The 71,577-nt window shown below is 39.2% G+C and overlaps 5 protein-coding genes across 7 annotated transcripts in view; 3 read left to right on the top strand and 2 right to left on the bottom strand.

Moving 5' to 3' along the window:
- The window catches only part of mrps18a (mitochondrial ribosomal protein S18A), a 6,500-nt gene extending 2,357 nt beyond the window's left edge, over nt 1-4,143 (top strand). Inside the window, exons 4-6 of the mRNA XM_084952557.1 lie at nt 617-740; nt 3,418-3,490; nt 3,591-4,143. Coding sequence (XP_084808683.1) covers nt 617-740; nt 3,418-3,490; nt 3,591-3,735 — 342 coding nt within the window. The 3' untranslated portion in view covers nt 3,736-4,143. The remainder of the gene's footprint in view (nt 1-616; nt 741-3,417; nt 3,491-3,590) is intronic.
- rsph9 (radial spoke head component 9) lies at nt 3,981-13,656 on the bottom strand. Of its 2 annotated transcripts, XM_084952554.1 has the most exons (6): nt 13,543-13,656; nt 7,406-7,449; nt 7,132-7,300; nt 6,754-6,883; nt 6,195-6,341; nt 3,981-4,491 (listed from the first exon to the last, which is right to left on the bottom strand). In XM_084952554.1, the coding sequence occupies exons 1-6, from the start codon at nt 13,612-13,614 to the stop codon at nt 4,331-4,333; spliced, it is 723 nt and encodes a 240-aa protein (XP_084808680.1). In that variant the 5' UTR covers nt 13,615-13,656; the 3' UTR covers nt 3,981-4,330. The 2 variants fall into 2 exon arrangements, with proteins under 2 accessions (XP_084808680.1, XP_084808679.1); XM_084952553.1 differs by lacking the exon at nt 13,543-13,656 and having other exon boundaries at nt 7,406-7,868.
- Nucleotides 13,657-18,846: 5,190 nt separating this feature from the next.
- On the bottom strand, nt 18,847-36,102 carry tmem63a (transmembrane protein 63A). 2 transcript variants are annotated; one of them, XM_084953530.1, is made up of 24 exons: nt 35,813-36,102; nt 32,816-32,903; nt 31,200-31,376; nt 30,931-31,010; nt 30,728-30,806; nt 30,105-30,142; nt 29,835-29,977; nt 29,509-29,560; nt 29,288-29,396; nt 29,042-29,112; nt 28,852-28,932; nt 28,303-28,420; nt 26,410-26,543; nt 25,721-25,864; nt 24,414-24,567; nt 24,224-24,330; nt 24,024-24,110; nt 23,597-23,662; nt 23,056-23,218; nt 22,802-22,907; nt 22,513-22,680; nt 21,173-21,288; nt 21,033-21,083; nt 18,847-20,511 (listed from the first exon to the last, which is right to left on the bottom strand). In XM_084953530.1, the coding sequence occupies exons 3-24, from the start codon at nt 31,350-31,352 to the stop codon at nt 20,326-20,328; spliced, it is 2,406 nt and encodes an 801-aa protein (XP_084809656.1). In that variant the 5' UTR covers nt 31,353-31,376; nt 32,816-32,903; nt 35,813-36,102; the 3' UTR covers nt 18,847-20,325. The 2 variants fall into 2 exon arrangements, with proteins under 2 accessions (XP_084809656.1, XP_084809657.1); XM_084953531.1 differs by having other exon boundaries at nt 35,817-36,102.
- Nucleotides 32,335-46,672, top strand: LOC146371555 (G-protein coupled receptor family C group 6 member A-like). The gene is made up of 7 exons (XM_084953339.1): nt 32,335-32,344; nt 40,301-40,439; nt 40,526-40,692; nt 40,949-41,058; nt 41,388-42,137; nt 44,769-44,895; nt 45,067-46,672. Exons 1-7 carry the CDS (start codon nt 32,335-32,337, stop codon nt 46,221-46,223), a joined length of 2,460 nt encoding a protein of 819 aa, XP_084809465.1. The 3' UTR covers nt 46,224-46,672.
- A 5,680-nt stretch (nt 46,673-52,352) lies between these two features.
- LOC146371554 (G-protein coupled receptor family C group 6 member A-like) lies at nt 52,353-65,990 on the top strand. The gene is made up of 9 exons (XM_084953338.1): nt 52,353-52,503; nt 57,991-58,102; nt 59,152-59,318; nt 60,686-60,807; nt 61,238-61,400; nt 61,857-61,987; nt 63,978-64,193; nt 64,561-64,687; nt 64,855-65,990. The coding sequence occupies exons 1-9, from the start codon at nt 52,353-52,355 to the stop codon at nt 65,988-65,990; spliced, it is 2,325 nt and encodes a 774-aa protein (XP_084809464.1).
- Nucleotides 65,991-71,577: the final 5,587 nt, after the last annotated feature.

Raw genomic sequence — 71,577 nt, 5'->3', positions numbered from 1 at the left:
TTTGAAAACGATTTGCCGGGAGTCCGGTGTTCTCACGGGCTCTAGTGAGCCTTGCCCCCGGCTAGCTATCGAGCTAGTGGGTAACAGACGTCTCCGAAAACGTCGGAGCGCTTTTGAAAGTATGTGGTGTCTTGATAAACCTAGCAGATATTTGAGATTTACACAGTTACATTCTCGCCTGAAAATATGTTAAACGTTTATTTTGTGACCCAGAAAGAATAATAAGAGTAATAGTAAAACTAAGTAGCTGCCGCCATTGTTGGAAACTGAGCTGGGCTGCGCTATGAATTCTGGGACAGAGCTACTTCTTCTTCTTCGGGATTTAACGGCAGCTGACATCCTTGTACATGCAGTGCTGCCATCTTCTGTTTCAGTCCGTTATTACACTCTTAAATCCTACTACTTATTCCTGCGGCTTTTGTGATCTTACAAAGCTTCAAACGACGCGTCGACTATTAAATCAGTCGTCGACGATTTTGATAGTCGACGTAATCGTGACTAGTCGACTAATCGTGGCAGCCCTACTACACAGTAAATACTTTCATTAGTGACATTATTATTAATATTACTGTATTAGCCTGATTTTCTCTTTCTTTTTTGTATTTTCCCTTCCCAGGATGTCTTGTTGCTCAGTCAGTTCATCAGGTCAGATGGAGGGATGTTGCCCAGGAGAGTCACTGGTCTCTGTCCAGAAGAGCACCGCAAGATTGCCATTTGTGTACAGATGGCTCACAGAGCAGGTCAGTGGAAGTCCTGCTGTTGTGCTTTAAGTTTTTAAGTTACCCATCGGTAGCACCTCCACAGCTCTAGACACGTGTCATATATCATGAAGCCTCCTTGTACTTTCTTTCCACCTGTAAGTGGGTTATTTAGTTTACTCAGATAAAATAAATACAAAGGTTAATAGCCACTTTGTCTGAGTCTATTTTTATTTAGCTTGGGTTCAGCGGAGTGACTTTTATGTGTCCTTTATTTAGCAAGGTAAAAATGTTTGACAATAAAAATGGTCTTTTTCAAAAGAGATGTAGCCAAGAGGGCAGCAAATTGTAACAAATGTAACATAACAGTTATATATAGACATTTTAAGAGGCCAGACAGGAATGAATTGATTATAATGTTGGTGCAGTAATGCAGCACTTGCAAAACAGGTCCCAAGAAACAAAAGAATTTAGTGTTTGGCAGTCAGTCGTTTTTTAAGCACGGCAAGGGAACAAACTGTACGCTGATCATGATTTTAATACTTTTCCTGAGCCTGTCAGAGTATTTCTGCTGCATTAAACACACACGAGGGGTCAGAAGATCACAGCATAGCTAATTCTTGGCTTTTTCTCTTGCTTTGAGAGATTTCACCTGAGTACACAATTGTGAAACCCCTCTAAGTCTTTCTGCTAAAGATTTATGTGCATTTTGTTAATACCCAGTCATCATGCTGACTTGTTGCTAATGAATCTAATGAATTCCTAATGAGTGAGAAATTCCACCTGTTGGACCCTTCCAACATTTTTCCTGTTTTAATATAAAACATTGACATAGTCATTGTGATACAACCCACTATTTTTCAGGGCTATCAGTTACCTTATATGGATGAATACTAGCAACATGCATTACTATATAATATTTGTTGGTAATTCCATTAAAAGACAGCAGAGAGATGCAGTTCAGTGAGTCCTGTTATTGGAGGGAGAGCCTAGCAGACACTGAATGGCTCTAGCTGCCTGTGTCAACAAACGCAACTGTGTCCTTAACTCCAGTATTCAGGTGGATGAGTTGTTTTAAAAACAAGTCTAGTCATGAAATTTCCTCTCTACTAAATATTCCACAGTTAGTATTATTATAATAAAGTAGAAGTGATTTGGAACGACAGCAAATCAGATATGAACTGATAGGCCATGTAAAATTAGAGTGGGGTTATGGGATGCTAAGGCACTTACTGCACTGAGGTCAAATCAACTTTCTGCAGAGTACTCACTACAGACCTCCAAGCTTCATGTGGCCTTCAGATTAGCTCAAGAACAGTGCGTAGAGAGGTTCATGGAGTGCGTTTTCATGGCCGAGCAGCTGCATCCAAGCCTTAAATCACCATGCTGTCTGGCAATCCGATGGACAAGTCTGGGTTTGGTGTTTGTCATGAAACCAGTACTTGTGTGACTGCATTGTGCCAAGTGTAAAGTTTGGTGGAGGGAGGATTATGGTGTGGGGGTTGTTTTTTTTTTAGGAGTTGGGCTTGCACCCTTAGTTCCAGTGAGAGAAACTCTTGATGTTTCAGCATCCCAAGACATTTTGGACAATTTCACTCCCCAATGGGGCAGGGATAGCTCAGTAGGTGGAGTGGTGGCCCCAAGATCGGAAGGTCGGGGGTTCGATTCCCCTGAACAGCTACCCTGAGGTACCCCTGAGCAAGGTACCATCCCTACACACTGCTCCCCGGGCGCCCAATGGCTGCCCACTGCTTCAATGAGTGAATGGGTTAAATGCAGAGAGGAATTTCCCCACGGGGATCAATAAAGTACACTTTCTTTCTTTCTTTGTGGGATCAGTTTGGGTTTGACCCCTTCTGGTCCAACATGACTACTCACCAGTGCACAAAGCAAGGTCCAAAAAGAAATGGATGAGTGAGTTTAGTGTGGAAGAACTTGACTGGCCTGCGCAGAGTCACCTCACCCGACAGAACACCTTTGGGATTAGAGTGGAGACTGTGAGTCAGGCCTGGTCGTGAAACATCAGTGTTTGACCTCACAAATGTGCTTCTGGAAGAAATGCCCAAAAATTCCCATAAACGCTCTTAAACCTTGTGGAAAGCCTTCCGAGAAGAGTTGAAGCTGTTATAGCCGCAAAGGTTAGGCTGACGTCATATTAACGCCTATGGATTAAGAATGAGATATCCTCGAGTTCATATGCGTGTGAAAGCAAACAAGCGAATACTTTTGGCATTACACTGCATTTTCTTTGTACTTTTCAAAATCAAGCACAAATAATTTTTTTAAACTTTTGAGTTGTGTTTATACCTTCATTTTACAAAGCATCACAGCTTGTTATGAAAGGTTTGAATTTGACACTGCCTAAAGGCAAATAATTGTGCAACCTGGACCAAGACATGATAGTAGGGTTGTAAACTTGTTCTTGCTTGTTCCTCAAGTCTTTTATTCATTTTAGAACAACCTAGATTTGTCTGCTTCACGTGTTTATCATCTACTATGCAGATGATAAACACTGTCAGCTGTAACATTACATTAAATGAAAACTGAGCAGTAATTTGGTGACTGTAATGACAGTGAGAAGTAAATCTTAATGTGTCATCAGTACATTGTCTTTTATAACTGTCTTTTGAGAGTTTGTAACAGTATTTATTTTTTTTTAAAATACAAGTACTGAGAAATTTAAGTTAATAAATGCATCTTGTTATTTTGTGTGTTCAAGGTCTGCTTCCTGACCATAAACCCAAACTTCCAGAAGACCATGTCCCAAAGAGACCTAAGCCCAAACTTAACAGGTGACGCATGTATCTATGTCTGCGTATGCTTTTTTTTTTTCCAGCATTTATATCCAGCGCAGTGCAGTTAATAATTCCCCTGCATCTGTTTGTTGTACAGATACCTGACTCGCTGGTCCATCGACTCAGTGAAACCCATCTATAAAACTGGACTGAAGTGGTGTAAGAAGCGTATGCCTGTTGGCCACCCAATACTAAAGAACAATGTGCGTTATGGTGTCAAGCCCTTGTACATAAAACACTGAAGGACGAAAAGCCTGAAAGATTGGTACAACTGGAGGAAAGTGGGTGGGCCCATTTATTCAGGGATGAAACCACCATATCCCTGACTGTTAACCTTGACCGTTGTCATACGGTTCTGAGAAGGGAGGAAACAATTCCTAAAAGCTTCATCCATCTGTGTTTATTCTAACTTTTGTTTATTAAGCTGAGTCACTCTTTTAATGAATCACACTCAGACCCACCCAACACCATCTATTCTGACTGTTGCTTTTCAAAAAAAAAACAAAAAAAAAAACAAAACTCTTGAAGGAAACCTGCTGACAACTTAATGCAAGCAACAACCTGATCAGTGTTACAGTTTCAAAGTAGGTGGTATGGTGACTGTGTATACTCAATGCAACACAGATGTGCAAATAAAATATGTGTGTTTACTCTGCCTCTCAACATGTGTTTACTGTGTAGGCACGGCTTTTGTGAATTGGAAGTAAATAGAACAAAAAGTCTGTAAACACTAAACTGACTGTACCAACCTAGTTTTATTTGTTTTATAATACAACAAGATCTTAGCAGATTTTGGTTTTGTGAATTACTGAGAGTATGCAGCTTGAAAAAAAGCTTTTATAGCATGAAAGGAAGGTCCAAATTCTTGGTCCCGTCACCTATATAGATGTATCCATGCTGTGGTGTCATTGGCACGTGGTAGAAGGTCAGGCCGAACCACAGCAGACTGCGAAGCACGCACACTTTTCTTGCGAACTCAAACTGAAGACTCCAAGATCCTAGACACAAACACACAAGACTTGTAAACAGTTAATAGTAAAAGCAGGACGCTGCTAAATTATGTTCTCCAACAGAACCGTGAAGCTGAGCTGAAATAAAGGCTAAACACTAATCTTTGGAAATCTTACACTATTCAGCCAGAATCACGCTTTTGTGCTTTTAATGTCTATAATCTAACCCGTTTGCCAAGTATGTTCGGGGTGTGACCATGAACGCCAAGAACCTAGGGAATTAAAAACAATGATTTAATTGGACCTGCTACTATGAAAATATGTGATTACATAAGAGTTTAAAGGCCAATTTAAAAAAAAAAAAAAAAAAAAGTTGCAACTTTCCTGTTTCTGGATTTAATTTCAAAATATGATGCAACTAAAAGTAAAAAAAACCCCACGTCAACAGCATGTAATGTGCGTAGCAGGAGGAGAAACAAACGTAAATCAGGAGCTGGAAGCGGTTTGAGGGATGGTTAAGGAAAAGGGGGAGAGCCCAGCTTAGGGTCTCAGAGGAAAGCACCTGTCTTTTGGTGGAGATACATGATCCTGTTTTTCCCCCAGTGTCCCGTTAAGAAATGTTAACTCTTTATCCTTTCAGGCAGGAACATGCAATCCGCTGCAGTGAGCGTGGCACTGAAACAGCTGTGTGCTGTCTGCTTTAGACATGATGCAGCTGACATCCGCATCAACACAAAGAACACACACCGACTTGTACACATGTGGAAGCTCTCTGTCAGACATCTGCTGCATGTTTGGTTAAGGGTGCTAAACCTTTTTCTCTCTCTCTCTCTCCCTCACACACCCTGTTAAATCCAGACATTCACTCTGGTCTGGAGCATATCCAGTCGCTAACCTCGCAGACATGACTTTGCATGTCTGATTTCACATTATTCTTTGCACAGTGTTCACTGTTGATGTTTTCCTGCTATGTGTGATTGTTTTTTTTTTTTTCAATAATGTGCAACCAGGATTATCATGTCATGCTTTCTGCTACATTGCCACATAATGATAGATGGTAGTAGTCTGTAGATGATATTATAGTTTGAGTTTGACTCCCATCCAAATGTGAGAAAATTCCATTAATCATGCAACATCAGTTTGGTTTTTGGTGGTCCTATTTTACTGGTTTCTCTCCTGGTTCTCATTTTCCTCTCTCCCCTCAGGAATTGTTTATCGTAGAAGGCCAAAATCAAATTAATGTGCACCAAATCCTGTACTCAAAGCCCAGATATTCCAAATCCAAAAAGCCTGAGTGTCAGACCAAAGCATATAAACTCTGGGTAAGTAGACACAGGGAAATTCTTCTAAGCATATATTCCCAAAAATCCTTCCCATGTGGCTGGTATGTTAATGTCAGACGGTTTTAGAGGTTTGTGTTTATTGGTAGCCTCACTTGAACCACCATTTTACTGGTAAAATTATGCAATTTGTTTCCACTTGGAAGAAGACCCTTATGGTTTTCAAACAGCTGAATCACCACAAGTGTTTTCTGTGAAAATCACCCCTTGTAATGTAGCACAGGAAATGGAACACATGTTAACGTCAAATCACCGCCCAATTCTGCTGAGAGATCAGTTATAAAATAAGAGCAATTAGCAGAAAATGAAATACTTGTTAAAAACAAATCTTAAGACCTGCACTGTTGAATTTATGCAATGAAAAAAATATGTGACTGTGTGTTCAGGACAGATTAAGCTCTGTAGTGTCACCTTTAGGAATGTCATCACTGAGTGCATCCAGATAGTCCATTGCTGGGTTCCAATCACCCATGTCCAGGACAGATTTCTTCTTCATATTTTTTGATTGTCTGAAGTGAAGGAAATTGTCAAGCTTCCTTGCTTCTGCCTCAGAGAGACCTGAAGAAAAATCACACAATTTTGCCCATGTTTTACAAAAGATACTTACAACAAAATACTGTATTTGTTGTTGAATGCAATAACATATCATTTTGTATGACATCAAGGTTCACCATCATGTTGGCCCAAAGGTAACATGAAAAGGAATAACAGAAACAATGCACTTGTTTTAGTAGCCAAAAGTTTGTTGGCTGGCAAACTTAAGACAAGCCTTTCATGTGCCTTCTTGACTAGGGGAACATTGTGGGTGCTGCAAGGTTTCAATCCATTACAGTGCATTACCAATGCTGTTCTTGATGACCGTGGTCCTCCCAACTGCCTTCAGATCATTAAGAGACTGTTCATTTCTTTGTAAGTGAAGTGAAGCAAGGGGATCAAATTGTTATTTCCCCCACAGTATATACATATTTACCACAGAAGCTGCGGTTGAGCTGGACAAGACCACGTGGACTCTTGATGAAGGCACCACGAGGCACCACAGACACTTCTGCATCGATCTGATGAACGGACACTGCCAGTCTTTTTTCCTCAGTTACTGTTATCTGTAACCAAGAACAGACTGTCACTGTAACCAATATAAGCCAGAAAAAGAAGAAGCAAAAAAATCAGTGAAAAACCTCTGTTCTGCATTTGTCTTGTTTGTTTACATTATGTTCAGTTTGGTTGCATGTAGATTCTTGTTTGAATTCATTGCATCATCGAACACTGCAGTAACACTGAATGGAACAGGAAAACACTTCATCCTGTAATTCAATTCGTCTTCTTACTAAACAGCACTGATCACACTTACCACTGCCTTCTCATTTACAGGCTCATTTCCCTTTCCTTGCCTGTGGATCTCTTGATGTTCATACACAAATGACGGGTCTCCCATGAAGCGACCCTTTGTAGCTTTGGACACTTCCTCTATCATAGAGTCTGAGGCAGGGGGAAGTAGGAACCAATCCATGCAGTTCAAGCTGGAGTTAACACCACAAAATAGCAGCCAAATGGTATATCTCACGATCTTAAATAAATGTACAGTGGCTAAAATTAAAAAAAGACACTTGAAGTGGATGTCTTACCTATACAGGTTCTTTTTGTCTTTCATCTCATCTTCTCCTCTCCCCTGAGCAATAAAATAAACCCCATTAATTCCTAATATTTTACCCCAAAACAACACTCGACTGAACTTGTAGTTTTTCTTCAGGAGCACTAAGGAAGACTCCAGGGCGGTTCTTTGCTCGAGGGTTAAAATATGTCCACTACCGGCAACGAGCTCCAAAGAATAATACAACGAATTTGAGTCCATTATGTAGCAGCTACAAGCTTTTACAAAGTCGTTTTCAATTAAATTAACGTGTTTTTTCGACTATTTGTTAGCTAAAATAACAGCTAAAAAGCCCTACAGGTCGTGTCTTTGCACTCTAATGGCAACAAACACAGTTGCCATGGTTACGCAGGGTTATTTCGCTCATCGTGTTTATTTACTATTCTGAATACCCCCCCAAGTGTGTCGTGCCTCTACGGGACATAACGATTAAAACAGACACGAAACATAGTTCATGTCGGGCATGTTTGCTTATGATGTTTCCATAAACCAGACCACGAGCGACTGACGTCATCAACTCAAGTGTGTGCGTGCCAGCAGCGGTTCGGGGTGAAGCAGGCGGATCAAGTGCATAAACGTATAAATGTCAACCTGTCTGAATATGGTCACGTTTGTGCCGGAGGGAAGATTTAATAAAAGCTTTCCGTCTTAACTCTTCAGACAGGTATTAACACACAAAAACATGTCGGAAGAAGAGCCAAGTATACTACTGTGTCCTGGCTGCTGGCGGATTGATTTATTTTCTGTACAAGCTGCAAGTAAAAGTGTCTTAACCGAAACTTTACACAGGACGTCACAGAAGCCATTTTTACTCAGGTGTTACTAATAACATTAAATTGGCCTCTGTACCTAAATAGAAAAACATCCTGTCAGCGTGAATGCTTTCATTAAGATCTGGTCATGCATCCCCATCCCGGAGTAAAAAATTACAAATTTCTGTGAAACATAAATGTAAATAGAAAACTGTGTTTTAATAAAGTATTTAGCAAATGAAACATGCCTATTGACCTTTTTTTGTTTATTTTTTTTTCTCTGTTACATCACATGCAATGCTTTCTTATTTTAGGATAATAATATTGACATGATACATCGTGAGACATTTGTTGTTGTTTTTTTATAAAGGGTGTCCAATTTGAGGAATAAGTACAATTATGTGTTTAGGTGGTTTAAGTATTGATGGAAACATGCAGTAGTTTAGTATTGGTTAAAATACCTATAAAGAGAGGTAGATTTCCAGTCATGATTTAACTGTTGTTTTAATAAAAAGCAACTGTGCGAAAGAGGTGGAAAATCAACACCATAGCTCAACAGTGTTTCAATATCAGAATCTGACATTGTTTCAATGTCAACAGTATTAGAAAATATAACGTTGAATCAATGTCAGGTTTCAACATCAAAACCTGACGTTGTTTCAAGATTAAAAAAGGGTGCACTCACCCAGCAAAGATTCCAATCTGGCCCACTGAAGAGTTGGAAAATGTGAAGAAGGGTATAGATTTTGGACTTTTTAACTGTATTTTGATAAATTTTACAGCTTTATCTGCTGATAAAGAGCAAACCCATGGTCATTTTCTCTAAATTATCAAACTATTTTTTAATTACAACACAGCCTGGGAAATATGCTGACAGAAATATTTTCTGTAATTTTACACATTTGTTTCTTACAGTTTAAGCTCAAAGATTTGTGCTGACAGATTTCTTACATTTACCATCCCAGTCTTGATGCATTCTCAATCATCCAGGAAAGTAAATCTCCAAAAAGTTGATTCTGTTCATCTGGACGTAGTGTTTTGTGGGAGAAACGTTTCGTCACTCATCCAAGTGACTTCTTCAGTCTCAGCTGACTGCAGGTTTCCCCAATCTTATAAACAGTATATTTGCATAATGCCTGAAACCAGCCCACTGAAGGAACAATGGGCTGGGAGGTCAGTTCCTTAATCTTAATTATGCAAATTCATGACACCTGGGTGAAAATCAAATCTCAGGATGTACCACAATTCACGGATCACATTAACTCGGTGGACCGACACATCAAATTCGCCAGGGAGGATATGAAAAGTGGCAGGTTAGCCTTCTTGGACTGTGAGATTTCCATCAGTAATGGGGGACATCTAAAAGCTGACGTGTACTGTAAACCTACACATACGGATCAGTATTTAAGATTTGACTCTCATCATCCACTGGAGCACAAACTGGGTGTCATTAGGACGCTACAACACAGAGCGAACACCATCCCCACTGACACAGAGGCCAGGGAGGCAGAAGAAAAGCACATCAAGAAGGCCCTGAATAAATGTGGTTATCCCAGCTGGACTTTTGTCAAAGCTGGAAAGGCACCTAAAGAAAGCTCCAGCCGATCCAGGAGAGAAGGACAACCGCTGCCCAAGCGAAAACCTGTAGTGATCCCGTACGTGTCAGGAGTATCGGAACAGTTGAGATGCATTTTTTCTAAACACCGGGTCTCTGTGGCTTTTAAACCCCAAAACACGCTGCGCCAAAAACTGGTCCACCCCAAGGATCGGGTCCCCCGACACAAACAGAGTAACATAGTGTACGCTGTTAAGTGCCAGGAGGATTGCCAGGATTTATACATCGGGGAAACCAAACAACCTCTGGCGAAGCGGATGGCACAACACAGAACAGCTACCTCGTCAGGCCAAGACTCTGCAGTCTATTCACACCTACAGGCCAATGGACACTCTTTCAATACACATCTTGGACAGGGAGGAACGCTGGTTTGAGCGTGGAGTCAAGGAGGCCATTTACGTGAAAAGGGAAAGACCATCTCTGAATCGAGGAGGGGGCCTAAGGGTACATCTTTCGCCATCTTACAATGCTGTGATTGCAGCCATTCCCCAACTCTCTGTGAATGGTACTCATGGCCATTGATCAGTGGTCTTTGATCAGTGGGTTTTGGTCAGTGGTTGTTGATCAATGGTCATGAGAATTTGCATAATTAAGATTAAGGAACTGACCTCCCAGCCCATTGTTCCTTCAGTGGGCTGGTTTCAGTCATTATGCAAATTCAAGTTCAAATTCAAATTCAAATTTTCAAATGTACTGTTTATAAGATTGGGGAAACCTGCAGTCAGCTGAGACTGAAGAAGTCACTTGGATGACGCTACGTCCAGATGAACAGAATCAACTTTTTGGAGATTACCATCGCACTATTTCAATAGCATGTAGAAAAACTGAGAGATGCTGGTAAAATGACACTTCTTTCTTGTTATTTTGAGATATCTAAAGGGATTAAATGTGTAGTGTTCTTTACACAGACAGAAAAGCCAGTTTGGTCCATTATGTAAAATCAGTTTTATGTCCTCTGCAGTAGAGGCTGGCTCCAAAATGGATCAGATCCACAAAGTCTAATGTTAAAATGTTCAATTTAACAGTATTACAAAGCATATTTACAGTCTTAACCTCACATTTCCTCCACTGTTTAACATGGCAAATTGGGCAAGATTAAAACACACAATTTTTTGTTAGTTAAAAAAAAAGAAAAAGGTTTTTACCATATTTTATTCTTTTACATATGCTGACAGCCTCTTGCAGCACTATTCCTGGACACCTTGACCTTTCTGCACTCATTCCTGGCTGAGGATTTGTAAAATTTGTTGCTTCTATAGTTAAATAAATATTTGGTACGTTACTAAATATTTACTATCATACAAGTAGGGCGAATGGTGGAGAGTGTTTCTTTTAGAGCCATGTGTTTAGTAAAAGAAGTAATAAAATGCTGAAAACAGCTCTTTACATATGAAACTGTATTATTGGCAAATTGTGTAAAAAAAAAACCCGTCAGTGTTATATTGATTAGTAGTACTGCTGTAGATGTTTAGAACCTAGCACTGTGTCATGTTAACTGTATGTATCTACAGCAGGATTAAAAATATTAATGAAAAATGAATCTATAAAAAAACCCGGTCAAGTTGCTGGTTATATTATACTGGATGTGCAGCCTGAGAAGTGCAAGCTACAGCTTTGGTGAGTGAAATTCTAGTCATTTAGTAGTCCCACTCACATTGACTTACTCAATATGACTGCATTGCACCTGTACAGCCTTTGAATACAGATTACTAACCAAGTTAGCTATCCTGATGAATTATCACTCAATCTTCTCATTCGTATAAATTAACCTCTAGCTGGAAAAAGCAACATGGTGGCAGCGAAATGAATACACTGAAGCTTCAGAATGCTGAAGTGTCTAACGTTGGCGTCATGGACGGGTTTCAAGGTTCCAGACCAATCTCTCCTGTTTGTCTTCTGCTTTGCCTCTGCAATCTAAGAGAGAAAACTGTGACTACATTTCACTGCGAATGTACTGTGTGTGGATGGTTGTAAGCGTGCAGTGAAAATCCATTATTTATTTCTTTTTTGGAATAGCAAAGTGACTTGAGCCCTCCTGTCAAAGTTGGTTGCTAGTTCAGTTCAAATGGTCTGCTGCCAACCTGTTGATGTCATGGTGGCTACGTCCTTTATTTATACTGTCGATGGAAAAGACCAAGCACAATTCCAGGTTTTCTAAATGGTGTGTCACAGAGTTCAATAATGCAGCTAGATTTTCAGGCTCAAGTGCCCTCATACGGATGGTTTTACATGAAAAGTGGCATGGCTTTGCAAAACTAGCCTTTTGACCTGTTGCTCGTAGTACGGCTCGGGTCACATTCCTACTTAATTGTACAAAAGTATGCATTACATTAGTGGGTCATAATCTTTGTTTTATTAATGTGCAATGAAACAAAGACACAGATTATTAGTAATGTGTATCATTTTAAAGTCCGACACAGGTATGATTCTAATGCAGGGTGTAATATAGGATATCATATTACTATATTTATATTTTAAAATCCATAAAATAACAAGTACTTGAAAAAAAGTATAAAATAAATCATAAATTTAATAATAAATCAATTTAGTTTAGACTGTGCTCGCTTTAGGCACTCACTCTCTTTCACCCTTTAAGTTCAAAGAAAGGAAGACATACAGAGGAACCAAACCAGAGACTTTGGTTTGGCAATTTCGACCAAACTATGCATATAGTTGGTTAAGCACTATAAACATCTGGTAGGACGCAAGCTTAGATCTCTCTGACTCGATGAGTGATTTGCACATGGAGAAAATAGCAATGCTAGCAAACCAGCTTAGTGTGCTTTTCCTGGGCTCACAGTCATTTTCTGTGTATGACAGTTCACTAAATATGCATAATTAGTGATATGATCCTTTCACGGACAATATATCATCACAGTTTACTGGATTGTGAAAATATATTTGTATGGGTGTCAAGCAATTTAACAACCAGGATCTAAGGCCTTAAAAGTTAACAAACAGTCTCTTCATTTGTCTGTTTCAAGGTTAAGGCAGTCTTGGCATGACATAATCTAGTGTAGGAGAGGAGGGAAAGGGTGCTATGTGTCAGTGTGTGCTGTCTGATTTTTGCCATCATATTGAATATTTGCAGTCAGTTGTGCTATCTGTATTTGACAGTCAATTCTGTTTGCTTTTGAAAGATGATGCAACAAAGAGTTTTTATTTTGATAGAGAGATGCCTCCCAATCAGCTAAGCTGCTGTGGCTTGGTTTAATCACTTTTTGTAAAACTGTGTATTTAAAGGTCAGAATTTTGTGAAGAGACCAAACTTTTTTCCTCTTTAGTTTCTACCGTTATTCTTTTCCAGTTCAAAATAACTTACTTTCTCTCTGTCTTCTATTTGTAATATAGAGCTTTTGGACATCTTTTGTAGATTACATGGAACAATTAAATCTGTTTTGTCTTTCTTATGCTGTCAACTCCTTTCATTTACCATGCTGATTCACATCTGATCAGTCATCTGTTTACCAGTCTGCTCATTAAATGTCTTTGTAAATACATGGGCAACCATCCACCATCCCTTTCACCATGACAATTACCCAGCCATCTTGTAACAATTAACAAAGAGTCTTCATCTTCCAACCAAAAGTGTTTGACTCTAAATGATGATCCCTTCCTGTCTTTCTGCCTCTGTCTGTTGCTTCTTTTATTTGTTGGCATTCATACCAGTTTATTTCTAACAATATACAAACACTCACTGGTCACTTTATTAGATAAACTTTGCAAGCACTGGGTTGGACCCACCTTTGGCTTCAGAATGACCTTATTTCTTTGTAGTACAGATATTTGAGCTTTCTCTCTTCTCTGGTGTAGCATCTTTCGGAATAAGTCATCAGAGTTGTTATAAAGCAGGGGTGTCCAATTTCAGTCCTCGAGAGCTACTGTCCTGCAGCTTTTAGATGCATCCTTGTTCTGACACACCTGAATCAAATGAATGTTTTTTTTACCAGGCCTTTGCCAAACTTGATGACATGCTGAAGAGGTAATCCAATCATTTGATTCAGCTGTGTTGGAGTAGGGATGTATCTAAAAGCTGCAGGACAGTAGCTCTCAAGGACTGGAGTTGGATAGCCGTGTCATAAAGGACTGGATATAGTCAGGAACAATAGTCAGATCGGCATATTAAAAGTGTAGTGCCAAGAAAACATCCTGCACAATATTATATCACCATATTGATTCAAATAAGGGTACAGCCATAATTTCATGTTGTACAACCAATTCTGACCCTACCTTCTGAATGTCACAGCAGGAATCGAGGCTTATCAAATTGATGAGCAGCAATTTTCAGCCTTCTCTTTTTCAAGTTTGGTGGGCCTGTGCAAACTGTAGCTTCAGAAGTGGTACTTAGTGTGGTCTTCTGCTGCTTGAGCTCATCTCCTTCAAGGTTTGATATGCTGTGCCTTCAGAGCTGCTCTTCTGCATACCTTTTTTGTAACCAATAGTTATTTGAGTTACTTTTACTACTTTCCCATCAGCTCAAAGTTGTATGGCCATTCTCCTTTGATCTCAAGGATTTACAAAAACATTTTCACCAAGAGAACAGGCCTCACTGGATATTTCTTTTTTTCAGACCATTCTCTGTAAACCCTAGAGATGGCTGTTTGGGGAAATTTCAGCACATCAGCAGTTTGTGAAATACTCAGACCAGCCTGTTTCAAATCAACATGCTCGAAGTCACTTAAATCACCTCTCTTCCCCATACTGATGCTCAGTTTGAACTCCAGCAGATCGTCTTGAATATGTCTACATGTCTAAATGCATTGTCTTGCTGCCTTATGATTGGTCGAATCCATTATTGTATTAATTTGAACAGCTGGTCCTAACACATTGGCTGAGCATATATACTGTATTTACAGTATATAGAGAGACTCAGCAGTGTTGAAATCACTGGCCTCCTTATTGAGTATTGTATGAAGCAAATCTTGTTTGAGAGACACTAAGCGAACATCAGTTGTTTGGTTTATCCTGGCTCACATCCAGCAGTCTTAGCCAGAACAAGCAGCATGAACTTGGCTTAAGTTACAGAGAAAAACACGATTGGCTACTGTCCAATGAAAGATTCTGGACAGTCTGCTGGGCAAATCTTGGCCATGATGATCCCATTGTAGGCCTTTACATTGCCTGACAGCTGAGCTTTCCACTATGTAATTTGTGCCATATGACTCGTATGCCCTTGCAATCCAAGAATGTGAGGGTTTCTGAGTTAGAAACCTCAATTACATACATACACGAAAACAACACAGCAGAATACAGGGCATTGTTTTCACTTCTCACCCTTGCACATATATATTTTATTCTTACCCAGCTGTCATAACCAATGAGAAAATAAATCGATATTTTTGGTCACATTTATAATCATTTTTTTTTTTTATCATCATCATCATATAATCATTCAATTACCTCCTTCTCTCCATGAAGTAGTTTTAATTTTAATTGCGGGGTCCAGTTCACTCACTCTACAGCAGATTTACTGTAATCAAGTCAGCGTAAAGGTTTGCAACTGTATCTCACTTACACTAGCTTCAGCGCTCACACTTCACTCACTCTTCACAGCTGCGTGGAATTACTGCCAATTCAGCTAATTCAATATCAAATAGAAGCGGTTGGGTGTGTGTGCACCCTGTGAATACTGTGAAAGCATCGTGAATTCAGCCTGGGAGTTAATGGTGGATTCGTTTACTAACAATAAAAACAACTGCATGGAGGATTCATTCGAAAAATGTAAACGCACTGAAGTCTTTGGATTTTCACCCCATTTCTGATCACATTTGTGGTCAACATCTTATTTGCCAAAGGGCTGTAACTCTCAGACCGTTGCAGATGTTTCCTCTCGGCAATCACAAAACAGATAATCAGGTTTTAATTATTACTGCCGTCCATTCATTCCCATGCTCGTCTATTCCCTTGTCACGCTGCATTTCCAGGACTGTGTGTTGGCTGTAACCATCCAAACAAAGGGGCCTCGGTCTGGAGTCACATGCTTCGTCAGCAGCGGTGATTTCAGCTGCCTGGCCCTCCGCCCTTCTGGCTAATGTAGTCCACCAAGAGAAAAGAGAATGAGAGTGGGGTGACTTTTCTACAGAGAGCTCCACAGAGAAGAGAACACACAAGGACGGCCCCTCATCAACCCACCTACTCACCCACACAGACAAAACACACTTTGAGCTTGTGGCTCACATTGGCACCTCATTAGAGTTGGCAGTCTTGGTGGAAGTTTTGGACTTACAGAATGACACGCACGCACATACACACTGCTTCAGACCAGCTTTCCATTTGGCCAGAGAGGAAGTTAAGACTTGGACTCAAGCGGCCTGCTTCTGTGCTTGTCCTGCTGCTCTGGGAAACTCACCTCCCAGGCGACCAGCGTTGCCATGGCACTAATCCTGACGGACAAAAGATAGGAGTGCCACAGAGCATGATGCTTCCAGGGGTTCTCATTGGTTGGCACCATCCCACGAGATGTTGTGATTGGCCAGAACTGTGTTTATATACAAATTGCAGCAGTCAGAGGTCACTTCCATCGATCTTGGTGGTGGCATGAAGGAAATCTGACCCCAAACCCTCAAAACACTAAATGGGCTTAATTCTTATGTGATACACACATACATCCACACACCCGAACACACAGAGCGGCTCTTTCTTAACTTCAGTGTCCTGGGAGTGCACAATTAAGTGAATACTGAGAGAGAGGGAGGGAAGTGACATAATAGCATCCGTGGTACACAAAAGCACAGACGTCAACAATACTAAGAATGCATTTAGGGCACTGAGTTCAACGCTTTACACACCTATACAAAACAGCCAGAGAGGGTTTGGATTAACAGTGGATAAATTGTATTGTGTATGCAAGTACTAGCTAAGTCTCTGCTCTTTCATTTGATGAGGGGCCCCAACAATCTACTCAAACACAGTAATTACTATAATCAATAGGCTTACCCACTCTCCTTAAATTTGCTTGTTCTTTTTCTTATATACTTGAGAGTGATATCAAAGTTATCAAAGTTCCCATCTAAGTCTTGGCAAGACAGCTAAAATAATCTCATTTTAATGCCAGTTAAAATAAAATAGTATTTCTTGTCATCCAGATAATTTCTGAACGATCCTTATTAACTGCTTAAATGGTTCCACTAAGCCACCATCCCAGCTGGTACTAATAGAAGCTGTTTAGCTGTTTACTAGCAAACCTTGAGGGCTATTTAAAGCTGGTTGGCTAAACATGGAGAAAAAAAAACCCCAACAGTGTAAGGACAGACACACGGTAATGCGCAGACACAGCATAAGTTTCCAATAATAAGTGAAAAAAGAGGAATATTTGCCCAGGTTTAAATGAAGCATTTCTCCTAAAGAGATTATTATTTTCCCTGAAATTTGTACCAAATGACACAACTGGTTTCCAAGAAATGTCTTGGTAACTGTTAGGAAATAAATTAGAAAATTACAGCACCATATAAATAAAGCTTTAGCAAACAAAATTATGTGATCAAAACTATATTTTGTTCCACGTTTCTCTTTATGCGCAGTGTATGAATTCAATACTCAGAGGAGAAAGAAAATGAGAATAAGAGAATATGTGACTATCCAAGTGAATTCCTTGCATGTGAAATGCCACAAACTACTCCCAAGTTCGCATGTGACTAGATCAAACTTCAGACTTTCACACACCCATGACATAAAGTCGAGCACAATGTGGGCCAAAGCAAGAGCCAATGAGTTTGTGGCGTTTTTAACATCGGGTCAGAGTTTGGTGTGTGGTTTTGGAAACTTGTACTGTACACTGTAGTTCTGGCAGCCGCTCAGAGCTCCTTCCCAGGCTCCTGCAGCCTTTAACATCAACATTATTGCCGCTCCACTGAGCTAGCAGAAGGCAAGTTTCTCCAGCAGCGACCATGCATTACATGTTCAAAGCACAGAGGATATATCAGGTGTCTAATATCAAAATCTAATCTTATTTCACCAGCTCATCTTTGGAGCCACATGAGGATATGTGCAAGTTATTAGTTCCCCTGCATCCTGACCCTCTACAGCTTTTCTCATGTGACTTTCTCCAAGTTTTTCAGATCTATTTCCAAATCTCTTTGCCTGAGACTCAGGCAGGTTCCCCCCTTTTCCTTCTCACTATTAGCTTTTCATTAACAAGGTTACACTGAAAATTGTGTTATGACTTTAAGCATACTGGAGATCGAGTAGTACTAAGAACAGAACTTTATTGCTTAATCACTTTCACACAATACTAACACTTGAGAAAGGGTAAACATGTGAGAGGCTGTTTTGTAATACTTAATCTTTGTCAGACATTGGGGTAAAGCACAGTCAGTAACCTTTGTGCTCAGTGCTTACAAAATTTATATTGCTCAGGGGGAGTTTTTTTTTTTTGTAATATTTCTTCATTTCGTTTTTTATCATCTGTACCTTCACTTAAGTAGCTGATGTATAAAGCTTCCAAGTAAATGCATGCACATTTATACTGGATTCTTGGGCCAGGATGTACGAGGACGTAGTTGTCCCAAACCTCTTCAATAGTTAATCTTCCTGAACAGATTTTTTTGTTCTTCAAGAGCTACTGCGAGGCTCCGTTAGTCTGCGCTGATATTCGTCCAGCAGGTCCGTACGTCTCCTTTCACCACAGCTACTAGATGCTTAGCACTTCATTACCCATATTTAACAACTACGGCACCCTAAAAGCCTTTTATTTGACAACAGTGGTCTTTCTCAGCTGAGGCAGGTACCCGTGGTGAGAAAGGGGAAAAGGCCAAGAAGAAGAGAAAGGGAACAGAAAAGGAGACAATAGCGAGGGATCAGGTGAGGAGGTGGAGCTGCTGGAATAGTCACCCAGTAAACTGGCTCATACCGATGTCAGAGTAAGTTAGAAATCCTTTATGTAGCATTGTGCATTACTGCTCCATGAATATTTCAGAGATCACACAAACCCACTGCAGCTCAACAGTGCCCCCCAATGACAAAACAGACTTATGAACGTTAATGTGTTGCCAATAACTGCATGATCTGAGAACGTGTTATCTATTGTAACTCCAAAGAATCAACACTCTGTTTACCGGCCACTGAACAAGTTTTCTTTAATAATTTGTTTCTTTGTTAAATGCTTAATTTAAGCTGCAAAAGATACATTTGACACAGATAAACATTGACCTGTTTATAACATTCATTAAGTAATGCTTCAGAATTTTTATCTGACCTTATACAACATTGTATATGGCACCAACAATCAAAACATTGTTTTGGTTTCCACCTCCTGTAGAACTGATTGTATTACAAAAAGCAAAAACAGATTTTTTTAGTAAATACAAGAAAGATACAAAAAAGTGCAATATTAAGGAGACCCTTGGCAGGTGCTCTGGCAATAATCAGCAATCAATCCCTTTGGCATTTGTGTAGCAGACGTAAATCAGTATGTGTGAGAAATTAATTCTGGTGTTCCTTTGCAAATATTATAACTCATATTCATTTGTTCATGTCGTCCCCCTTCCCCCCTCATTTTGTTCCTTAACATATCTACATCAATTAATGCCCATCTAGTAGATGGTTTGCCATGGTTTTAAACAAAGAATGAGCAGCTGCCTCAAATAAATCTAAGTGCTCATTGCCCACCATCATATTACAGCCAGAGCCAATAATGCTAACCGTCAGTTTAAAATATCTCAGCTCTGAGTAAACCACGCCAAATATTCTGCTGCTGGCTGCAAGGGTGAACAAAGACCCTGAAGATTTCTTGCTTCTTTGGTAAAAAGGTTTGTACATTAGCACGTTTGCTACCCCTTTTCTTCGTGTACTCATACAGCAAAGATTTCCAGTAAAGTGTTCTCATTACAATATTTCCCGGTTTCTGTTGTCAAACAAACATGAAATAATGACTCAAAGGCAGCCTGGTGTAATGCAAACCAGCTGCCACTCCAAAGCCTTTTTAACCTGCTGCCCAGATGTTAATACAGCTGTGACATTACCTGAGAATCAAACCAGTTAGAAAGGTGACAGCGATGTATAAAATGCTCCTTTTAAACAAGCTAAACATGAAACTTTTTTTTTCTTTAGTTGCCTCCCTCATGCCAGCTGTCCGGGCTTTTCGGGAGGGGAGAATTAAAGAGAAAAGCTCAGGAGTGTTTGAGAAGGCTCCTGCAATTTACACTTGAGGTGTATTGAAACATTAAACCATATAAAGCTATCCCAGTGGACCCCATAAGCTTGTGAAATGAGCATAATAACAACTGACATGACATGGTGAGTTGGTCCTTATCAGTGAGGTCTCAAACAATTGGTTGTGCTTTATGACAGATAATATTAAAATCTTGTTTCCTATCTATACTGGTCAAACGTATTCTCTAGATATCCAATAAAAGTCCCACCCATAAATAGTAATTTCAAAATGAACAACACATTTTCCCTGAAACCATAAACTTATCTCACAGAAGAAATTAAATAAGTTACTACTTTGTAACATCGTAGGTGCTGATCTATGAAGGTTTCTGGACTCAACGGGACTGTCTGTAAAACCTCGAAGAAGCAAATTTATGATCAAGACAAAGGAGCATCTTGACTTCCAGGGTTCGAATCACTGTTGGATTCTTCCATGTTTTTGTCTACTGGTGTGAAGCTGCAGGCTGCAGTGTCATCAAAAGACCCATAAAACTGCGGCGGCTGATCATCATTTTGTGGGATGCTGGCAGGTGATTTAGGGTTGAGTACTCTGGGAAGGTAAACCTGTTAACGTACAGCCAAGACAAAATGGATGAGCAGTGAAAACAAAAGAAAAGCGTGTTTCTTAATACTGATTTTTGTAAATTCTTAACTCTATGTGATGTGATTCATGCAATGCTGAAAGTGGTGGCCAAAGTATGACCTTGTGAAGACAGAAAGGAAAGATACAGCTTCGAAAAAACAAAACTGGAGTCAGCTTTGAACATAAGTGTAGAAACTACTAATAAAGCTCAAAGTTCACGACTTGAACAACCCTCAGGATCCACTGGGTAGACTTCCATTTTAGCTCTCTCAGGTCTATAATCCTCCAATTTTTTGTGTTATTTAAGTGCAGTTGCATTTTCTGTGGCAGCTGAAGCCAAAGTAATTCATCATTATGTTAGTCATTTCTTGTTAATGACTAACAGGACAAATGACAAATAGGGCAAATGAATGGACATGCAGGTTGACATAAGTTCAGGCCCCTCTTAAATATGCCTGAGCTTTAGTTATAATGTGGACATTTTAAAGAACAAATACAGTACCGAAGTGCTTTCGTCCATGCCCTCTCCTGGATCCTCGTCCTCGTCCTTGACCTGAGAGAGAACGCAAACACTGTGAGCACTGATTGTGCAGGACGACATAGAAACAACAGAGTACTGATCACGCACAAGAAAATACTCACCACATAGTTGAGTGGACTGAGGTACTTGAAAAAGCCAAAGCAGGTATAGCTGAGAGAGATGATGATGGTGATACACAGGACCACCAAAGTAAACAGAGATGTGGGTGCCCAGAAACCTGAAACATTGCATGCACACACAAACACAATTTCTACGGAGCCCCTCTGATGACATGGTCCAAAAAATAAATAAATAGTGGCCACAAAATACTATTTCGAGGGCACGAAATGCTAATTTGTGGGCACGAAACATTTGACCGATAACTGTGATCCTTGCCAGGCCCTTGCAGTTGGTTGACAATAAAATCTATGCCGGCGTCCAGGTCGTACTTACGTCTGTAAAGCAACTTGGCTCTCAATATCCTATTTAAATGTCTCTCCGTAATAATGGTTCCTTGCATTGCCAGGCTTTTCAAAATGCATTTGTAGCTCATTCCCAGCCTAAAATAAAACTCAATCATACTGTCTCTGTCCATGGTGTATAGGTTTAGCCTACTCTTATGCTTATGTCGCTACGCAGCTGTCCAGGAATTGTATCAATATGATGTGTGCATGTTATCTATTTCGTTGCCACAAATGCGTAATATGTTGCCACGTTATACCCAATTCGTGCCCACAAATTAGCATTTCGTGGGCACGAAGTAGAATTTTGTGGCCACAATTTATTTATTTTTTGGACCATGTCATCAGAGGGGCTCCGTAGATTTCAAATACAGGTATGGAAAACTTTAATTCATAGCTGACAGGGGGGAGGGGGGTGCCTTTGGGTTGAAATAACCGTTCAATACTGAAGACGTGAACTCAAGTAAGCATTAAGTGTGAATGTATAATTTATCATTAAAAACAGATGAGGCAAATCAATTTGTGTAATTTTCATTTTATCTTCAAAATAAGCTTGTCCTGTATTTTTGGCTGCGTTTGTCTTATCTTGAACTACAACTACGTAGAGCTAGTTTTCTGATGCTTGAAGCAGCAAGAGTTTTTTCCCAAAAATAACATTTTAAAAACTTAGCAGCAATGTCTCTCTGCAGAAATCATGACCCAGTTACTCAATAAAATATCCATAAACCTTTTTGTGAGCTCAAACTACTCAAAACAACTTAAAGAAGCCAACTAGCACCGTAGTGATAAAACTGTGACTCTCACAGCAAAACAATGTAGACAGGACATCAAAGGTTTATGAGGATTATAAATTGGCAGTTTGTATGGATATGAATTAAAATGGTATGGTATTCTACTTCTCTGTATTCTATCATCTAGTGTCTGCTGGGACAGAGTCTGCCTCTCGTGACTCTTTGATAATTTGAGAAACCCTTATGAAAAAACGATAGATTATTTCTCACCCATTCTGAGGGCAGAAAAGAAGTAAAGCCACATTAGGCAGATGATGGGTGCGCCGAGAGCTTGATTCACAGCCTCCAGGTGAACTTGGCGGTCTAGGCGAGCAGACAAGTAAACAAAGCACAGGTTGTATCTGTCCACCAAGTACTTCAGGATCATGTAGAGGAGACCTGATACAGTCAGAAAGGAGGCGATTAAAAACTGAAAAGTCAACAGACTATTAGATAATAAAGAAAAATGAATTAAAAAAAAAAAAACATCTAGTGGAGCAACACTTCTGTAGCTACTCACCGAAAGGCACTATTACAGGACAAATGATGCTGTAAGCCAGGATAACCGTAAATAAACAAAGAATCCAGCCGTACATGGCTCCGTATTCAAACTCATATGCCTGATTCTGTAACACGATGTTGACAAGTTATTCACCTTCTAAATACGAAGGGGAGAATCAGAAAGATATTCACAAACAATATATTCTCTAACAGTTGTAGATTTATGACAGAATGAAATTAGAGCAAAGTATAGTAGCTAAAGCCACTACAAACCTCTTTGACATATTTCCTTTCAGCAGCAGAGCGAGCAATCATCAAACGAATGACGTAAAGCAGTAACCCTGGCAACCGCAACAACTCCATCGCAGAGCCCACGAGGGCTGCTGCAATTACGTAGTTGACAAAAAATGCCCCTTGGTCGGGTAAAAACACACACCTGGTGTAATCAAACCAGAGACCACCAAAAGAGAAGAATAGGGCAAAACGTTAATTTTGGTAAATAAATAGTTTGTCCAGGATCATAAGAAGCTATATTTAAAAACATTTACCCATTTTGTAAGATATTACACATTGTCTAAGCATGTCAGCTTCAACCAAACCATTATAATCTCAGAAAAGCATCTAGCTGTAAATAAAACAACCAACAACCATACTTTAAATGTAAAATTTATATTCTAAATCAACGTAAAGAACAGTACAAAATAATCTTAAAAACAGGCAAGTTATTAATATGTTAGTAAAGCTTGTATTATATAATATCAAAGAAATGATGACTTAATCTCAACTCGATTAACTTTCAGGATAGCTCACTTACTCAAATCTCACTGTCCCACTGGAGAGAAATTCTTTGTCAAATAGCCAGCTGAAGAACACAGCAAGACTAAACAAAAACACAGAAAGTTAGCCAAGCTTTCTTGGCTACATGTACCGACACCATTAAACATCTCTTCACTTGGGGGAATTTTTATTTTACTAAGCAAACTACATATGAACATAAAAAGGATTTATTTCATGCAAAGCATTTACACTTGGCTGTGGCGACTGAACTTGGATAGTTTTTGGCAGCGAGTCTTATGAAATGTAGGCCAACAGTGAGTTATGGCTTCTGATACATGGAAGTGTTTGAGTTCCTCCATTTCTTGCTGTATGCGACATACTGAGAAGTAGTTTCAGTGAATAGACAATAAACCTAGTTTTTTTGTAAACTGGTGCTTATTCAAACTGGCAGTAATAAAAATTACCTGGTGAGTCCTAGCGAGGGGAGGAGGAGTACCATGAAGAGCAGAAAAAAGTACAGCTTGCGCATCATGCTCAGCTGCTCGCTGGACCTGAGACACAGATGGCAGCGGAATAAAACAAATTACCTCTGAAACCAATCAGTACACTACTGCTCTGTGTGTGTGTGTGTGTGTGTGTGTGTGTGTGTGTGTCCCCTTTCTACCTGCTCCAGTGTGCCTCTCCTAGTGTAGAATAGTACACTATTGTAGGAAGCAGGGCAGAGAAGGCCCACAGCAGGAACGTGGGGAAGAACTGACTGATGATGGGGCTCTAGGGCAAAAACCAAACAAAACAACCTTTAGACTTGCTGCAAACCTGTGATGGTTAACTGTGTTTGCATGTGCAAGTCTCACATTTAGAGCGTTGATGGGCTTGGTCACGTTGAATTTATCCATGGTGTTGATAATGATAGTGGGGGTCGTGAATAAGGTCAGCAGGATGAAAAGGAATAAATTTAGCGCTACGTAGCGCGCGTACCAGAAAAAACCCTGCACTGAGAGATTTTCCCTGTGGGTTAGGAAAAACGTGAAAAACAGAAATAACAGAAGAGTTACATACAAAGAGACACTGCAAAGAAAAGGCTGGTGTGCACCCTGAATACTTCCTCATAAATGTCTCCTGTTTCTGATGTGAACAGTATACATTAAGAATACAAATGTTGTGTGCTTGCGTGCAGCAACCCTCTAGTGAACCCTCAAAGCGGCCCGCATGCGCAAAAGAAGACCTCACACACAACGCGCTCTATTTAGACCCAGACCAAACAGTATTGTTTGACTGATGGCCCTTAATATAAAGACTTGTTTCGGACTTTACGTTTCCCAATTTTGCTTTAAGTTATAAAGTTATTTTGTCATTTACAAATGGCCTAATAATTATCCTTATTGCTGTTTTAGAGAGGAGCGGTGCTTCAAAGGATAGTTGCAGATTTCTGTCATAATCTGCAGATTATACAGTACAAATAAAATGTTCACGTTTCTCCAACATTGTCTTCCCAACAGTTTCACTAACATGTACACTGGATGGCCAGGAAGCGTTCGCAGTGTCTTATCGGGCGCTTCTCTGGCGCTGATAATTGGCATCTGTCTTGTGTCAGTGACGTAAAAGACGGATTTAATGCGACATGACCATTCAAACAGCAGTCGCTTTCTAAAACATCAGATATGTATCGGATTCAGTACCACATACGAAAGTGACCCAGATCGGATTTGAAAATATCGCATTTCTGCTGTTCACACTGTCATACCATGATCGGATATGGGTCGCATAGGGTCAAAAAAAGTCAGATTTGATGCGCTTTCGCCTGCAGTGTGAACGTAGCCTATGTGCAGAGTATAGGTTTTGATGTTAGTACAGGCAGAACTTAGATGCTCAACTTGTAAAATTCTGGGCTGACACAAATAAAGGTACTTTTGACTGCTCCCTTTTTTCTAAATGTTGCCACAGTTTGGAGTGAAAGATAATAAACCAGAGAACTTTGCTACATTCCACAAATACTAATGTTTACTAACAATTTTGCCAGAGTCAATGTATTTTTTTTTGTATTATCATTTTGTTATTGTTGCCACTTAGTCCATCTACATAGATAAATTAGTTTATGAGTAAAATTCTATGGAGTGCATGGGGAGCATACAGTGTGAAAGGTTAGTGTTTCAGATCTTACCAGTAAACATTCCTTGTATATGGTGCAAACCCAACCCGCCACTTGTTCACTTTCAGACTTTGGCTTTTGGATGACGGCTGGCGCTGCGCTCCACAACAGCTGCTCATGGTACCACACTTGACTGCATTGAAGTCTTTCAGAATTCTGCAGCAGGTAAATGATAACTTTTAGCGATTAACGTTTGCATTAGCTTTCAGAAAAATTGCCACGAGGCATTTTCCCACTAAACGTCAACAGAATAAGAAATCTGATGACAACGAAATTAAGAGATCATGGTCATCATCAGGGAAGAGGATAAACCACACAGAATATTGCTGCTTACAGAAAAACACTGACACACTTGGCATGCCAATGTTGGTAACACTGTCAAAGCATGTTGCTCTTACAAAAATAAAAATAATGGAAACAGCAGTCAATCACCAAATGAGTTACAATGCAGTTGGACCCATTACATACAAAAGTAGTACATACTGTACAGCAAGTAATGATAGTACAGATAGTAAGAACACTTAAGTCACCGTCAGTGACAACCCCAACTGTAACACTAACCCTAGGCTATTAAAATATGTATGTAATTATGCATTTTTTGTAAATTTGTTAATTTGGAAATAATCTGACACAGGGCAGAGTTAAGGTTAGGGTTAACACTTATGACTATTTGGACCTCAAAAGGTTACACTAATACTCACAATTTGGCCATGGCCTCAGTCTGTAAGGTGACAAAAGCAATCCCTAGGGGGAAGTGTGGTGCTATTTCTGCCTCTTGTCTCACCTCTTCCAGCAGTAACCTTTCTTTAGCATGGTAATGCTCTATGGCGTCAACCTGAGAAGACACAAACACAGAAAATATTATTTTAATACACGGTACACGTTTTCTGAATCAGTTTCATTTTCAGATTTAGCACTCTGCAGTGTAGATCTTTAATTATATTTCGAAGATTAAGCTAAAAGCTCACCAACTACTTTAAATGCTTTATGGATCTTGTTCTGCATAGCATTGAAACTGAACATTTAAACATATTCCCTTAAAAAAATCCTCTTTTGTCTTATCATTTTCTAATAACATTTAATTTTACGATACTGGAATACAAAGCAGCAGGTAATACATTTCTGAAAGCGCTGTAACTAGATTTAAGCAAGTGTTTCCTCCATTATTTCTTCAATATTATGTGCAAACACAATGCAAACCATCTAAACTCTACTCCTACAAAGGTTGATTATCTTGTTAATAGTGTTAAAGCCTCACTGCAAACGACTCTGGAAACTGTGGCTTAAAAAGGAAGGCAACACATCAAGGATATTTAACTCCCTGGTATAACTCACAAACAAGCACCATAAAGCAAATAACTCATAAATTAGAGAGAATATTGAGTTGTACTCACTTAAAAACACAACAAACAAACAAACAAACAAACAAACAAACAAACAAACAAACAAACAAACAAACAAACAAACAAACAAACAAACACACACAAAACCCCAACAACCTTCTATGAACAAGCACTTGATGACAGTGGGTCATCAAGTGCTTGTGGGAGTGGCAAACATCTGTTGCAACCAGACAGATGGCCAATGAGTGGTTAGAGCTCTGTTGAGCCAAACATTCCTTTAACCATTAGAACTTAGAACTGGCAACTCGAATAACTGCTGATATTTACTATGAATTTCTCTCTCACTGATCTGAGTTAACTTGAATAAATGCTTCCTCTAAACCATTAAGGTCCCTTTTAGACCACATTCTTACAAGACTGCTCAAAGTAGTTTCACCATTAATTAATGATTCATTTTTAAATATGATTCATCTATCTTTATTAAGAGATTACATACCACAGGCTTTTAAGGTGGCAGTAATTAAATCTTTACTTAAAAAGTAGTCACTTGATCCAACTGTCGTGGGTGATTATAGATTTCTAATCTTCCTTTTATCTCAGGAATTCGTAAAAGAGCAGCTGTAAAACAGATAACTGATCACTTGCAAACAAATGTTTATTTGAACAGTTTCAGTCAGGACTGAAAACTCATAACAGTACAGAAAGTCTTAGTGAAGGTTGCACATGGTCTTCTTGCATCCACCGACTGTGGATTAATTTCTGTACAGTTCCAGCGAGACTTCAGTGAAGAGTTAAACACCGTTAACTATAATATTTTACTATAGAGATTAGAACTTGCCGGAGGTATTTAAGATACTATGCTGCAGTGATTTGAATCATATCTATGTGATAGCTAGTTGATCCAAGTTGTGCATAAAACAGGGAGTCTTTTTCAGACATCAAAGTCACTCAGAGTTCCACAGGGATCTGTGCTGGGACCAATACTGTTTACATTATATGTTTCCCTTGGGTAAATGATTAAAATATTATTTAAAAAATACTGCATACATTTTCATTGCAATGCAGATGATACCCAGCTTTATTTGTTCATGATACAAATTAAGTAGTTAAAATATTATGTCTTAAAGATATAAAGACCCAAATGTCCTCTAATTTCCTACTTTCGTACACAACTGTAATTGTGAGCTGGCGCTATATACATAATACTGAACTTAAAATGGTGCAGAACTCTGATCATCTGGCATGGCTCACCTTCACACAGCTGACGCAGCAACATAAGTGGCCACACATACGGGGGGTGATGAACACACGCTGTCCTTTTTTCTGTAGGACATGCTCATAGTAGCACAGGTTTTTCCCAGCACGTATCCTGAGATGAAAAAAACCCCACAACAACAAGAACAACAAAAAGACAAACTCAAAAACCATTAAAAAAAAACACAGAAGTGATTGACACTCCTTGACAACTATGTGTACATAAAAAAAAACGGGTCACACTTCCTAATGCTTGAATTTGCATAAAAGTCGCCAATGCTCTGCTGACTGACTGCTGCTCTGCCCACTTTCTGTGAAATTAACATCAGCACAAAAGCTGTGCACCATGAGCTTCATGACATGGGTTGCCATGGCTGAGCAGCTCTTGTAGCTGTAATGTGTAGGCGGTCTGCTACTTTTGTAAAAAGTTGAATATGCTCTACAAGATAGTGTTTGAGAACATTTTGAGGTTAGAAAAACAAATGTGAAACTGTCACACATTTGAACTTACTGATAGAGTATAAAATACACACATGATTTTCTTACCTTTCCTTATCAAGGTACATGAGCTTGGTCACATTATACGCCAAGGTGACAGCACACACTTGACAGGAAGGGTATGCCTCTCTTTAAACAAACACAGTTGGTTACAATTACTTGTCTCCATGCTCAAGACAAAATGTGAACAAAACCAGAATTTCATTATAATCTTTATTATACAATTCTGTTTACTCACACAAAATGGGTCTTTACATCTTCTGCTGTTGCTTCTTTGGGGAGGGAACACACAAACAAGGTGTTTCTGGCCTAGGAAAAGAAAATCAGAAGGGGAACAACTTAACACTTCTCACAGAAAAATGCAATCCAATGTAAAAGGATAGTGGGAAACTAACATCCCAGCCATGTATTATCATAAATTTACATCAAATGGCATCCAGTCTAGTCTGAGTACTCTAGTCTACTCCAGTGCTCTGACACTCACTGTCTCTCTGCGCGTGCCCTTCATTTGTGACACGTGACGCTGCAGCAGCAGAGCTGTCAGGATCAGGTAGATAACTGCAAATACGGTGTGTAGCCATAACAGGTTGTTTCTACAAGAAAATACCAGAAGGACAGTTATTCAAAGTAGACAATAAAGACAAGAAAATACCATCCTACGGTATCAGGGTTTGTTCAAACGTCATACTTTTATAAAGCAGTTACCCCTTTTTCAGATTTCCAATAGTTGTCTCTCCAAACTTCTGTGTGTCAATATCTGAAAGAAATAAAACCTTTTTTTTAAATTAGCAAAAATATGAATAGACACATATCACAGAACAATGAATTTAACCTTTAAAAAAATGGCTTAAAAAACATGCTTAATGGTCTGTGGGTACAAATCACTCATTATGAAGTGGACAGCTCAGCTCCTGAGTTCTTGTTGCTTGACTCATGCCTGACCTTTAATCAGTACATTTTTTAACTTCAGCCATTAAGCTGATTTTTTTTTTCTTGAAACACAAGAGTGAAGGGTATACTTTGAAACTTACTCAGAAGGCCTCCAGTCATGTTGACAGGTAGTATGACACCGATGGACAAGACGGTGAGAATCACCAGCAGGTAAATCAAATGTCGCTCGTATGACAGGTAGTGAACAGCATCCATGCCACACTTGGCTTTTATCTTTTCATCACTGCGACATAAGCATACAAATACAAAATCACACCTCCCATATTCTGCCTCATTATTGAAAGGATGACAAAGTAGGTTTTTGGAGTGAAACAATGATTAAAACAGGAAAAAAAAAGAAAAACACTCACTCTATTGTGAAGATATACCGCAGCCAAGAGCAGAATCCCTGAACAAAAAGAGAGATCTGTTATTGCTCTAAAATACCCAAAGAAGACCTGCGTAAAGCCCTTCGTCACCTTTCAAAAACACGCTGAGACTAAAACCTACAAACCTTCCTACAATTGCAAGTCATGGTCACGGAATCAAAAAGGGCATAAGTGTTACCAAAGCAGATTATATTGATATCTTTGAACAACCAACATTCCAGTGGATTAAAACTGTCTGCCTACAAAGCTATTAGGTATATGCAGTCAAATGTATTAAGTGAAGCCTGTGAACCAGTTTAGGTGAGGAACTTGAGCTCACTTCATATCCCAAACACACATCCTAATTTGATGGTTTGTTTATGTTTTAGTGGTTTTCATGCATTTTCAAAAGAAGGTAGTGTTTAAAAAAACAAAACAAAACAAAACAAAAAAACCAAACAAAAAAATCTGTTTTTTGATTATTACTACATCGAGTATTAACTGAAGTCAGTTTAACTTAACAATACCATTTATCTTTATCAGTACAACCACCCGATAATGCCACTAAAAATGAGAATTAATAATGCTTTATTAATTCTCATTTTTAGTGGCATTCTTTTACATACCGTGTCATAATCTGGTTCCTCCATGTTGGACCCAGTGGATGACTTACGTCCATAGCGGCGGCGTGATGAGCCAGTGAACCTGATATACAAAGTGGCTGTGTCAAAGACTAATGCAGATTCAGTTTACAATTTCAAAATCTAGATTCTGGGTAGTATGTGCACCACATGTCCTTCTGCTTAGATTATGCTCAAACTTAACTGACCCGTCATCGTCTGCGACCAAAGCTAAACGTCCGTAGTCCCAGAACTGCTTCCTGATAATCGTGAAGATGATCAGCAGAATCTGTGGATAGCAATACAACTGACCATTTATCACTATTATGTCTTAAATTGCTCTATTAGAAGAATTTACTTTAGCTTTTAAAACATTAAAAGGAAAGAATGTATTCACAAGACAAAGAACTGAGTTTTAAAGTATTTGTAATTATGTCTCCCTTTATCAGAAGTAGATCAGAAAGGGGCAGAAACAAACCACAAAGACAACGAAGTTGATTAGCAGGACAGCTGGCACTCCTCCAAATTTGAGTCCTTTTAGGACGGTGCTCTGTGTGGAGTTGAAGCAGACAGTGCCATCGCTACGGTTTGCAGCCAGGTGGGACTCTTGCTCCCACCACAGTGATTTCATTACTGGAGTGGACCAGCTGTCTCTCTGTAGAGAATAAAAGCACTGCACGATTAAAATGAGATCTCTCATAGTCACAGAAGTGGAAGACGTATTAACTCAACTACTGATGACTTGTGGGAGTACCACCATTAAGGCTTTAAACTGTGTGATCACAAACAAATCTCAAACCAATGGTCCCTGAGTGCCGACTTTTGAACAATGATTTCCCCGATTAGCAAACCTTTGAATAAGGGATGCAACATTTTCTTTGAAATTGCAACAATCAACCACCAATTACTGCTATTATTGAGAAACATGTTACAGTAAAATAAATAAATAGTCATAATGTAATTAATTATTTAATTAAATTTTATTTTAACTTAATAATTAATTAAATTAATTATTTCATTATTTTTAATGACTGTATTTACTTTTTAGTAGTGGACATCAGGTCTTTTTAGATCACAAAAAAAAATGTAATTAATGTAATTCTACCGTTTCCATTTTTGTGTGGATTTCTGGCCAAACTTGAACGGTTAAATGAAGGAAACATATCTGAACACTGAAACACCAATAACTTCTCAGAGTCTAACTTTAAAAAAACAATTAAAATCCATTCTACACACCTAATAGTCACACAAAGCTGGGTTGTTAAGTCTTGTCACTCATGGCACAAACAATGATCGTGGATGAAAGGACAGAGGGCTGAGTGAGGCAGACAGGATTTTACTCAGAACTGTCAAAGTGGAGTCATACTTAGTGCTGTCAGGAGAGGAGCTGGAGGAGGGCCAGACAGTACTGCTGTACATACCAGCTTTTGAGGAGCATTGGCAAACTGACAACACCTGAAGTCTATTATTGAGTAATGTGTAAGCAATGGCTCTGAGGCTGTGGGATTTGGTTTATGAACTGCCAAACAGGACACTAGGGGTGGGCGGTATAAACGGTATATAGTAGAAACCATATGAACGGTACCGCGATAGCGCATGTTAATGGTGTCATCATGGTAAATGGTAAGTGGACAGATTCTTATATAGCGTTTTTCTACTCTCCCGGAGTACTCAAAGCGACAACATGCCTCATTCACCCATTAGCCACCCACACAAGCACTTCTAAACACAAGTGCAAACTAAACTACATTCACACTCCAAAGAATGCATCAGTTAGTATCTTGCCCAAGGATACTTGGCATGCAGACTGGAGGAGCCAGGGATCGAACCACCAACCTTCCGATCAGTAGCTGATCTGCTCTACCACCTGAGCAACAGCCACCCACCATCAAGCCGGTCAAAAGGGTTATGGTATGGTCAAAAGCATTGCAGCGGCTGCAAGCAATATCATCTGCAAATTATGCTGAGCGACAGTAGTAGGGAGAAGATGAAGCACGTTTTGGAATATTAGGAAAGCCAAAAACTGTGCTTCTTCCATTTCCATACCATTTATTCATTAATATTTAATGATGATGCAGTATATTAATGACTAACCTCAGTATTGTGGATGGATTATCTCAGTTGTTCTCCTGACTGAAGTTTGGTCCATTTACAGCATCCTGCCATGTGATTGCATTTGTCCCTAAACATCAGGAACACTCTGGTTAACTTTTATCGAATGGAAAAAGGTTAGCGTTCATCATCCAGCTTCACTGTGTTTATGTTATGCTAACATAAATGTGTTGCTAGTGATCACGTAGCACATCATTATATACCAGCTAGCCCAACTTAGTAACCCTAAAAAAGACACTGCTGTTTAGTTTTCTGTCTTCATTTACGTTGGAAGTGATAGCAGAGCTGTACGTTTGAATTCTTTCAGAAATATCTCAGTCAGAACATGGTGTATCATGTTTAGGTGGAAACTAGTGAGCTAACTTCCTGCTAACTTCTAACTCCGTTAAATTTAATAAATTCTGTTTTCATGGATGCCTGGATGTTAAACTTAATTGTTACACTGAACATTTTATTATAGATGAAATAATTTAGACAGTTTTTAACTCTCAGTGATGCCGCAGTGTTCGTTCGCTTGGAACCTGAAGCCAACAGAGTTTTAAACCCAGAATACTCCGCGAGCTCCTGACTATGGTAACTGTAATGCTCCGACAATCCATCAAGCGGTGCAGCTTGTTAGCTTAACAAAGTCACTCTAAAACATTTTTTGACACTGTCGATTTTTGAGAAAATTAAAGGATTTTAAGTGCGCCTTACGGTATACAGAAGAAAAGAATATATCGCAACATATATTGTTACCGCACATGCTTCAAATTATACCATGGATTTTAGGCCATATCACCCAGCCCTACAGGACACGTATGGTTTCAGCTGATTGAGGAAGGCTTGTGGCATTCTGTTTAAGGAAGTATCCCCTTAAGAGGGACATCAAGATCATGGGTTATCCTGATGGACTTCCTAATTTTGAATCTGTCTCGACTTAATGAGCTGGCTATAACTAGGACCCATTACATTCAGATACTAGGTTGTCTAAGTCAAGCTGTGAACACAGATATGCTGAAGAATTTTTTCAATTTTAATTCTACCTTCAGAGATGACCCTTCCCCTCTCTGGTTTGCCTAGTTTCTGTTTGATTTAGATCAGAGGACTACCTGTCTTGTTGGTTGTGGGCAGAGTTGTCCTGTTTTCATGTTTCATGCTAAAAAACAATTTCAAATCAATTTCAGTACCATTTAAAATGAATTGATAAATACAGGAGATGTACAGTTTCATGCACTTTTAACATATATATAAATATTATAAAAATCAACAGGGTAAAAGAAGAAAATCTGTACCCTGCCTTCTGCTTCCTGAAGTATGGCCACAGGTTTAAGTCCTGCCGTCCACTTTTGTTTTGGAAGTGGTAAAATTACTGTACATTTCAGAAATCCTACTAAGTCAAAGATAAGACTCTAAAATTGAGGAAACTATTTAATATTTTTTAAGCAAAAGAGTCATAATATTAGCAAGAGCAAGGATCACTTAGCCTCCTTTGGGGCCATAAAATGTGGAAGCTGCAAATTCCCCATCATTTTGAAATGAAAGTTAATGTTCTCTCTTAGCCCAACCCCCACAAAAGTGGCAGCACAATTAAAAACAATTTACAAGATGTCCTCTTGACAGTGCAGCAGGACTCAGACTGCATAAATGGTGTTTGATGTAAAAGTCTTAGATTTGTCCAGCCTGAGTAAAAGGAGGATATATGCTGGAAAAGCTGAAACCAGCAAATGTTTGCTAATAATCTAGCCATTTTCTTCTGCTCATCCAATTCAAGGTTTCAGTAGTATTTAAGCCTATGCCAGCTGTCACAGATATTGGTAAGGGTCTGTCACATGGGTGAGACAGACAGCGATTTATGATCACATTCATGCCAAGAGCCAGCTCAGAAGCACCAACCTAAGAGGCATGTGTTTAGACTGTGGGAGAAAGCTGTAGTACCCAGTAAGAACCTTGCTATGAAGCACTACATTAGTTGCTATTTGACTTAATGACCTAATTAGTTAATTGATTATCAGAGTTTTAAGTGAGCAACAGCAAACAAATAGGCCGTAGCGTTTCACAACTCTGCAACTTTCAGCATTTCAAAAGCAAGTTTCAAGTCTTGCGGCTCTAGATTAAATCAGAGGATATCCCAGATTAGGACACTTGAACCGTGTTGCGATAATCAATTTTTGCTGTCTGTGCATGCAGTGGCAGCTGCTAGTTATAACTCCGAGAAAAGCACTACGGAGATCTTATAACAGAAGTAAAAGTAGTAAGAGTGTAGTGTAGTAAATGCATAACTTTTGTATATCCAGCAGGCTCGTCTCTGTAGCTTGTTCATATTAGATACAGTTGAATCTATCAACTGTTGTTAGGTAGGTGGTATTTTATACAATTACTTGTTCGTACTATGTGACTTTTTAGACTGAGAAACGAAGTACATGTGCGTTCCCCTCTGCTTGATTAACACTTGACAGCTTCCTGTAGTGTACTGCAGTCTGCTTTCTGAAATGCATGCAGAAACCTGATAAGGTCTGTGGCTTTTTTTTTTTTGTCGTGTGAAGTAATGCTGGTGATGTGTCATTTAGCCACTTAGCTCCATGTTAACTAACATTCATCTCTAGTGAGCCACCTTCACTGAAATAGATGCGCCACGCTGAGTCACGCGGATCAAAACTGCACTATAGGCCACGAGATAAGAACTTTACTCAACGCTAGCACAAAAAAAATTTAAGAGTAACAACATTCACAGTACAAAAGCGGGACAACGTTGTTTAGTCTTAATCTGACTGAGACATTTCTACAAGTAACACAAGGTGAAACAAGTGTCTCTGAAACAGCTGTTTGACAGTTTGACTGAACGCACACAAAGAGGCTGTTGTTAAACTTAAGTAAAATACCCAAGCTCAAAATTAAACAAACGCGTAGTGTAAACTGGTTAACCGAAGCAATGGTTAGAAATAGTTAAAGAACGAAAGAGTTAGCTAGTGCTAATAAGGTAAACAAAACTTTGCTTACCTACTCCAAGTCACGAAGCTACGTCAACATCCGCTAAACAACTTGACTAACTTGCTCAGACAGGGTGTAGGCGTGGTTTCCAGATTATCCGCAAAGGTTTGTGCTGAGTAGCCTTACCGGTATGTCAATGTTTTGTTTTTTTTTTCGTTTTATTTTGTGTGGAACAAAACTTCCTTCTACTTTAAATAACTGAAGTCTGGTAAAACTTCGCCCCCCTCCCGTCTCTGCCCTCCTTTAATGAACTGAGTATGCGCAGACGCAGCAGAAGCTTTCTTGCGCTCGGGGTCCTGTCATTCCTTCAAACTCTGCAGGGAAGCAAGTAGTAGACAGGAAGATCCGCTTACTGCAGACTTTCAAACCACATGCGTAAATATCTGGAGGGACTACATTTTTGAAAATATCTGAACTGGTGAAACATGACAGTAATGTGAGAAAGCAATGGCACAGAGAAAGTGAAAACACCCCCTAAAACTGGGAAGTATTTATACCACGTCTTTTAGTATTGACTAATGGTAACATTAGTTTTTGAACCGTGATTCAGAAAACAGCATGCATAGGTAATGAGGTTTAAGTTGACAAAGTTTAAAGTTGTACAGAAGACACCTCTGCTGGGAGTACAAAAATGTTGTTTTTTTGTTTCTTTTTCTTGATTATCTGTCACAAACTAACATGTCATTCCTATAAAGTTAATCTTTATTGTATTGGATTGTATCATTGGCATAACTAAAAATATCAATTTGTGAAAACACAATACACTCTAATCTAAAGCTGACAAAACTTGCATAAGTAAGGACTCTGCAACACTGGGTGTGTAGTGCGTTGTGCTTGAGAGTAGTGGCACTGTGTACACTGAGACTCCCTATCAATCAAAAGCTGGCAGTCTTGCCAATAAGTTTAAAAACTGGAATGAAGGAAACAACCTGCTGTAGTTATGTCTGTAAAAGCTGTACCTCCGTCTTACTGTTAACTCTTATCTTTTTTTTCTTTTATGTGGAACAAACCTTCCTGCTATTTTTAATATCTGAAGAATGACAGAAGTCCTGTCACACCTTTAAAAACCTGCAGAGAAGCAGGTAGGAGACTGGAAAATCCACCCTGTGCAGACTTTCAACTGACATGACTCTATTTAAGGCCTTACAATTGTGTGAATGCTAGTGTAAGCAAATGTGGGAAAGAAATGGCACAAAGAAAGTGATAATAGTCTCAAAAACTGGGAGGTACATAGAGTGAGTTGGTTTGTATGAATGGTTATTAACATTAGTTTGTGAACAATATTGCTGATTGAAATACACAGCATGGCTACTTAGTTTGTGTAAAACGTAGCACAGCTCCAACATTACGACAAGTAAATTTAAATTGGCAGCCTGTTATAATTCTATTTCACTTTTAATTTAAGTATTTTCATTGTCATTGTTATGCAAACATGTGCTGCACTGTTTGAAATAACTAGTTTGCTTTGAACATGACGCCTCAGTGTGTCCGCGGGATATTGTACTGTAAGTCACTTTTGCAATTGTAATTATAATGTATCTAAAGCTCTACTTCAGGTTTTTCACACTAGAATTGAAACTGTGCTCAGGCCACAAACAACAACCACTTCTTCAAACTCACATCATACACATCATATTTCTCTACAGACTGCATGCTTATCCTTTTATACAGTTTATGTTGCTAATACAAAGTTATTCACAAGAGAATAATGCTCAAGTTTGATATTCGACGAGTAACAAAAGCAGAGAACAACAGGACTGTGGCATCTTATAAAGAAGAAGATACTTTCCGCTCCTCATTTATTCACAAGCGGTCACCACAGCAAGTAGCTCCACGTGCGTGATTTGGCAGATTTTTTTTTACATCAGATGACTTTTGTGACACGACTTCTGTCAGATGCTCCATGTTCCAGTTTTCATGTTGACATAGTGATTTAAATAAGTAAAGCAGTGCCTTTTAACAGTGAAATCATATGTAATAAAAAGAATAAATCTGACTTTCCTTCTTCCATTTTGTACTTTGCACTTGGATTTAGTTATCAGAAAAAACTTGTAATTGTTATATTGTCAGAATCAATCAAGAGACATGTAGTGAAACTGACATTCAGTGCACTGGATAGATGCAAGAATGTTACTGATAACCTGATACTTCTGTTTAACTTCCTCTTTCATATGTGTGACAGTAGCATAAGGTTGCTCCTTAACCCATTAAAAAAAATGAACTTTGATCTTCGAGAATTTTATCTCTTCTTCATTAGGACCACTTGTTCAACTGCTTGTTAAGAGAAATATCTAATCAGCCAATCACATTGCAGCATCTCAGAGCATTTAGGCAAGTAGGCATGGTTAAGATAGCCGAGCAACAAAATGGGAAAGAAATGGCATAATTGTTGGTGCCAGATGGGATGGTCTGAGTATTTCGAAACTACTGATTTACTGGGAATTTACCACACAACTATCTCTAGTGTTTATAGAGTATGGTCTGAAACAGAGAAAATATCCAGTGAGCAACAGTTCTCTGGCTTTTTTATGTAAGAGGAGAATGACTCTCTCCACTCATAGGAAGGGAACACTAACTCAAATAGCCACTTGTTACAATTGAGGTATGCAGAAGAGCATCTCTAAATGTTCAACACATTGAACCACTGAACAAATAAGCTATATGAGCAGAAAACCACACCATGGCTCAGTTTTCTCATTTTTGCTGTCAGCTAGGAGGAGAAAACTGAGGTTACAATTCACACAGGCTCACCAAAACTGATGAAGATTGGGAAAACGTTGCCTGGTCTGATAAGTCTCTATTTCTACTGTAACATGCAAGTGATAGGATCACAATTTGGTGCGAACAACATGAAAAAACAGCTCCATCGGGCCGCTGCTCCTGCTGGTATTATAATGTGTAGATGATATTTTCTCTTGCACATTTTGGGCCCTTTGGTACCAATTGAGGATCATTAAAAACCACAGACTACTTGAGTATTATACCTGACCATGTCCATTAATTTATGATCATCTTCTGACTACTTTCAGCAGGATAAAGCACCATATCAGAAGCCTTAAACTTTGTCAGACTGGTTCACTGTACTTAACAAAGAGTGTTTTGTACTCAAATGGCATCCAAGGTCAAGAGATTTCAATCAAGTGGAACAGGAAATTCACATCATGATATTTTACAAACAAAGCTGCAGCAACTGTGTGATGATTACTCATGATGATGATGGTTAGCACCATTGGCTCACAGTAGAAAAGTCCACTGTTAAAATCCAGGCCGGGGACTTTCTGTGTGGAAACTGTGCTTGAGTTGTCCCTCGGTACTCATGCTTCCTCTCACAATCCAAACATGCATAGGGTGGTTAGGTTGATTCTAAATTGTCCATAGGTGTGAATGTGAGCATGAACATTTGTTTGCCTTTCTTTGTTAGCTCTCCAACAGATCGGCAGCCTGTACAGGTTTCACCCAACCTCTTCCCCCGTGGCATCTGGGACTGATTGTGTACGTGGAAGAAAATGGATGGACAGCATTTTGATGTGTAAATACACACTTTTAAATCCTCAAAGAGACTGCTAACAGCAGCATTGATGTGAATGTAGTTAAGTAAAAGTATTAGATGTAGTGGAGTATCAAAAAGCACATAAATCTATAAATTAAGGTTAAACGAACTTAGATACTTTCTATGCTTGGATATTTTGTAGCCTTATTTATTTTTAGTAGCACATTTTCACTTGTATTAATATAATGCTATTTTTTTTACATATTCTTCTTGTGTTCTTTTGTAACAGAACAATTTGGGGTTTTGTTGAGGCAATAAAATCAGAAAAGCAGCCAAGAGAGACCAGGAAATGCATGCAGTGCAGAGGTGTGTGCAACAAATCTTGTTTAACCTGGTTAAAGATCACAGTCAAAGTCACAAACAAGTGTTACAGATAAGACACAAGTTAAGAATTTGGCACCAGAGCCCTCTTACTTCTTTTTCTTACTTTAGCATCTATAGAATTATTTTTAAGCCTCTTGGGGAAATACCTAGCATTGTCTTGCTAAGTATAGTAGGATAGTATGTCAGTATTACATAACAGCACTGCCAACAGATTGGTTTACTGAACTGTAAGCCAAATTATCTTTATACACAGTGGATATGAGTAATGTCAATACAACACCTGTCCAAATACTTCATATCTTTTTTTTAAACCACACTGAAACTTATCAGAATAATTACCTGGAAGTAGCAATAACATTGTCACATTCCATGTCTTGAAGTGACATCAAACCCCATGTGACCATAAAAAGCCCCCCCCCCCCCAAAAAAAAAAAAAGATAAGCAGTATTTCAAGTTAAGGAGGTTTATCCACAGCTCTGTCTTCTGCAAACACACTGAAGGGATACACACAAGTGATTTTTCAGAGCACGTTTTTGGAGATTTTTCGAAGAAGATTTCTACTAACAAGACAGACAGCTGGAGGAAGATGAAACATTCTTTCAGCTTCTGCATCTTTTTTGTAGTTTTATCACACCATGGTACCAAATCCTTCGAACAGGCCACAGCAGAAGGCGACATCATTATTGGAGGATTGTTTCCGATTCACGAAAGCGTTAATGTCACTGTGAATTATGATGGCAGTGAAAACCAGATATGTGACAGGTGCTGTTACTCTTTAGCAATGAGTGTCAAAGTGTGTATTAAATTAGGGTATATTTGTATATAACATATCTGGTTGTGTCATGCAGGTTTAGCACGGCTAACGTGGTCCAGTCTCTGATGATGGTGCAGGCGCTGGAGGAGATAAATCAGAAGCAAGAGTTGGGGAACCTCACCTTGGGATATCTTATACTTGACTCCTGTGGAGACGTTACTACCTCCCTGAGAAAAATCCCGTCCTTTATGAGGGGAAACTGTGAGTACTCTGAGGGGAAAAAAAGTGAAAAATATGAGAATTTTCTGGCTAGTCAGTTTGATTAATTCCTTTGTCCTAATTGTAGTTTCATAAAAGTAATATTATGTACATGCTGAAAAGCTACACTTAGTCAAATTTACACCTAAATAAAGATTTTTGCCCACAGTTTAGGTAAATGTAATTGTTTGTAATCCTACTGTCTTAACATAAGTTAATGTAAATGCCAGTAATTGTGTCACTGAATACATTTTTGCAGGTAACACTAGTGCACAGCAGTCTTCCCCTGTCCTTGCTGTCATTGGTGGTTACTACTCAGAGATAGCCATAGCAGTTACAAGGCTACTCAACCTGGAATATATACCCGAGGTATGACTGACTATTTGGGTCTATTATGATTATGATGATGATGATGATTAGTAGTAGTAGTAGTAGTAGTAGTAGTAGTAGTTATCACTGAATGTAAAGTCTATTATTCAAACAGCAGCAGCTATTATTCAGAGAATGGATGAAATGACCTGATATACCTTTCCATTCTGTACTCAGCTAACAAGCTGTGATAATACAGTGCTTAATTTTTTCAAACTTATTGTAAAACATAACCATAAATAGCCTTGCACTGTAAAAGAATGAATGCAGGCAGAATATGAAAATCATGTTTCACTTGTCCAAACAATGTTTTGTGATTATTTCCACAGATAAGTTATGGTGCAACCTCTGGCCTTCTAAGTGATAAAACCCGTTTTCCAAGCTTTATGAGGACTGTACCACAAGATAATCACCAAGCTCGTGCCATCTCCGAGATTCTTGATAATAATGGATGGACTTGGGTTGGTGTGCTGACAACCGATAGTGAATATGCTCGCTATATAACTGAGCGGCTCTGGTACTATACAAACCAAAAAGGCATCTGCTTCGCCTTCACCTCTGTTCTTCCAGATAATTTAAATGATTATTTGCTGGGAAAGAGCATTGAGTCTACAGTCAAAACCATCATAGATAATGAAAACGTCAGTGTCATTGTGTCCTTCGCTAAACCTGACCATATGATGTATATTTTTCAAAAACTTCTCAATGATCCTCAAGGAACAAGGAGAATTTGGTTGGCCAGTGATATTTGGTCACAATCACCTGAAATACTGAATACAAAAAAACATACTTTGAGTGACATAGGAACAATCATTGGGATCACTTTTAAATCTGGAAACACAACCAAGTTGAAGCGATATCTTGATGACCTTGATGAAAATCCAAACCACCACAACAACAACCCATTCTTGTCTACATTTTTAAAGCAGCATGGGTCGACTTCATCAGAGAAGTTAAAGACTATGATATATCCATCTGCTGTGTTCAGTATAGAACTGGCGGTTAAAGCAATAGCTCAGGCTGTTGAAGACCTCTGCACTGACAGAGACTGCAAGACAAAACGCCCATCCCCATTGGAGGTAAATGCACACACACACACACACACACACACACACACACACACACACACACACACACACACACACACACTCTCTCTCTCTCTCTCTCTCTCGCTCTCTCTCTCTCTCTCTCTCTCTCTATATATATATATATATATATATATATATATATATGAGACAGAGATCTCAGATCTCAAAACCAACCAGCTTATCTACACCATGGCAGCAGTGATCACTGAGATGCTTGGCACAAGATGGGTGGAAAATGAACAGCACAAGGAGCAGTACCCTCCATGGAGAAGGAGACTAGAGGCCAAGATGCAGGACTGCAGAAAGGTGATAATGAAGAAAGGGGTGCCTAAAATTGCAGCAAGCTGTGCATACCTAAGGCCTTAAAAACTTAAAGGCGAAGACTCACAGCCTTGTCAATAAAGCAAATGGAAGGCCACAACCCAAAAAAGGCTCAGTGGCTAGTTGATTTAAGAGCAAACCACATCTCCCTGAACAGGATCCAGTGACCATCACAGATGCAGACATCTAAAAAAGGGTCCCTAGTATGAAGAGTTGAACAGCACCAGCGCCTGACATGATTCATGCCTACTGGCTAAAGAAGCTGACTGCACTTCACGAGCATCTGGCAGCATAAATGAACCAGCTGCCAATAGACGAGAGACACCTGGAATGGCTAAACGAAGGCTTGGACAGTAGAGGGGACCTGTCCCATGCAACTACCAGCCAATAAGACAAGACCATACTCACCAAGCTGTGCACTGCCTGGATGCCATGCCATGGATCCTGAAAAGTCTGGATTAAGACCTGATGAAGTAAGACCTTCATCAGGAATACAATGTGGATGGGGGAAACAACACTAGAGACCAACTTCAAGCCAAGAGCACAAGTTTTCATCAAGTCTCCACTGCTGTTCTGCATGGGCCTGAACCCCCTCAGTGAGATCATTAAAAAGACTGGCTATGGATTCCGACTATGGAATGGAGTAGTCAATAGCCACCTCTTCTACATGGATAACATCAAGCTGTATGCCAGTAGTGAACGAGACATCAGTTCACTGATCCACACCACTTGATCTACAGCAATAATATCAACGAAGCTTTAGGAGATATAGCTCCTCTCTCAGCTGGGCCAGTGACCTCCACACTGGGTGAGTGGCTTTGGCAGATTCCAGGAACAACATCTGAGATCTCTGTCCAGAGAAATGCAGTCCTAGAAACAGCAAAGATATTGCACAGAATCCTCAAGAACCCTAAAGCTCCCTCCACAGAACTCTCAAGCTGGAGCTTCAAGAAAAAAAAAGATTGCAGGAGAAATGGGGTATATATAGTAGTTCTACCAGCCTTCACTCCCCATGTGTATCAGTCAGCCTTGGCCACTCATGATCCTGTCACTGGTTCTATTGTTGGACTACTTTTGATAGATACTGACTACTGCAGACCACGAAAAACCCACAAGAGCTGACGTTTTGGAGATTTTCTGACCCAGTCGGCTAGCCAATTTTTCTTGCTTTTAATACATCAACTTTGAGGACAAAATATTCACATGCTCCCTAATACATCCCACCCACCAATAGGTCCTATGATGAAAAGACATGTCTCTGGTCATAATGTTGTACCTAATCTGTGTGTATGATGTTTTGTCCTGTCCACTTTAGATACATTATTTTTAATCAATATTTTCACACACACTGCAATTTCAGTTACGAGGGGCCCTATGGAAGGCAAAGTTCAACATGGATGGGAAAAACTATTCATTTGATCCCCATGGTGACCTCAACACTGAATACGATATTGTCCTATGGAAGCAGACTTCAGAGTCTCTAGATGTAAATGACATTGTAGCTCGCTACATTATATTGCAAAATAGCCTGACGTTCATCTCGCAGGAAACAAAACATGCTTTCTACATTTACATTGTAAGTAATAACTTGCCCTCCACTGTCAAATTATTTTATTCTTCTTCCATTCATTCATTGTTTTTATTTTTAGATATTCACATTATCTACAGTCAGTGTTGGCAGGATTAATATATTGTTGGACTCATTGGTGGTTCATTCATAAGCCATGTTGAATTGATATTTAAAAAAATATTTAAGATGTGTAGAAGATGAATCTCACCAATTCTGGTGATTCACTAAATATTACTCTAATGCTATGCTGATATTGATATTTCATATTTAAAGAAATCACTGTTGATTACCATAGCATTTGATACAGACTTTGGGTTAAACTATTAACTTTTGCACTGTCAAAGGTCACAATTTGTCTCTCTACTGATTTTGTGAATGAAATTAAAGGCAATCTGATCATACTTAGTTGTGCTAATATTGGCATACTAAAATGATAACCTAAGTATTTGAAAATTACCATTATCATCAGCAAGAACATAGGTTTGTTTTATTTGTCATATATTTATCAATGTCAATACTCAATTTAAGGAGTTTTTCTTGAAAACTGAATGACTGTGTGTCCTGGATTAGCTCCTCAGTTTCTTTCTTACTTTCCTTCCTTCTCTTTTTCTTGTTCTTGTGTTGTTTAAGAAGCAGTTAGCATATAAAAACTTGTGTGTTAGAATAAAGAGAGTACACTATACAGACTGTAAAAAATTGACTGGCATAATCATGATTCTTTCTTTTCTCAGGGAAACGTGACTTCCAGGTGCACAGACAGCTGTCAGCCTGGCTACAGTAAGACTTCAGTTTCGGGCCAGCCTCGTTGCTGCTATCAGTGTGAACCCTGTGCTGAGAACACCTTTTCCAATACCACTGGTATGTATTATAAAAAAACAGTAAACTCCATTTGTATCAGTTAACTATAAAATTACATAAAAGCCAAAATAAGTGTTTTAAAATGCTTATATTGCAGTCTTTTGCACTGACAGTTCAAGGAGCTTGAATCCAACTTACATATTCTAATGATCTTGTTTTCTTTCTTTTCAGATTCGGAGAAGTGTAATCCTTGTGAAAAAAACTATTACTCCCTAAAAGGCAGTTCAAAGTGTTTGCCAAGAAAAATTGATTTTCTGAAATGGGGTGATGTATATCTTATTGTGCTGCTGTCTTTTACTTCTTTAGGAGCAGTGCTTACCATTGTTGTTGGGATCATCTTCCTTGCACACTGGAATACCCCTGTTGTGCGCTCATCTGTTGGCCCAATCAGCATCCTTCTCCTCCTTTCCCTTATGATCACATTTACTAGTGTTATATTATTTGGTGGTCCACCCAATAGCTATCAGTGTCAAGCACGGCAGGTGGTGTTTGGCTTGAGTTTTACCTTGTGTGTCTCCTGCATCATGGTCAAGTCCTTTAAGATCGTCTTAGCCTTTGAGTTTGACCCGGTCATTCAAAGTGTGCTGAAGAAGCTCTACAAGCCTTACCTCATTATTGCAGTCTGCATGGCAGGTCAAGTGGTTATTGTTACAACGTGGCTTATACACAGTCCTCCAACTGCTGACTCAGAGATCACACAGAACAACATGAAACTGATGTTTTGTAATGAGAAATTAATTCCTGCATTTGGAGCCATGCTAGTCTATATTGGCCTTTTGGCTCTCATCTGCTTTGGTGTTGCTTTTAAGGGACGAAAGTTGCCTGACTGTTACAATGATGCAAAGTTCATCACTTTTGCAATGCTCATTTACTTCATCTCCTGGATCATGTTTGGTCCGGTCTATGTCAATGTCACAGGCAAGTACATTCCAGCAGTGGAGATGGTCGTTATCCTCATCTCAGCCTACGGCATCTTGTTTTGTCAGTTCTTCACAAAGTGCTACATTATTCTGTGTAAGAAGGAAGCAAACACAGAGAAATCATTCCGCCGGGATATTAGGAATTATTCCAGGGATCACAAAGGCAGTGAGGATGAGCTGTCATCTAAGGGAATTGAAAACCCTACTTTATCTTTATCTTTGGAGTCATTCCCAAATTCCCAATTTTCAGACTCAATCACTGATTGGAGTTCCACCAGGCAGCCTAGTGATTCCTCAAACTCTCTCTCCCCAGTCTCGAACCCACAGCAAAACATACTTCAGAACAACCTAAATTCCTCTAACACCCTAAAGAGAATTTCAAGCTTGCCAACATCACTAATAAAATAATTCACAATTATTAAGAAGGCAACATAATGTTTAGAATTGCAGCACAAAGTGGAATAAATATGAAAGTCTGTGCATTTTTAGGACTGCCACTAACATTTTAAGTAATGGATAATAAGCACATTATTTTCTGATTCATTCAATTAGTTTGTGTCTTAAAATGTGTAATTTCCAACAAATTGTAATGTGTTTGGTCCACACTGTTGATGTAAAAATCCCCAAAACTGATAATATTTAGTTGATTTCAACAATTTTAGGAATTGACAGCATTCTGCATCTTTAAGTAGATGGATTGACTGGTTCGCAGGAGGATGCTTGCAAAGCCACTACAGACTGTCTATCCATTCATCCATTCTCTTCTGCTTATCCTCATCAGGGCCGCGGGGTGTGCTACTACAGGGTACACCCCGTACAGGTCACCACCCAGATGCAGTGCTAACACATAGACACAACCACTTACATTCACACCTGTGGACAATTTAGATTCACCAGTCGGGCTTGCTCAGAGTGGTATGGCTGTAAGCTTACAGACTGTTTGTTATTCTTCAAATCATCATTATCTTGCAGATTTATTATTCTATTATTCTGGACTCACTGACTCGTTGAGTCAGAGGGTTAAAGGTCAAAAGAATACGACACAATAAAGAAAACTTTTTAAAATGTAAAACATTTGAAAACTTGTAAGCATCTTTCTGCAGTTCTGTAGGGCATATTTGTTGGTGGTACCTTTTAACATTATGTCGATGATTTACTGACACAGATTTGTTACATATTTGAATTTGATCATGTATTCTGTTATATTTTTGTATCTAAAGGCTTAGTGACTTTATATAAGAAATACACATATACACTCACCAGCCATTTCATTAGTTCATCAGTTAACTCTTTTCCGGACAGTGTTGGGAACCCTTTTGGCTAACCATAGAGATGGGTGAGTGGGAAACCCAGTAGATTAGCAGTTTTTGAAATACTCAGATAAACAACAATGCCATGTTCAACGTAATTTAAATAATCTTTCTACCCCATTCTGATACTTGCTTTGAACTTCAGCAGGTCATCTTGACCATGTCTACATGCCTAAATGCCTAGAGTTGGTGAAAAATGATTGGCTGATCAGATGTTTGCATTAACAAGTAGTTGAACAGGTGTACCTTATAAAATGGCCTGTGAGTGTATATGTAAGAGAATAACTTTTAGAAATTTTTTTTATCATCTGTTTGTATTCAGTGTATTCGGTTCTTAAAGAGTACTTCAATTCCTTGTAATTGTTCATTCTTTCAGTGTTTCAGCCAAATCCTGAACTTCAACAGGTAACAAACTGATGAGCAGGCAGCATCCATTTCTATGTGTTCATGTTGCTACAGTAGAATCACTGTGGTGATTGGTTTAAAATGTCTCTTTGTGCTGGTTTTCATTTTCGCTCTGTGTTTTCAACTTGTGTTCATACCTAAATCCTTACTACTAATCCTCATTAGGATCAGGATTTGTGTTGGTGTGTGGGACTTTAGTCTCAGGTGTATATTGTTAAATGGTAACTATGAGACAATGCATTGCAGATAATGACCAATGGAGACCGGGAACACCCCACAAGAGCTTCAGTTCTGGAGATGCTCTTACCCAGTCGTCAAACTATCATAATTTGGTCCTTCTCAAACAAGCTCAAATCTTAGGCTTGACAAAATGTTCACTTGCTCCATAATATATCCAACCCACTAACAGATGCTGTAATGAAGAAATAATCCAATGTTATTCACTTCACCTGTCAGTGGTCATAATGTTATACCTGATATGTGTATGTTTGTTCTTTCTTGAATCAATTAAAAGGAGAGTTTGCCAGACGTAGAGTTTATATTCCTAAAACCCTGCCCCTACTATCTGCCGCGGGAATTCTCAGCTGTGTTTTTGGCTATTGTTTACATTCAGCCACAAGCTAGCTCCGCAGCAGCGCTCGGCAAACTCCATGACGTCATCAGCGCATTAGAGACAACTCATTTAGACGCTGTTTTTATTGTCGCTGGTGACTTTAATAAGTGCAACTTATGGACTGTACACCCAAAACATCACCAACATGTGGCCATTCCTACCCATGACAAGAACACCCTGGGTCATGTCTACAGTACAACCCCACATAGCAAAATTGGTATGGCCCGGATCTGGCCCACACAATGTGCTTACTCATGGCCCACATACCACAAAGAATGACGGCCCTTTGGTGGCCCAGATCTGGTTTGCCAGAGGTGGCCCATACATGCTTCAAGACCACAACCCTCAATCCCTCTCCCCAAGAAAATCATTGCAAAATGCTTTGAGAGAGTGGTGCTGGCCTACATCCAAAGAAACATCCCAGACACTCTGGATCCCCTGCAGTATGCCTACCGGGCCAAAGGGTCCACGCCAGATGCCATCGCTGCTGCCCTTCACTATTCCCTCTCCCATCTGGAAAACAAAGACTCATCCATCAGGGTACTTTTTGTTGATTACAGCTCCAACTTCAATACATTCATCCCTAACAAACTCACTCACAAGCTGGCAACAATCGGCCCACACCCCACCCTCTGTGACTGGCTACGGGACTTTTTGACTGGCAGGCCCCAGTCCGCCAGGATCGGCACCAGGACTTCAGCCAGCATTATTACAAACACAGGCGTTCCACAGGGTTGCGTCTTCAGTCCCATTCTCTACACCCTGTACACCCATGACTGTGTCACATCCAACAAGGACAACACCATATTGAAGTTCGCAGAAGCAGCTTTAGATACCTGGGTGTCTACATCACTGAGGACCTCACCTGGTCACTGAACACCACACAGCTGGTCAAGAAGGCTCAACAGTGGCTGTACTTCCTGAGGAGGCTGAGGAAATTTGGTTTGTCGGCCAAGATCCTCAGCAGGTTCTACAGCTGCATTGTGGACAGCACATTGACCAGCTGCATCACTGCATGGTACGGCAGCACTACTGCTATGGACCGCAAATGCCTGCAAAGAGTGATAACAACTGCGGAGAAAATCATCGGGACCCCGCTGCCCTCTCTGCAAAGCATCTACCATCACAGAGTCCAAAGGAGAGCTGCCTCCATTCTCAAAGACTTCACACCCCCCCTACATAGACTGTTCACTCTTCTGCCCTCGAGACAAAGGTTTAGAAGTGTGAAATCTAGAACACCCCGACTCAACAATTCCTTCTTCCCCACTGCTATCAGACTCTTGGACAGCTGACCTATTTTTAACTATAATAATAATTTGTGCACATCAGGCATATTAAGCCAGCACATTAAGCTCATAGATATTTTGAACACACATCTATTTCAAGCTTAAATTTGTGTCTTTATTTATTTATACTGTTTTTATTTATCATTTATATTTCTATATATTAACCGGCATCTTTGTGTGGACAGCAAAGAAAGAATTCCATTGCACAGAGAAATGCTTTCTTAGTACATATGACAATAAACGCTTTGAATCCTTGAATGTGGTATAAATTAAATGTTTATCTTCAAACAAGCTTCAGTGTCAGCATCATCCACGCCTGCAGCTTCAGCGTCAGCATCAGCCTTGCCTGGTCCAGCCTCTGTGTCTTCATCCTCGCCATTGCCAGCAATGCCAACACCTGCTCCAATGCCTGCAGCTTTCACACTGTCACCGACAGCGTCACCATCCGCAGCTGTCACGCCGCCGTCTAGTCCAGCCTCTGCCGTCTCTACAACGCTGTCCGATCCAGATCAGCTTGAACCACCTCGCCTTTGCCGGCCACTTTCCAGGCCTTTAGCTGGATGTCATCACCGTCCGGGGGGGGGCCCTAAACAAGGTCGTCGCCACCACTGCCTTCCACGTAGCTGGCCTCCAGTTCTTTCTAGTGTGACAGATATATGTTTTACTGCCCTACTTAAAAAAAAAAAAAAACTAATACAAAAATATTTGAATTATTCTTTACTTGAGTAAAAGTACTAATAGTATACCAAAACTAAAAAAAAAATTTAAGTGAAAAACTCATGGAGAGGATTATCAAGAAAGCCTCTTTTGCACTCACCACTTCATTAGGTACACCTGTTCAGCTGCTTAAGTTAAATATCTATTCAGCAAATCATAATGCAGCAAATCAAAGCATTTAGGTACACATGGTCAAGACACCGGCTAAAGTTCAAACCAAGCATTGGAATGGGGAAGAAAGGAAATTTAAGTGACTTGAACATGCCACAGTTGTCGGTGCTAGATGGGCTGGTCTGGGTGTTTCAGGAACTACTGAATTACTGGGGGTTTTCCCACACAATTATCTCTATGGTTAACTGACTTTACAGCTGAAAAAGAGGAGATATTCAGTGAGCAGAAGTTCAAATAACCTCACAGTCTCGTCTGTTTAGTGATCAGACAGAATGGCTGACTCCATTAAGAGCAAAGGAAAAGGAGTGCGCATATATTTTAATGATGACCAGTGTACATCTACAGACATTATCACCATGCACTGAACTCCTGATATTGGATATCTGGTACTGAAATGCTGACCATTCTACCCACCAAGAGAGTTTCGTGCGGTCTTAATCACAGCTCTTTATGTTCCACTACAAGCTAATACTAAGTTAGCTCTGCATGATACCATTAACAACTGGCTGAGCAAATATCCAGAAGTAGGTGTGATTGTAGAAAGAGACTTTAATTAGGCATAGTGAAAGACTGTAATGCCCAAACTGTATAACAATATACATTTCTGAAAAAGGGAAAAGAATATGACGATCAGGTTTACACCAGCATCCTAGCAGCATATAAAGCCTTCCTATCTTGACACCCTAGCCTCCCTGACCATCTCATCTTGAATTAAGTCCATCATATAGACCTCTATAGACCATGGCCAGCTGTACAAACTGTCCAAGCCTGGAGGGAAGAATCCATTTTACCGCAGCAGGACTGATTTGAAAAGACAGACTGAGTGTTGTATGTACAGCGCTTGAAGAACACAGCTCTTCTATTCTGGCATGTGTAGCCTTCTCTACTGACAGCTCAGAGGCCGCGCCTTGTTGTCGAGGCATAATTTTTGGTTTGAGAACACTGATGGTCTTAACCACCAAGATCATCCATATTCCAAGACCAAAAATGATAGCTCGAAAGCAAGGCAAGGCCTCAAAGTTGCCTTACAGTAATGCCCAAAGAGAGCTGACGAATAGTATTAAAGAAGACAAATATCCTGGGAGGAGCCTGACTCATTTTAAGGTGCTGAACCAACTTGCAGTTGTGTTCACTAAGATCTTTAACCTGTCCCTGTGAGAAGTTGTATATGGTACTATTGTCCCCATGCCCAAGGAACAAGGAAGCAGTCAGGTGTCTCAGTGATCATTGCCTGTTACTTTGACATTGTGGTGGACCACTGGAGGGCTCCAATCACACAGTTTACAGGAAGTGTTGTTGCTGTGTTTTGAAGGTAAAAGTATTCAGTTGTGTGGTGATGAGCAATAAAGGAAGTGTTAATCGAGAGCTCTGGTGCCGTCTGTGTTTATGTGTTTGTGATCGTGGCTCAAGAGTTGGCAGTTTGTCTTGTAATTGGAAGGTTGCCGGTTTGAGCCATGGCTCTGACAGTGTCAGTCGTTGTGTCCTTGGGCAAGACACTTCACCCGTTGCCTACTAGTGGTGGTCAGAGGGCCCGGTGGCGCCAGTGTCCGGCAGCCTCGCCTCTGTCAGTGTGCCCCAGGCCGGCTGTGGCTACAATGTAGCTTGCCATCACCAGTGTGTTAATGTGTGTGTGAATGGGTGGATGACTGAATCTCAGGCCTGGGTGGCGGTACGGCTCTCGAACTGATGGAGCACATGCTATCCTTGGGCCGCAGCTCATCGCAGCTAATGGCTTTCCCATTGCAACATTCAGGAAAAGGTTGGTGACTGTTTGTTTTCATGCTGGGATTTCCAGTGAAGCTTTGTTGTTGCCGCTAGCTCTGTGCCTATTTTGGGCGCCGATTTTCTTTGTGCCCATGGACTGCTGGTCGATGTCTCTAACAGATGCTTAATCGATGCCCTGTGCTTCTCTTCAATACCCTGTTTCACTTGGGCCACTGAACCCCTGAATCAGGCTAATTTAGTGACTTTGGGGAATGTTTTTCAGCGTTTGTTTTTTGAGTTTCCTTCACTGACTGTTCCGAATTTCTCGAACATGGCAATGGCGTTTGCGCATGCACACTGCCTCGACCCTGCGAAACTGTCCGTCGCTCGGGAGGAGTTTGCGGCCATGGAGCGCCTCGGCATTGTACAGTCCTCGAATAGTGCCTGGGCCTCTCCGCTACACATGGTGCCCAAATCAGATGGTTGGTGGTGGTTGTGCGGGGATTTTTGCTGTTTGAATAATGTCACGGAGAACGACTGTTACCCCATTCCCCATATCCAAGAATTTTCCACACACCTCGCCGGCACCTCGATTTTTTTCTAAAATTGACTTGGTGCAGGGGTATCACCAGGTTCCTGTGCCGAAGACGTTCCCAAAACTGCTGTAATTACCCCTTTCGACCTGTTTGAGTTTTAGCGCATGGCGTTCGGCCCGAAAGGCGCTGCCTAGACTTTTCAGCGGTTGATGGACTCTGTGTTGTGCGGCCTGCCTTTCGTCTTCATGTACCTTAACGAAATATTGGTGGCCAGCTGTTCTGAGAGTCAGCACACGTCCCATCTGCGTCAGGATTTTCAGTGCTTGGGGGCACACGGCCTGATTGTAAACCTTCCAAGTGCCAGTTCAGGTTGCCCGTTCTGGATTTCCTGGGGCGCCGCATTTCCGCTGAAAGTGTGGTTTCGTGTCCCACGTCGGTGAAAACGCTGCAGGAGTTCTTGGGGATGATCAGTTTCTACAACTGCTATTTTGTAATACAGCACTGTTGGGTTTTTTTTGTTTGTTTTTTGTTTTTTTTTTAGCAGACAGCTAGGAAATTAGACAATGGGGATCAAAGGAATATCTAAAGGAGAAACCCATGCAACAAATCTGGTTTTACCTGGTTAAATATAGCCTCGGAGAGACATTGCAGATAAAACAGCTCTTAAAACATTTTAGTCAAAAGCCTCTTAGGCTTACCTACCTCATACCTGACTCCTGTGGTGAAGTTACTACTGCCCTGATACAAACCAAGGCCTTCACAAGGAATTACTGTGAGTACTCAAGATGAGAAATGTCTCTTGTTATATACAGTAGACCTTATTAATTACATTTTTGGGATCACTTGGGAACATAGCACATTAATTGTAAGATATGTAATGGATACAAAAATGGGCACTTGTGCAAAAGTGTGAAAATAAAACACATTTACTTTGGGTAGTTAGCTAGCTTAAACACAATTCACATTTTAACAAATTATATAAAATATAAAATAAAGGGAAAAATCATTATGAAACAAGCTGCTGTGGCTCTGCTTAAGAACTGTGACATATAATAGTACTATTGGGTATTCAAAAGGCAACTGGAAATATGTCTTTACACTGACACACTGAATAGGAACTTAGTATAATCTAAATAATATAAGTCTCTGTCAGTGTGCCCCAGGGCAGCTGTGGCTACAATGTAGCTTGCCATCACCAGTGTGTGAATGTGTGTGTGAATAGTGGATGACTGGATGTGTAAAGCGCGTTGGGGTCCTTAGGGACTAGTAAAGCGCTATACAAGTACAGGCCATTTACCATTTACCATAATCTAGAAGAACAAAAAAAACATGTTACATGTCTGAGTCATGACCCGTGAGCTGGTGGCCTGACAGAAATGCTTCATCTGGTTTTGCAAGATATTAATGCACATTATCCATGCTTGGGTAAATGGTTCAGAACAAAGCTTTAGCAGGAAAGAAAATGAAACTCAAAGTACGTTTGAAAAAGTAATGAAAGGCTAAAGACATTACAAACACACCAAGGCGTATCGGCTTACATCTTTTGGCATGTTGAAAAACAAAGACACAAACAGTAATTATAGAGTAATTATAACTTCACTCACCACAGGTGTGCAGCTCTGATTACAGGCACCATTGTCTGTCACTTGCAGAAGCAATGACGAGTTATGCATTTGCCCAGCCTTTAAGGCCAGTAGGAACGGAACTGAGTACATTTACTCGAATGCTTTATTGAAGTACAGATTTAAAGCACTTGTACTTAATCTAAGTATTTCTATCTTATTTCTATGCTATTTTCTGCTTTCACTCTACTACATTTTCAGGTAATGTCAGTCAAGATAGTACACACCAGTCCTCTCCAATTGTTCTTGCTGTCATTGGTGATTACTACTACAGACATATCCATAGCAGTTACAAGGCAACTGCTTTTTGGGGTCTATTATATAAACCTCAAAAAGTTCCCAGAATGTGGGATGCTATGTATTTCATTCACAGTAGAACATTGAAAACATCTAAAATCATTTATACCCAGAAAACTGTGCCATTTAGAATTTAATGACATCAACTTGTCTCAGAAAAGATAGGACAAAGCCATGTTTGCCCCTGTGTAGCACTATTCTTCCACACTTCATGAAACAACATCCTGTAAATGTCTGGGAGTTATAGAGACCAGACATTTGACCAGACAGAGACCTGGAATGTTGGAAGAGGAATGTTATCTCATTCCTAGAAGGCAGAAACTGAACTCAAAGAGAACAACATAAACCAGGATGTAAACAAAGTCCAAAAGTTTGTCTCAAAAAACAGGAAACATCAAGGAATATCAAAGATTACAAACAGGGAAGCTCAGAGCAGGATGGCACCCAGCGGGACAGATGACTCAAAAAATGACAAAGGAAGACAGAGACAATAAATTAAAAAAGTAATGAGGTAAGTGGAAACTGGTGCAGAACACAGGTAATCTAAAAACTAATCACAGAAGACATGACAATGGAAACAGAACTAAAGCTTGAGTGAAAAAGACTATCAAGCCAAAACAGGGAGTAAATTACCACAATGAACTTGACACAGATGGGAAAGGCTAACAAGAATAAGATACTAAACCAGATAACCTAAAGCAGAATGCTAACTGAAATCAGCATGAACTGAAACAGTTTCTTGAAAAAAGTTTCTTAGTAAAGTCTCGATCAAACAACCATGAACAATCAAACTAAGAACTAGAGATGGCACGATACCACTTTTTTATGTCCGATACCGATATCATAAATCATGCCCTATCGGCCCCCTGGCTAAACTTTGCTAGATCCACCCCTGCACAGTTACCAGCCGTCAGCTACCTAGAAAAAGATCCTGGTGTACAAAGTAATATTAAATAAATTCTAACAACAGCTTATCAAGCTTAAACATGCTGCTTTTGTTCAGCCGCTGGTTTCCTTTTTCTGGCGCGAAGTGGGCGATAAACAAACAAGAGAGACGGACTCACGACAGAAAAGCCGATCAGCTGATCATTAATCAGTTTCACGATTGAAGTAGCAGCAGGAGAGGGAGGGAGACAGAAGAGGCAGTCGCTCCATATATCGGTTGTTAAGCTTAACGCTGGAATGCTTTACAAACATTCGGAGATGAACTTACACACTTGCTTTACTTCTCTCTGGGATAACCTTCTCGGAGATGAAATGCCGGTTTGGTAGCGAGGCTCCAAATACGCAACCAGACCGCCAACAGGTCTCACACGCCACAGCCGCCTACGGTTATGAGCCGAGTTATGCCATGTGGCAAGTTTTGTGAGGTGCTTTTTTGATATTTAATGGATCAGATTACATTTTTTATTTCTCTCCGATATCCGATCCAGTAATTTAGGTCAGTATCCGACCGATACCGATACGTAATATCATATCGGTCCATCTCTACTAAGAACCAAATGGAATATTAAATAATAAAGAAGAATTTCAAATGTCAACAAAATGAAAGAGTCCAGGATCATGACACTGGATAGAGGCATATATTTATTTAAAATCCTTGAGAATTGATAGTGCCTTTCAGATATCTAAGCTCCTCATACTATCCAATCTTTAGGTCTGACATCACTGGCTCCAAAGTCAAACAAACACTACAACATTACTGAGAGTTAAAAACTGTCTAAATTCTTTTATCTTTAATAAAATTATCAGTGTGGAGGTTCTACCAGGTGTAACAATTAAGTTTAGCATCCAGGCATCCATGAAAATAGAATTTATCAAGTTAAACAGAGTTAGAAGTTAGCAGGGAGTTACCTTGCTAATTTCCACCTTAACATAATATACCATGTTCTGACTGAGGAATTTCTGAAAAAAATTATGATATTCCCATATTGAGCTGGCAGTTTAAGTAATAGATCAAGCTGTTAAAGTCCTCTGTACTAACCGGAACTGTAAAAGACAGCCCTTGGAGGTAAAAGCACACAAAAGCAAACATAAATACACAAAATAGCTTGACAGAAAATCCTTTAACACTATCTAATTATGTTTCCTATTAATAATGAAGCATATAAATGCTAAGACTTGGCAGAAACCCAGAAAAGAGCTAAAAGTAGAGTAGATGTTGCTCTTCTATTCATCAAATGGCCAGAAACACATCCCATATTCAAAATCTTATTTGCTAAAAAGCTTCTCATGCCTGCTTTAGGTATATTATTTTAATATTTTTTTCCACATTGTGCAATTTCAGCTATGACAAGCCTTATGGAAGGCAACATTCCATATGAATGGAAAAGACTATTCATTTGATCAGCATGGCAACCTCAACTCTGGATATGATATCATCCTATGGAGGCAGATACAAGATTTTTTGGATGTGCGCGACATCGTAGCTCATTACAGTATAGAGCAAGAGAGCCTGTCTTTTACCTCACAGGAAACAAGACATGCTCTCAGCAGTCAGATAGTAAGTATTTCCCTCCACTGGCAAGTTATTTGATTTTTCCAATATTCATTCATGGTTATTATTTTCAGGTTATCTATAGTCCATGTTAGCAGGATTCGTCATCAATATTAAACTGACTTGGAAAAAAAGGGGGCTGAATTTCACCAACTCTGGTGATTTGCTACATGCTACTCTATTGTTTTGCTGAGACTGTAATATGCCATCCTTAGTTAAATCTCTTGACAGCTGCTCTGATCATCGCCATAGCATTTGGTTAGACTCTCATTATTATACAATGTCTTATACAATGTGAACCTTTACTTAAATGCGTTCAGTTTTATGTATGGTGAGATTGTGTATAGACTACTTAATAAAGAAAAAAAGTCTTGGATTATGTAGTATAAGTTTTACCATCAGAATTTTTTATTTCCTAAATGTACATACAGTATCAAACATGTGCATTCAATGACTTCGTGATATTGCCCCAATTCTTTTTTTTTTTTTTTACTACAGATGTATTTTTGTTGTATTTAATGAAGTAGTTCTGTGTTTCTAAGAAATTTAGCATTTTTAAAAAAGCATTGCCCTCTAAAATATAAAATAGCACAGTAGCATTGTAATAAAAATTTCAAATTTAGCACAAGTACCTCAGAACTACAGTTGAAGACAGAAGTAGAAGTCAACAAAGAGCAGTAAACTGAGGCTACAGTGACTAATCATAAATGCAAGTGGGTGACACCTTTTTGCCATTTAGGAGTGTTAAACTATATGACATAATAATGCTGAGGAATTATTGTGTGAAACTTTTTAATGGGGTGGCATGGTGGAACAGTGGTTGGCATTGCTGTCTCACATCAAGAAAGTCCAGGGTTTGAATCCAGGCTGGGGCCTTTCTGTGTAAAATTTGCATGTCATCCATGTGTTTGCATGGCTTCAATCCAGTGATATGTATGGGGGAAGATTAATTGGTGATTCTGAATTGGGCAAAGGTGTAATTGTGAGCATGAACAGTTGTCTACCTTTCTGGGTTAGAACTACAACAGCCTGGTGACCTGTACAGGTTCTACCCTGCCTCTTGCTCCATGTCAGCTGGGATGGGCTCTCGCTCAGGTGTCCCTGAAGAAAAGTGGAAGGCAATTGATGCGTAAGCACAAAATTATACATTCTCTAATTCAAACCAACAACAGCTGTCAAATGAATGTAGTTAAGTAAAGAAATTAAAAAAAAAAAACAACATATGAATTTGACATTACTTTATATAACAAAGTTTTACTTGTAATAATATAATAAAAATCTCAAATGTTTTGTTGGGACAACAAAGTCAGAAAAGCAGCCAACAGACACCAGGCAGGGCATGTAAACAAATAAGAAAACTCTTGATTTGCAGACATACATGGCAGCTAATATATCAGAGCCTTTTTGCTTCCTTTGACTGCTATAGAATTATTTTTAATCCTCCTGGGAAAATACCTGGTATTGTCTTGCTAAGTATCAGATGCATAATATGTCAGTATTACATAACAGTACAACCACTGATAATGCTTCAACTCAACTGTAACCAGAGTTGTCAAAGTGGAAATATGTTGTGTAACAAAACTACAGCTGCTATAGTCCGAATAATTCATAAATCACTTGTTTTTTATAGCTCACAACTGTGAAACCTGTCAAAAATAATTACCAGGAAAAGTAAGTAAAGTAAATGGAAAGTAAAAGTACGTCCCATTTCTCAGTGACATCGAACCCCATGTGACCAAAAAAAGAAAAGAAAAGAAAAAAATGAAAGAAATGATAGTATTTCAAGTTCAAGAACTTTAACCACACCTCTGTCTTTTGCAGGAATGCTGAAGAGATACACACAAATTATTTTTCAGAGCAATTTTTTTAAGATTCACTGATTTACATTCATAAGAAGCACACGAGGAAGATGAAAAATTCTTTCAGCTTCTACATCTTTCTTGCAGTTTTATCACATCACTTTTCTGGTACAAAATGCTCCAATGAAGCCACAGCAGAAGGTGACATCATTATCGGAGGATTGTTCCCGATTCATGAAAGTGTTACTGTTACTGTGAATGATGATGGCCGTGAAAACCGGACATGTGACAGGTAATACACACACACATACACAACTGATCATTGTACACATTTTATTAGGGTATATTTATATATAATATATCTGATTGTGTTGTACAGGTTTAGCACAGCTCGTCTGGTCCACTCTCTGATAATGGTGCACGCACTGGAGGAGATAAATCAGAAGCGAGAGTTGGGAAACCTCACCTTGGGATACCTCATACTTGACTCCTGTGGGGACGTTACTACTGCCCTGATACAAACCCAGGCCTTCATGATGAGAAACAGTGAGTTCTCTTGGGGATAGAAATCTGCCTTGTTATTTGAAAATCATTTTTGACACGCAATAGTTCTTACTAATTGAATTTTCTTTGGAGATCATCATGGGAACATAGCACATCAACTAAGAGAGATAATGGATACTAAATTAGGCATTTGTGAACATTTTCTTAAAAGTTGTACATTTATATTTATATTGGTAACTGGTAATTATGAGACCGTGCATTTCAGGTAATTTTACAGAATCAGCAGGAAGTAATGTAGTAGTGTAACGAATAACGAATAGTGTAGCAAATTACTTTCTCTGGCTTGTAATTAAGTGTTATTCTAAATTACTTTTAACAAAAGTAAAGATTAATACATTATTTGTGTGTGTATTCTGTTAAGTTACTCAATGTGAATAATGTATTTGGAATACTTTGGATTACTTGATATATTGTCATTCTTTTTAGCTTGTTAGCTGGCGTTAGCTGAGGTTAGTTCAGAGACCACAGACTATTAGACTTGATGGATAGTATTAACAACCTGCTAGCTGCAAATAATCATGTGCAGTTCTGAAAGCAATACCAACTAGATTTTTAAATCTTAATATAAAATTAGTAACAGTAGGGTGGACATTAGGTAAGACAGCACTTTTTGCAGTGATCTCATATAGAAAACAATGTCTGTATCAGTAAAATGTTTTCTTTCTGCAGGTTGTAATGCAGCCTGTAATCCAGCCTTCAGTAATAGTAATAAATCACACAGCAATAGTACATCGAAGATACTGAAGTGGCACTTAACCCAGGTAGCTACCACAACTAAGACAAGGTAGTTGCAGTAGGGTAATGTTAGTTTTTAAAAAACAACTTACTTCCAGGTGTTTCTTTAGGTTGGAGTATTTTCATGCTGAGAGCAGCTTGGTTGCTGGCAGACAGAGTTTGCATTGCACTCTCAGATTACATCCATCCCTTTCTTTGTGAAGTGGTGTTGGAATTTCCAAGTAAGAAATCCATTCCTGCCTGTGCACTGCTGGCTCTGTTGTGTTGGCTCTGGGTCCATTGTGTAACTGACGCCATCAAAATTAACAAGGCGCTTACATTAGAGCCTCTTGTTGCGTGTTTTGTTTGGATTTCCGGCAATACGTGGAATTACCAAAATTAGAGAAGGGATAGCCTAACATATGAAACAGAAAAGAAATACATGCAATCCATGTATTTCAACAAAGTAGCTGTATTTTAATTATGACTTATTTGAGCAGTAACTGTAACTGAATACAGTTACTCATATTTTGTATTTTAAATATGTAACACCGGTACATGTATTCCGTTAGTCCTCAACACTGTGTGTGTATCAGTTTAAATGAAGGTAATAGTATCAGTTAATTCATTTGTAGGTAATAATCGCCAAGATTGTGCACAGCAATCCTCTCCACCTGTCCTAGTTGTCATTGGTGATTACTACTCAGAGATATCCATAAGAGTTACAGGTCAGCTCCATCTGGAGTACATCCCTGAGGTATGACCGACTTCTGAGGTTATGTTACCTAACCCTAAATGTAAAATCGATTGTACAAACATTAGCAACTAATATTTGGATGATACATTTTGCATTCATGGATATGATGAACAGCAAAAAAAGACAACAAAAAACGCAAATAGTATAGCTTAGCAACAAGAATTGAAAATAGGTGAAACAGACACACTTAGTCTAAAAATGACAGTAGCAGTAACTTTGTCTCTGTACTCCTCCAGCCGAAAGAAAAAACAAGAGTAATATTGCAGTGCTTAATAAAGCAGCTATTTTGCTAATTAAGACTTTAAACTGTTAAAAAAAAAGTTTTTTTGTAGATACTTTACCACTTATGTTATACGCTTAAGATATATGTGTACAGACAGAATATGAAATTTTTGTTTCACTTCATAGTGTTTTGTGATATTTTCCACAGATAAGTTACGGTGCAACTTCTGGTTTCCTGAGTGATAAAACCCGTTTTCCAAGCTTTATGAGGACCGTACCACAAGATGATCACCAAGCTCATGCCATTGCCCAGATTCTTGATCATTACGGTTGGACTTGGGTCGGTGTGGTAGCAACTGATAGTGAATACGGTCGCTATATAACTGAACGCCTCTGGCATCATGCAACCAAAAAAGGCATCTGCTTCGCTTTCATCTCTGTTCTTCCAGATGCTTTAAATGATGAATTGCTTGAAGAGAGAATTAACTCTACAATCAAAAGCATCATAGATAATAGAAATGTTAGTGTTATTATTTCCTTTGCCAAAGCTTACTGTATGATAGATATTTTTGGGAAACTTCTCAAATATCCTCAAGCCAGAGGGAAAGTTTGGTTGGCCAGTGATATTTGGTCACAGTCACCTGAAGTACTGAGTTCTCAGAACTACAAATTGAGTGACATAGGAACAATCTTTGGGATCACTCTTAAATCTGGAAACACAACCAAGTTTGAGCGATATCTCGATGACCTTGATGAAAATCCCAACCACCACGACAACAACACATTTTTGTCTAATTTTTTAAATGAGCATGGGACGAATTCATCAGAAGAGTTAAAGAAGTTGATATATCCATATGCTGTGTTCAGTATTGAGCTGGCAGTTAAAGCAATAGCTCAAGCTGTTAAAGACCTCTGTACTAACCGGAACTGTAAAAGACAGCCCTTACGGCCATTGGAGGTAAAAGCACAGGAACACAAAAACACATAAACACATACAGCACAGCATATTAGAAAATCTTTCAATACTAAGAAACTATATTCATTATTTTCTATTAATACTGAAGCACATAAATGATCCACAGAGGCGTGTCAGGTCTCACAGAGGACCTGACTTACCCATTAGTATTGAAAACATCACCAATCTTCTAAATATATTCTAAATATATAATTCTATAGGTGCTATAGACATGAAATTCTTTCCATAATTCATAATCCAATTCCATAAATTAACTTATGTGTAATAATGAGAAATGACACAGGAATAAAATATTGAACACGCTTACTGAGATTTCTTTAATACTTCGTACAAAAGCCTTCGTCGGTGATGACAGTTTGTATGGAGTCTAGTTGCATGCATTGCTCAGGTGAGATTTTGGCCCATTCTTCCACACCAGTTAAATCCTGGAGGTTCAGTGAACTCTGAGCTTTAGTTCTTTCCATTGATTTTCAACTGGATTCAGGTCAGGTCATTTTAGCACCTTTTTTTCTGAAACCTCTGTAATTATTTTCTCCAAACCATCAACTTGTCCCCATTTCAAGAGTGCTCAAAGAAGTACTACTGTTAATGTTTATTCTTAAACATGATCAATTATTAATCGGCTATGTACCACAGGCCTTCAAAAGTCATCACGTGACCCAGCTGTCTTAGCTAATTATAGGTCAATCTCCAGCCTTCCTTTTATTTCTTTAAAGAGTATTTGTAAAACAGCCGAAAGATCTTCTGCAGAGAATTGGTTTGTTTGAAGAGTTTCAGACAGGTTTCAGAGCTCATCATAGTACAGAAACAGCTGTAGTCAAGGTTACAAATGATCTTCTTATGGCCTCTGACAGTGGAGCCATTTCTGTGATTGTTTTGCTACACCTCAGTGCAGCATCTCATACTGCTGTCCATAATATTTTATTGCAGCAATTGAAGCGTGCTGTAGATATTGAAGATGCTGTGCTGCAGTGGTTTGAATCATATCTTTCTAATCTAATAGAGTCCATTATGTTCATCTAAATGGAGAGTCCTCTTCACACACTAAGCTTAATTATGGAGTTCCACAGGGCTCCATGCTAAGACCAATTTTGTTTACATTATACATGCTTCTCTTAGACAGTATCATTAGAAGGCATAGTATACATTTTCACTGCTATGCGGATGGCACCCAACTTTATCTATCCATGAAGCCAGATAACACACACCAATTAGTTAAACTGCAGGAATGCCAGGAAAGACATGAGGACCTAAATGAGCTCTCATTTTCTGCTTCTAAATTCAGATAAAACTGAGGTTATTGTACTCAGCCATAAAAAAAGAAATGGCATTGAAATATTGTACCTAACCAGATGCTTACTCTGGATGGCATTACCTTGGCCACCAGTAACACTGTGAGGATTCTTTGAGTCATTTTTGACCATGATATTAACTTCAATGTGAATATTAAACAAATATGTAGGACTGCTTTCTTCCATTTGTACAATATCGCTAAAATTAGAAATATCTTGTTTCAGACTGAAGCTGAAAAACTAGTTTATGCATTTATTGCTTCTAGGCAGGATTTCCAAACAAACTACCTGAAAAGTCTTTAGTTGATCCAAAATGCCAAAGCGAGAGTACTAACAGGAACAGAAAGAGAGACCATATTTCTGTCTTTCTATATATATGTTAAATCCAGAACTGAATTCACATTCTTGAATAATCAGGTCGCATCTTGTCGTAATGACTTTATAGTACTGTAGCCCCCGATTAGAGCACTAGATTTCATTTCTTTGCACGTGTTGATTGGATGAGTTGTTACATCTGGTGAGAATTTCATGTAAATAGCACCTTAATTTGTAAACTGGTTACATGTTCAATACTTATTTTACCCACTGTATATTTTTGTGTATATGTAATCCTCGATAAATGTTAATTTTTCTAACCGCTACAGGTAAATTATTTTTAATTTGTGTTCTCAAAACTTCAGTTACGAAGAGCCTTACGGAAGGCAACGTTCCACATGGAGGAAAAAAGTTATTCATTTGATCACCATGGTGACCTCAACTCTGGATATGATATCATCCTGTGGAAGCAGACTCAAGATTCTCTAGATGTGAACAACATTTTAGCCTATTACAGTATAGAACACCAGAATCTGACTTTCACCTCACAGGAAACACAACAGGCTCTTCAGAGACACATAGTAAGTGTTTACCTTCCACAGGCAAGTTATTTTACTCTTTAACTCTTTTATTACACTATTCTTTTATCATTGGTACTGGGTTCCATTGTAATTTGTGTTTATGGCTAAATAGCAAATATTGATATGCTAACATGCTAACTTAAGAGTTTGCACATGGTAAAAACTGCCATCATTGAGACTTTAGTCTCTTTTTCTGTTGATTATGTATATGTTAGTGTGTATAAACATGCAAAGCCTTGTGTCTAAGAACAGATGGTATATGCCACACTGATTTAAAAATAAAAGGGTGGGGGTGGGGGTGGGGTATGATTTCATATGGTCAGTAAATAAAATTGACGGCCATGATGGCGATTCTTTCCTCTCTAAGGGAAATGTGACTTCCAGGTGCACAGACAGCTGTAGGCCTGGCTACAGGAAGACTTCAGTTACAGGCCAGCCTGGTTGCTGCTATCAGTGTGAACCCTGTGCTGAGAACCAATATTCCAACACCAACGGTGTGTATTACAAAAAAAACCCCTAACTCCATTTGTGTTGCAAACTGCAAAATATTATGAAAACAAGTGTTTTGAAATGCTTATATTACACAGTCTGTTGCATTGACAGCTCAAGGAATTTGAATCCAAGTTAAATATTCTAATGACCTTTTGTCCTCTGTTTCCAGATTCGGAGACATGCCATCCTTGCAAAGAAAACTATTACTCCAAAAACACCAGTTCAGTGTGTTTACCCAGAAAAACTGATTTTCTGAAATGGGGCGATGTATATCTTATTGTGCTGCTGTCTTTTACTTCTTTAGGAGCAGTGCTTACCATTGTTGTTGGGATCATCTTCCTTGCACACTGGAATACCCCTGTTGTGCGCTCATCTGTAGGCCCAATCAGCATCATTCTCCTCCTCTCCCTTATGATCACATTTACTAGTGTTATATTATTTGGTGGTCCACCCAATAGCTATCAGTGTCAAGCACGACAGGTGGTGTTTGGCTTGGGTTTTACCTTGTGTGTCTCCTGCATCATGGTCAAGTCCTTTAAGATCGTCTTAGCCTTTGAGTTTGACCCGGTCATTCAAAGTGTGCTGAAGAAGCTCTACAAGCCTTACCTCATTATTGCAGTCTGCATGGCAGGTCAAGTGGTTATTGTCACCATGTGGCTTGTACACGGTCCTCCATACATTGACTCAGAGATCACACAGGACAACATGAAACTGATGTTTTGTAATGAGAAACTAATTACTGCATTTGGAGCCATGCTAGTCTATATTGGCCTTTTGGCTCTCATCTGCTTTGGTGTTGCCTATAAAGGACGAAAGTTGCCTGACAGTTACAATGATGCAAAGTTCATCACTTTTGCAATGCTCATTTACTTCATCTCCTGGATCATGTTTGGCCCAGTCTATGTCAATGTCACAGGCAAATATCTTCCAGCAGTGGAGATGATCGTTATCCTTATCTCATGCTACGGCATCTTGTTTTGTCAATTTTTCACAAAGTGCTACATTATTTTGTGTAAGAAGGAAGCAAACACAGAGAAAGCGTTCCGTTGCAATATTAGGAATTATTCCATGGATCACAAAGGCAGTGAGGATGAGCTTTCATCCAACAGAGTTGAAAACCCTACTTTATCTGCATTTGCAGTTGAGTCACAGGATAACTGGAATTCAGTCACACTGCCCTGTGTTTCCTCAAACTCTCTCTTTCCAGTCTCAAACTCATGGAATAATGTCCTTGAAAACAACCTGAATTCCACTAAGAAGACCCTACAGAGATACAATAGCTTGCCACCATCACTAATCAAATGATTCACAATAGTTAAAAAGGTATTCAAACAATTGGAGTGTAAAGGGGACTAAATATTAGAGTCTATGCATTTTTAAGTCTTTAAAGTTGTTTATCAAGTTGTTGAACATCTTTATCGCCATCTTGTGCCAGTACAGAATGTGACATCATCAGGTTGGTTGGTTGGTTGCAGCTAATAGACTTACATTAATTCATGTTAGCTAAGTAGTGACAGAACCAATAGTTTCTTGAAAATTAAGGAGACTAAAACTAAAAAACAGTCTAAGGGGATCACTTTTGTTCTGCCCCTGGCTGCAGCAGGCAGTTTTATGTAAAAAAAAATAAAAATAAAAAATAGAAAGAAAGAAAGAAAATCCACCTGTTAGCTGTAATGTTCAGGTTTTTTAAACACTTTATAATTGAAAACATCCATCAGCATCTCCATAGGAAAAAAATTCCTTCTTCTTCACTTACATTTGATTTTCCTGACTTCTAATATGAAATAATCCACTTAGTGAGATGATGTGAGAGAAAAAAAGATCTCCAAAACTAACTGCATCTCTTCCCCAGAGACTCCTTTTTTCTTTTCTTTTTCTTTTTTCTTTTGTTGCAAGGATTCCCGGCCATGTTTCAGTAAGAAATTGAGTCATGTTTGTTTTGTGATGCACATGTAGTAAACTGTTTGAATGTCCTTGTGTAAGAGACCATTATTATAATATGTAACAATGCCTCATCAATTGATTCTGCTGCTCGTACACCTGGCCCAAGGAGGAATACTCTGTGTCTGACTCCAGTTTGTCGTTCTCTTGAACTACCAGGAAATCTGACTCAAACAGGCTCTCCTGCACACTGTCCTCATTTATAAAGTGCTTTACAAGCCTGAACATGATGGCTAACAGGTGGATTTTACCGTTTCAGTGCAGGTAGCCAAACAACGAGGAACCACTTACTGCTTAACTGTCAGAGAGTAAAAGTGGACAAAGTGGAGAGTATATCCTTGGCTTTTTTTTTAACACAACGACTCACTGTGGCAGCCTGATCAGTACAAAAATGATCTCCTTTACACTGCTTTTTATTTTTAGTTTCCTTATTTTTCACTGAGTCACTGGTTCGTTCACTAGTTAGCTAAACTTAACTAATGTAAGTCTATTAGCAGCAACCAACCCAACGACGTCATGTTATGTATTTGGACAAGATGGCATTAAAGATGTTCTCAAAACTTTAATTTAAACAGTTATTCCTTAAATCCAGCTTTGTGTGACTCCAGAACATCAACATGCTAGCAGCTGAGGTAACATAGTTGCTGTTGATTTCATGTTGTTAGTCTGGACAGATTTTGTCAATATGATGACTTCACACATTTATTAAATTAGTGTAGCCACATTCATTCAATTAGATGATGGCCTTTTAGTGGCCAGTATTCACATAATAATTGACTAGTCGGGGGTTAAAGGTGAAAAGAGTACAGTACAGTAAAAGATCATTTTTAAAAAGATGTTTTTCTTTTTTTTAACTAAAACATCTGAAATATTGAAAGCATCTTTCTGCATTTGTGTAATTCATATTTATTGGGGGTGACTTTCAACATTATGACTTTCAATATTTACCATCACAGATTTGTTACATATTTTAACTGAATTTGATCATGTCTTTTATATTTTTGTAAATGCATCTGAAGGTTAAGAGACTCTCTAAGAAATTTCCCCTTGTGGGACTAATAAATGTATATCAATTCAATTCAAGAACTAAACTCACTTCATTAGCTGCAAAGTGCTAATACTTGGTCTAGTTGTACTAGACCAGGGGTCTCAAACTTGTGGCCTGGGTGCCACTTGTGGCCCACTTCCCCCTACTTGTGGCCTGTATATTGATGTGAAGAAATATAATGCAATTTTTTCTAGGGAGGATTTGTTTGTTGTTGAGTGGAATGTTAAAATAAGTTCTTTAAGTTATTTGTAAAGAAAATAATTTTCACTCGTAGTCAAAAACTAATGCATACATTTGTGTTTGCATTTTTATTTTGTTAAATACAAACAAAATCATAGCAGAAGTGTTTCCACGTATCTGGCCAGAAAGAGAGTACCAGTTTGTTTATTTAGTATTTCAATGAAAGGCTTCAGTTATTAAGAGTGAAAAAAAATTACATTCACATTTGCTGTTTTGTCTTGTTATACAATATTTGAAATTGAAAACAAACAAAAAACAAAACGCTACATTTTCAGAAATATTTGTGGGTGTTTTCTCATTTGTTTGTTTGTTTTTTGTATTACTTGACCATGTCTTCATGCCTAAATGCCTAGAGTTGGTGCCATATGATTGGCGAAATAGATATTTGTCTTAACTAGCAACTGGCCTTATAAAGTGGCCAGTTAATGTATGTATGATAGAATAACTTTCTGTTACCTGTTACTTATATTCAGGTCACAATAAGACTTTGAAAACCAATAGTAACTCAGTTACAGGTGAACCAGTTATATAATACATGTACATTGTTTCATAGTTTGAATAAAGTAGGAATTATCTGTTTGAATCTGGGTGTAGGTTTTACCTGACACTTTTTAAGGTACACCTTCTTACTTGGTTGGACCCCCTTATGGCTTGAGAACTGTCTCCAGTCTTCATGGCATAGATTCAACAATAATGTCATACAGTTGCTGCAGACTTGTCAGCTGATGTGAACCTCCTGTTCAACCACATCTCAATGATGTGTTACTGGTGACTTTGGAGGCCAATGCACCTAACATCTGTAAGTGTAGTTCTCCTCTGTAGCTCAGACATTCGACTCAATGAAACCATCCAAAGAAGTGCCTAACTGTCATAAACAACAAACCTGAGCTGATCCACCAAAGAGTTGCTATAATGTGCTCTTTGCAACATTTTCTTTTTAATCTGATCAGTAACTGGTCAGTGTTGTACTTTATGATATTTGAACAAGAATCGGCATGACATCAGCCATAGCGGAGCGAATGTGGATTGTTCCACATTTGAAACATCACATGAGATTTCTTGTCGCGGTTTGTAGGACAGAGCATTTCTAACCAATGTCACGGGCCCCCTATCTGATGTGCCAGTGGTCAAATTAACGAATCCAATGCAATTAGTCATTCAATTTACTGTGAGATTCTGTGGCTGCGCTGAGTATGCCCCTCTTTCCCTGTCTCCCTCTCTCGATTTTCTCTAGTTTTCCATTATGGGATTTTCTGTTTATCTGTTGTGGTCTTGACTGTTCATTTCTGCATCCCATGTCTTACTGTGTGTATTTGTGTGTGTGTTTCTTGTCTCAGGGCGAATGTGTGCACACAGAGAGGTAAGTGTTGTCGGTGTGTATACACCAACATCGGTCTGCTTGTGAATGTGTGCGCGGTGACTGTTCATGCCTCACTGTGGGACGCGTTGATTAGCGCTCACTGCGGCTCAGCTCCCAGCTGTCCTTGCGGCTGGTCGCTGATTGAAACCAATCAGGCTTGCGATGGCCCCATCGCAGTGACCCCCAACCCCTCCCACCCCCGGCCTAATCACCTGCTGATTGGCCCACGCAGGGCCCCCTCCCGTTGGCACGAAAGGTTAATTTGACCGGCGGATGAAGGCTCCAGGAGGGAATAGGAACGTGCGCTGGGTGATATTGCATGGATATAGCCCACCTGTCAATCACAGCCACTTAAAGAGGAGCAGCAAGGGAAACACTGACAACTAGGGAGGAAGCAAGAAGCAGAAAGGAAAGGAAAGAAGGAGCGGTGATGTTGGCGTAGAAGAGCACCTAGTGATTAGCGGATGAAGTTGAGACAGAAACAATAAAGAGGAAGACAACAAGATACAGCTGAATGCTCTGTAAGAAACCAGCAATGTGATTCAAACTAGAGTTTTTAGGTGAACTTTCATCTCCACTGCATTTTGTTTATATTCGGCTCTGATATTTCTATATTTCTGTGTTCTTTTTGCGCAAGTGACATAATCAATCACTTTTACGCAAATGGCTCAAATATTATATAGTCTGTGAAAAGTATTTTGAAAGAGTGCATATAAAATAACTATTTGAGATTAAATAACTATAGTATGTCTGAAAGAGTTGTCACCAAATTACTATAATATTAATCTTCTTTCCTTAAACTCATCAGGGCCAGCTCTGTTCTAGGATGCCCTCTGGACCCAGTAGAGGTGGTGAGTGACAGGAGAATGGTGGGTAAGCTTTCATCCCTGTTGGACAACATCTCCTACCCCATGCAGGAGACTCTGACAGCACTGAGCAGCTCCTTCAGTGGCAGGCTGTGGCACCGATGATGTGGGACGGAGAGATTTTGCAGGTCTTTCCTCCCCACTGCTGTCAGACTCCACAACAAAGACTTTTGCAGCTGATCAAACACACACAAACCCACACATGTGCAATAAGACTAAGTGCAATACTCTTTTCTGACAAAGTTGTATTTTTACTCAGTTGTATATAGCATTTGTATTCTATTTTTATCCTATTGTATATTTTATTCTATTTTATTCTACTGTATATAGTATTTTATTTTATTCTATTCTATTCTGTACAGTTGTGTACAGTATATTATTCTTATTGTATTCTAATTTTTGCCCACTTCCTGCTGTGACAAAACAAATTTCCCACGTGTGGGACTAATAAAGATTATCTTATCTTATCTTATCTTATCTTATCTTATCAGAGTCAATACACCTGAATATTTCGATATTCAGTCAGATTTGTTTTATAATTTGACAACCCTATCTTAATACATATACATAAACATACTGAGGCACTCTGACAAAAACAGGTTGGTCTGCCTTCTAAGTTACAGTTATTTATTTATTTATTTTTTTACAGTCAGTATATTGCATATACTCTTCATTGGAAATATTGTAGTGAATAGGTCTTTCCAGAGGGTGGCGGTGTTGTATTCATTCTGGATACTCGCATCCTGTCTAATAAATAATCTATTAGTGCTTTATGGCCATCTTCTTTATGTTGATGCTTTTAGGTCTGTTTCCCCCTATTACATTACATTTGCATTATGCTCTCTCACATAACTCTCTGTCTGCCTGTATGTGTGTCTATGTAAGTGTGTGTGTGTGTAATTATAAGTTTCTAGCATGATAGTTTATTCTTAACCTTTGCAGCTCAGCAAAAAGTTAATTCCAAAACTTCCAGCTCCATCTCATGGGCTTTTTTAACAGCAGGTGGAACTTTTGGATTTGTCATCAGGGGTAATTAGAATAAAAGGTCTAAATCAATCACTAATAAGTCAACCAGGAGTTTGAATTGAAATTTTTTTGTCAAAATGCTCGTCTGACTTTTTTTCAGCAGAACACCACAGATTTTCAATTTTAAGTTTATTAAAAAGATTAGACACTTAAAGTCGTGTGTAATCAACAAAGTAATGATAAAGAAATCAAACCGAAGACCCTTCCTTTCACCGTTAACACTTTAACGTTACACACCTTCCCCCACACTGGTCTTACTCTCCTTTGCCATATCAGTGCATAGATCTCTGCTTGCTCTCTCTGTCAGTGTGTGTGTGTGTGTGTGTGTGTGTGTGTGTGTGTGTGTGGCAGGTTCTTCTCCCTCCTAGTCTCTGGTGGGCAGAATAATGTTGCCAGATTACCATATCATTA

The sequence above is a fragment of the Perissodus microlepis genome, chromosome 15, assembly GCF_051167445.1.
Source record: "Perissodus microlepis isolate ML-2025 ecotype Zambia chromosome 15, ASM5116744v1, whole genome shotgun sequence".
NCBI lineage: Eukaryota > Metazoa > Chordata > Actinopteri > Cichliformes > Cichlidae > Perissodus > Perissodus microlepis.
The sequence above is the reverse complement of the archived record's forward strand: the minus strand, read 5'-3'. Positions and strand labels throughout refer to the sequence as shown.

Bases quoted from the DNA above. Each gene is read 5' to 3' on its own strand.
- LOC146371555 (XM_084953339.1), top strand. The intron at 40,693-40,948 runs GTGAGTACTCTG...ACATTTTTGCAG, and splicing joins GTCCTTTATGAGGGGAAACT to GTAACACTAGTGCACAGCAG. The intron at 44,896-45,066 runs GTATGTATTATA...CTTTCTTTTCAG, and splicing joins CACCTTTTCCAATACCACTG to ATTCGGAGAAGTGTAATCCT.
- LOC146371554 (XM_084953338.1), top strand. From the start codon at position 52,353: ATGGCAATGGCGTTTGCGCATGCACACTGCCTCGACCCTGCGAAACTG. The intron at 59,319-60,685 runs GTGAGTTCTCTT...ATTCATTTGTAG, and splicing joins GGCCTTCATGATGAGAAACA to GTAATAATCGCCAAGATTGT. The intron at 60,808-61,237 runs GTATGACCGACT...TATTTTCCACAG, and splicing joins ATCTGGAGTACATCCCTGAG to ATAAGTTACGGTGCAACTTC.
- tmem63a (XM_084953530.1), bottom strand. From the start codon at position 31,352: ATGAAATCACTGTGGTGGGAGCAAGAGTCCCACCTGGCTGCAAACCGT. The intron at 30,143-30,727 runs GTATGTAAAAGA...CTTTTTGTTCAG, and splicing joins AGGAACCAGATTATGACACG to GGATTCTGCTCTTGGCTGCG. The intron at 29,561-29,834 runs GTAAGTTTCAAA...TATTTCTTTCAG, and splicing joins CATGACTGGAGGCCTTCTGA to ATATTGACACACAGAAGTTT.
- rsph9 (XM_084952553.1), bottom strand. From the start codon at position 7,632: ATGGACTCAAATTCGTTGTATTATTCTTTGGAGCTCGTTGCCGGTAGT. The intron at 6,884-7,131 runs GTAAGTGTGATC...TCTTGGTTACAG, and splicing joins CTGTAAATGAGAAGGCAGTG to ATAACAGTAACTGAGGAAAA. The intron at 4,492-6,194 runs GTGACACTACAG...GTTTGTGTCTAG, and splicing joins CAGTGATGACATTCCTAAAG to GATCTTGGAGTCTTCAGTTT.